Source organism: Spea bombifrons, chromosome 1 (assembly GCF_027358695.1).
Source record: "Spea bombifrons isolate aSpeBom1 chromosome 1, aSpeBom1.2.pri, whole genome shotgun sequence".
In the NCBI taxonomy this organism is placed as follows: domain Eukaryota; kingdom Metazoa; phylum Chordata; class Amphibia; order Anura; family Pelobatidae; genus Spea; species Spea bombifrons.
Genome location: NC_071087.1, coordinates 118,506,445 through 118,578,533, shown reverse-complemented (window position 1 = coordinate 118,578,533; position 72,089 = coordinate 118,506,445). Strand labels below are relative to the sequence as shown.

The following is a 72,089-nucleotide window of genomic DNA, read 5'->3' as shown; positions in this document are numbered from 1 at the left end:
GTATGGCATAGGCAGATTATATATTTTTAGGGGCATGGCAAGAGACAAATTGTTAGAGGCTCAATGATAGCCACATCCACACGCATCCATTGTATTGTATTCTGCCAACTTTTAAGCACAATACATCCACCTTTGTTCATCCTATACCTATACAACTTTAAAATTACAAGCCCATTTTTAAGAGCATCAAGGAACATGCCAGTCTTTATCAATTGCATAGGGATGTCTGTAATGTAAATCTTCATAAATGTATTATCTCCTAAATATTAACATACGCACAGGACTTGAGAGCTCAAGCAATCTGCAGTTTGATATAAACTCACATGAGTTCTAATTTTTATAGCCCTGAAGCAACTCTGGGGGGATAGAGACCACCAGCCCCACATTGATCAGATGATGAAAGACCATGGCTCAAGTAAAAGAAAGATGAGTGCCTTGGAACTTCTGAAGGACCAATCCCACCGCTGCCAGCTCTGTGTAATGATTGGCATGATCCTCTGTTTGCAGCTCAGTGGTGCCAATGCAGTTGAGTATTTTCATCACTTTGGTCATGCACAGCAAACGTTAAGACCTGCGTTGAGTGACCGACTCAATGTAACAGAAGGTTATTGTTTTAATCATGTTCCATTTACTACTATGTAACCCTAAAAGGAAACATGATGCTCTTTTGTGTCTTTGTGACTATTTTGTCTCTTGTGTATCTTTCAGATTTATTTCTACTCATATGATGTGTTTCAAGCAGCTGGCTTCCCTCAGGATCAGATTGCATACGTTTCATTGGGGGTCGGGGCATTTGAATTTATTTCTGCCTTAATCTGTGTAAGCATGCTATTATACATACATTGATGCATTTTTATGTTAATGCATTAATCTAAACCAATTCCTACTTAGTTGTTTTTTTTTGGGGGGGGGGGTTACAAAAAATATACAGCTTTAAAAAAAACATTTAATTAAGAAGCCAATCAGATCTTTTATTACAAATATTGTCTTAAAATAGTAATTCAGCATATGTGGAGGTTTTTGTAACTGTCAGATATGCTGATATTTATGTGCATATATTTATAGGTATCCCTGTTTTGAGCAGACGATGATCATTTTTAGGATGTGAGAATGTATAGTATAAATGTATCACAGTGCTGCTTGCCAGTACAATGCACAGCCAGATGTACTTAACTGTTAATATGTGTAATCAGTGATATTTGGTACCATGTTATATAGTACTTAGTACTGTGTTAAAAGCACCAGACTTCCATTTGTATGGTGTATTTTTAAAGGCTAGCAATATGTCAAGTTAACATTGGAGTTGCTCAGGTCAACCCAACTAAATGGACCTAAATTAAACAACTTGTCAACGTAACCAAAATGTAAGAAATCTCAACTGTCAACTCAAGCAACTAATCTGCTCACCAGTTGAAAAGGAATATCATTTGAAAAGATCTCCTCTAACTTAACAGAATGTATTCAATATGAATTAGTTGATGTTCTAATTAGCTCAGTTGATGGTGTTGACAAATATATATACATATATAGATGTGAAAATGACTAAGATGTGCATACAACAGACATTCCCATTGATAAACCAGAAAGAAGGAAATCTATGTGACAGGCCTGATTCAGTTCCTATTGTCTTGACAGAGCCTGCTTATTGATCGCTTTGGAAGGAGGGTGCTGATTTTGGGAGGATACAGCCTGATGACTCTGACATTGGGAATCCTTACAGTTACTCTTTCCCTACAAGTATGTCACGTGCCTCATTTCCTCATTTCTTGCATACACACTCACATAAACTCAAGGGCACATCACTGTTACAAGGGGCCCTCTCCAGTATATATATATATATATATATATATATACTGAATATTTTTTTAAAAAATGATATCCAACACATGGAACACTTTCAAGGCTTATACTGGTATCTATGGTTTCTTTTGTGTTCCTCATTTGTTAAGCCACATTTCCTGGAGACATGCGTTACTATAAGTAATTAATATTCAAGGGACATAGCTCTTTATTTGACATGCAGTAGATGCATTATGTCCACTTTTTTGAGCTTATTTCTTCTATAGTTTAGACAGCACCATGATACTGTAGCATGTAGCACTCCCATATGAAATCAGACATCGGGTTGACACCAGAGGCCTCTTCTGATACCAAGTCAGAAATTTCCACCACTACAGAGTGGATTAAGGTCACAAGGATTCTTATTACATCTAGCTATTAAAAAGGTGCATTGCTCTGTTTCACCCCACAGGATGCATACATCTGGATGCCGTACTGCAGCGTGGCTTCCACATTTCTCTTTATTTTTCTATATGGCGCTGGACCAGGTAAATGTTAAAACTATTCTTAAACTGTTGTGAGCGTGGCTATAGCTTTATGTGGAGATAAGTATTTATATTTTATTTTATAATTTTGAATGGCCATTTCAAATCAATTCAACAAAAGTTCAAACTTTTTGACTAAATCTCTACTTTCCTTAGCTGATCTATGGATAGCTGTGCTAAGGAGGCACAGCCTCTATAGAAAAAAAAGAAAGAATAGAACACAGCACTAAATCTGTTCACCAGCCGCAATGTGAACCTATGTAACCCCTCCTTACACCTTCAAAAATATACCAAAATAACAAAAAAAGTGATTCATGCGCTAATTGTGATCAAAATAAAAATATTGAACATGTTTCTGCAAGCCAATCCCATTTTGATAACCCGGCTCATAAAAGGAGAGAAAAAAACAAGAAAAAACATATAGTGTAGTATTCCAGAAATCCTTATTAGTGGTTATTATGCATCAAATGCACTCACATTTGCCCAAACAAAAGCAGACACTACCTTATGTAGAGGAGACATTTGAGACCTCTAGTATGTGCTCATAGCAAGGTAAGAGCAAAAACAGATATAGAGCAACACAATAGTGAAATATTGTATGAAATCTTGATTACTTAAATATGCATCAGATGCACTCACGTGTAATCCAAGATACAATAGGCACTTCAAAAGTAAGGTAGGTGGATATCGTCTTTACAGTGGAGTTTCCTTCAATACACCCCAGGAGTAGGTATGAAGAAAAAAACTTTTCTCTATCGGATTGCTATATCAAAAAAAATATAAAATGTCTCATGTTATAAAGTATAAGAAGACCATGGAAAAGTGCAGCGGACGCCTGGTAGAAGCCCGTGAAATGGCGAAACAAGTTGCAGAACTGCACTGATTCTCTTGAGACTTTTTATATTTCTTATTTATATACATTCTTAATATTTTCCATTTCCTGATGAAAATTAAATGTTGTTTATATTTTTTAACTCTATTTGTGACACGGATGAATGATATAGCAATTCAATAGAGAAAAGTTTTTTTCGTCATACCTACTCCTGCATCTGATGCATTTTTAAATAATCAAGATTTCATACAATATTTCACTATTGTGTTGCTTTGTCTTTTTTTGCTCTTACCTTGTTATGAGCACATACTAGTGGTCTCAAAAGTCTCCTCTACATAAGAAAGTTTCTCACAAGATCCCCCAAAGTGTCTGCTTTCTTTTGGGCAAATGTGAGTAAATTTGATGCATAATTACCATTAATAAGGATTTCTGGAATACTACACTATGTTTTTTCTTGTTTTATTTTCTCTCCTTTTATGAGCCTGTTTATTAAAAGGAATTTGCTTTCAGAAACAGCCTCTATAACACACTGTGCTATGAACCCTATGTCATATCCCGCTGCCCAGTAGAATAAATGGTGGCTGTGGAGGTAGGTGTCATTACCTAACAGGAAATAATACTTTGTGTAGTTTTAGTATTTTACCTTTCTGAGAAGGTTACAGATTTTGCTTTTTAACTGAGTTTTTTTTATCTCACAGCGGGTGCCACAATATCGACATGCGTTGAAATCTTCCCCCAAGTTCCACGAGTTCCAGCTTTTGTCATTTCAGGATGTTTCAGCTGGTTGGGACTTTACATCCTTGGAATGGTCTTTCCATATATTGTTGTAAGTATCAGGACTATTCAGAAAACAGGTATTGCTTAAGAGCGGAAGTTGGTGTAATGTCAGGCATCCAATACATATATTATATATTATTATATATATATATAATATATATATATTATATATATTTTATATATTATATTATATATTATTATATATATATAGATAGATAGATAGATAGATATATCTATATATCTATCTATCTATCTATCTATCTATCTATCTATATATATATAAATCTTGACCAATATCTTTTCTAAAACCAAAGAATCTTACATTTGTTATTTCATTTATTTACATTTAGCTGCAATGCATAGTTGACATTTCCCCTCTTTTTCTGCAGGGAACCCTGAACCATTTCTGCTTTCTATTGTTCATGGCCGTTATCGTCATCTCGGCCACTTTAATATTTTTTATTGTTCCTGAAACAAAGGGTAAAACAATAGCACAAATTTCAGAGGAATTTAACAAGTTCAACTTCAGGAGGCAGCACAAACAGAACAAAGCAGAAGCCCAAGACTGCATAATAAGCACCAGACTGTGAAACATCAGTAGGTCATCACTCCCCAAGCTTGCCCTGTGAGATTCCAAAACATGCCTCCATTCTCCAAGTGTGCTCTGAGTACCTGACTGTAAATCCCCAAAGCATGCCACCAAGGCAGCCTAATCTCATGACGTGCAATTAAAACAAAAGCCTGATCAACTAAGATTGACAAATGGCCCCTTAACACAATCTATCATGACAGTATAGAGCGATTCTGTGCTGAAATGTGTCATGGTCAATCTACTGTACATGAAAGAAACAGCAAAATTGTGGACAGTAACTTCATATGTGCACTGAATCATAATGCATCAAACTGTATCTAACGCTGCCAGGGCTGCCTTACTTGAGGCATATCTTTCACCTTCATGAGACTCCAGCAGGGTTTATTACATTATTTATCAATTGAGCAAATCCTTATTTAACAAAAACATAAACTGATTAATTAATCTTTGCTCCCATTCTTTTTGTGTGTTTACGTTTGCTACATATTTTTTATCATACATGTTGGTGCTTTATTAAATAAAAGTAAATTTAGGGGGAAATAAGGAAAAAGGAATGGACATGTGCACTATACTACAAAAATAAAATGGTACAATTTCAACCCCTGAAAGGTGTTTGCTGTTTAATTTGTATAGCTGATGAAGTAATTTGGTTTAATTCTACTTCTAATATTTACTTGCAAATCATGCATTTATAAATATTATCATTAATGTCTGTAATTGTATGTAAAATAATTTCTTAATGTTATTTATAATATTGTAATATTAATAAAAATATAAGATGTATGTGTAAATATCGCTTCTATTTATAATAATAAAAGCTGTTCATGATGGACGTTAGTTTATAGTTGTACTGTTTTGAAGTTCAATGTTCTGGTGTTATATGCCATTATATGCTCCTAAACCTCTTAAGGATAGAGCTGTTTTTCAATTTTGCACTCTTTGTGACCATGGTTGTTTCAACATTTCTGCAATGTTTGTGTTTAGCTGTAATTTTATAGACGTGTGCTTTTAGATTCGTATGAATTGCAAATTTACCAGCGTCTTCATCAGTGGACCACATCAACGACGTCCAGGCCGCATCCCCGGCCTCTGTTGCGTCACGCGCCGCACAGGGAGCATCACGGGAAAGAATTGATGGGGAGGGTCCTGGGGCCCATGACACAGGAGGGCAGCTTGGGGGCGGGATAAGCGGTGACGGACAGGTCACCATTGACTATTGGTATAGGAGAAGGAGGGCTGGGGGAGGAGTCAGGCTTTGGCGGGCTATTTAAACCTCTAGCAATGCTCCATCATTGCTTGATTGTTCTAGTCCCTTCCTGTCTTCCCAAACCTCCTTGCTGGATACCTGTTTTTATAGGCCTTTATAAAATGAAGAGAAAATAAAGTCAAATTCAATATTAGTAAAGATGCCATGAACACTTTGAACAAAATGTTTATATTTGATGCTACCAACTTTGTACCAGTGAATGTAAAAATATTAGTGTATACCTGTGATCCTCTCTGTAAATAATTGTAAAAATCCTAACATGCCCTAATAACCGCTAACAAACTTTCATATATTGCATGATAGCTCAGTTTTTCAGGATCAAATGTTGTCCTTCTTCAGTCAACAGAATTTCTTTATTTGTTATTTAGAAATTACTTTTAACTTTGTTAGTTGTTACTCTGTCTGTGTCCCTGTGTGATAGGGACATACCAGCAGAATCACAATCCCTGGGATGGACAAGCTCGCTTACTGCAAAATTCTTAATGTCAATATTTTGTCTACAAAACATATTTTGTGTACAAAATCATAATTTCCAAAATACTAAAGTTAGCAACTGTTCATTTTAATGTTTTGATTTTATGCACTGCATAATTATGTCTTCCTCGATATCCTCTATACTGCTATTAATTTGTTGATTTGGAAAGAAGGGCATAATTGATTAGCTATGCAATTTTTGCCACTGATCTCAACTTCCTTACTATTAAAACAAACATCTCCAGGACTGGGTGTAGGGTTGGAACAGCCTCACCAGGTGGCGCTATTGGGGATGTCCCCGCAATCATTCCTTCAAACGTCAGAAAGCTGATAACGCATTTTTCTCTGTTTTCTGCTGATGTCTTTTCCCCTTCTGTTCTATTTTGTCCTCCCTCTTTTTTGCACTTTATTTGCTGATCTTTTCTTCAATTTTTCCTTTTTTTCTTGTTTGCCTTTTACATTTTTTCTAACTTCTATTCTGCCCCCCCAGATATATATATATATATATATATATATATATATATATACTGTGACAAACCCTATAGCATGAGGGCCATACATGTCACTTTAAGGGGTCCTAAGCACAGTCCTCTAGGGCAATCAGAGTCAGGAACAGCAGCTTTAAACAAAACAGTGCTTTATTTTAACTGCTTAAACCTCAAAAACCAAATCATAAAAAGAAAACCTAGCTCCCAATTGGAGCCCTCTCTAACTGAACTATGCTGGCTCAGACTGACCAGCCTAATCACCCACTACCTCAACCCAGACCCAGCTACGTCAGGCTCTGGAAAACCTCCCCCAGACAGCACACAAAATGTCCAGGCAGGTATTGCCTCACTTGGCTCAGGGATTGTCTTCTTCAGGGCCTCTCCTTGCCCTGGGAGCACAGGGAACTTCCTCTCCCCCCAACAGTCTCTCTGAGTATCAAGCTCCAGGGGTTTTTAATGTCCAGCACCTGTGCCTGATGCCAGCCTCATAGAAATCCCGGACCGGATCCTGCAGATTTCTTGCCTCCTGGAAAACCCGGCATGGAATTTCCACAGCATGGGGAAACGGAGCATTGGCCCACCCTGCTCTCCAATTGCTCCACCCCAGGGACCCATATGTATAATCTGCATAGCAGCTGTACCCAGATGCTATGCCAATCAACTCCCTGGGGTTCACAGTCTCACATTACATACACACAAATATACATCCATATTCACACATATACGCACATATCACAGTGCTTCACACACCCTCTATTTCTTTCTTTATGTTCCTGGTGGCCTGCAGCGCCCTTAATGAGTGGCAGTCCGATCAGGTCCCATGACGTGCAGCCATCATCTTCCCTCACTGAGTGGTAGTGTCTGAATGTTGCAAAACCGATTGGATCTCGGCTTTGTGGACATGTTAGCGGTATCAACCATCAGAATGCTGGGGGCCCTGGCGAAGTTGGTGCAGGGCCCATCAGAATCCTGGTGCCCTAGAGCAATTGCAGCTCATTGAATCACTTGTTTTCATTGATTTTTATGTATCTTTTTTCAGAGATCTAGATTTCCGGAAGTTGAACTATGCAGCCACTTTTAATATTACCGTATTTGCTCGATTGTAAGACGACCCCCCCAAAATCTGAATATTAATTTGGAAAAAAAAGAAAAAGCCTGAATATAAGACGACCCTATAGGAAAAAAAGTTTTATTAGTAAATATTAATTTGTTTTTATTTCCTTTTATTTGCAAACCTGCCCCCAGAGAGTGGCATATAGGGGGTATAAGGCATTTCAGGAGGCAGAGTGGCATATAGAGAGTTAAAAGGCATTCTGGACGCAGAGTGGCATATAGGGGGTATAAGGCATTTCTGGAGGTAGAGTGGCATTAAGGGGGTTAAAAGGCATATCATGGGGCACTCTGCCTACAGAAATGCTTTATGCCCCCCATTTAACCCTCCACCCGACTTACCAGTGCTTCTAGTGGGGGCAGCGGGTGGACATCTGTGCGACTCGCATAGGCAACTTCTGCTGCAGCTTCTATGACCCAGGAGGTCATGTGACGCCGGTCCTCTGTCATAGAAGCACCGGCGAAAGTGCTGGTAGCAGCAGGTGTTGCCTACATGCATCGTGCAGACCTTCCCCGGCTGCTAGAGAGGAGAATTCCCTGCAGCGTTGCGGGGAATTCTCCTCTGGCAGCCGGGGAAGGTATGCTCGGTGATAGACGCCTGGTGGAAGTGCCGGCAGCAGCTATCAAGTCCCTTAATACCAATGCTCCATGCTAGCAGCTTACTGTTGTACAACTTGTGGGTGCCCTTTTCACATATTTTTTATTAATAACTATATTATTCATGACTTCTTGCCCTATCATTTCTCCTCCTTTGAAATACATTTCCTCTTGTACTTTGTATACAGTGGCGTCGCTACAGGGGGGCAAGGGGGGGCAATTGCCCCCCCTAGGTTATTCCTTGCCCCCCCTGTTGCCCCCCCGCCGAATTTGTAACCCCTTGACTGCTAACGACGGCATGGTGCCGCCGCTAGCAGTCCCAGTCAGGTGCTAACGACGGCACCATGCCGTCACTAGCACTACCTTACCTTGATGGAGGTCTGTGGACCTCCATCACCACCTACCCCGGCGATCTGCCCCTCAAACTGAAGGGCATCACCGGGGCCACCCGATCTGCCCGGTGACGTCTCGCGCAATGACGCGATGACGTCACCGCGCAACTTTATTAAAAACTGACAATTGTCAGTTAAAGAGGTATGGGGGCATGCTGCTTAGATGCCTGTATCTCAGGCATCTAAGCAGCTACATACCCCCAACATATACCGTTGGAAAGGTAATCGCCTCGCCTTTCCAACGGTATATAGATTGTAAAAAAAATAATAAAAAATATTAAGTTAAAAAAAATAAAAATGTAAAAAAAATGATTTGGGGGTCTCTAAAGGCAGATAAAAAAGATCAAAATTGCCTAGAGACCCCCAAATTAAATTATTTAAACATAAAGTAGTTTAACTTTAAAAAAAAAAAAATAAGTTTAAGTATTCTAGCTAAATGATCACTGTGGTAGCCAATGTTACCACAGCGATCATATAGCTATAAAAAGTCACATTCCCTTTTTAAAAATGGCCGATACTAATTTTTAATCCTATGATCCCTTTGATCATGGGGTTAAATTTAGCCAACGGTAGAGGGAGGCAATTTTTGAAATCCTGATGAACTGCAAATATTATTAAAATCAGCCATTTAGCCTGTGCGGTACGTGAGTAACCATCTCATCCCTGCAGCGCCTTGCATTTTTACTGCAAAACTTATTTTTGCTGTAAAAGTGATTTTTTTTTCTCCCTTTACCATCATTTCTTTGGGATTGTAAGGGGAAAGAATGCTGTGTGCTTCTGTGAGTGAATGTATGGAAAGTATAGTGTGTGCTTCTGCGAGTGAATGGAGATATGAAAGGCGTGCGAATGATCAGTAATTAGGGTTGAAGCCTTGACGTGGCATTACTGCTCACGTAGGAAGTGAAATTATGGCACAAAAAGTACACATTTGCAAAAACGACATCCCTTGGCGCATCAAATGAGGGGCTGCGTGTGTTTCTAGTACAAACCTGGAGTGCGCAAGACACAAATGAACATGTCGCTATGGATAGAAAAAACATATTTTCTAGCCAAAGCGACATATTCCATCATTATTTGTGCACTCAACTTTTGTCCTAGAAATACATGTAACCCCTCATTTGAAGCTCCAAGGGGCGTAGTTTCTTAAAATGGATGAATTGTCTGAATGAGGGAGAGCATGCATTAATATGTGGATGAATTGTCTGAATGAGGGAGAGCATGGGTTAATATGTGGATGAACTGTCTGAATGAGGGAGAGCATGAGTTAATGTGTTTGTGTGTATCATAGATGTATAATTGTGGAAGGGCAAAGATGGCACTAGCAGGATGTTTGAGCCTTGGGGACCAAGATGGCACAGGCAGGGTGTATATGGGACAAAGATGGCAAATCGTATGTGTGTTATCTGGGTGCTGGCCAGGTTCTATGTGGGCAGTGTGGACACCAGGGCTGGCTTTGGGGTGTGCAACCTGTGATCTATCCCTGTAATTTAGCGGGTTTTAAATATACCATTAATGCCGTGTTTTTATGTGAATTCCAATTGATCTATACCTGCAAAGCTGGGTTTTTGTGTGTTCTTCTGTAGATCCATATCTGCTATGCTATGTTTCCATACATTATTTATGTATACCTGCAAATACAGGGTTTGTATGTCTTGTTCAGTTGATTAATACCTGCAATGCTGTTTCCATGTATTTATTTGATCTATACCTGCGATGCTACGTTTCATATATTATTATTGTATACCTGCAAATACAGGATTTGTATGTCTGATTCTGTTTATTTGATATATACCTTCGGTGCTGAGATCACAAGTGAATTTCAATTGATCTATACATGCAAAGCTGGGTTTGTGTGTTAATGTGTTGATCTATACCTGCTATCGGCAGCAGGGTCTAATATTTATATATATATTTATATATATATCGGCAGCAGGGACTAATATTAATATATATATCGGCAACTGGGGCTAATATTAATATATTTGGGCAGCAGGGGCTAATATATATATATCAGCAGCAGGATCTAATATTAGGCCCTGAAATCATTTAGTGCAAAAGTTAAGGTATTGTGTTATTTAAAGGATTTCAAGGATTAGTCTTACTAAATTGTGGCTTCAGGCTTCCCATGTTGAATGATCAAGTATTGTATTGGCCAATAACAAAAGTATCATTCCATAGCACATTACTTTTGGCAATATATATATATATATATATATATATATGTGTGTTTTTTCAGTGGTATGATTTAATGGTGGAAATTATTAATGCCCCCCCAGTTTGACTGTGGTATCTTGTGTGCCCCCCCTATATATTGTTTCTAGAGTCGCCACTGTTTGTATAATCCATTTAAGTATATAAATGTTTTTTTTATATCATTAATTTCAAATGAGAGGCCTTTCCTCCCTGTGTCAGGCTGACTCGGCTACCTGGCTGCTACCAGGCAATTCGTTTCGGACTATTTAAGCAGCCAGTTCCATTTCCTCTTTGCTCTTTTTTCTGTTCCGGCTTCTAAGCACGTTATTTTGTATCCTGTGTTCCTGTGTATGACCTCACTTTGTCTGACTTCTCTCCTGGCTCTTGATCCCTGGCTGATCTTCTAATATTGGCTAGTGAACCCGGCTTGTCTTTTGATTATGTTATTGTGTCTGTCTGGTTCCTGGTTCCTTACACCGTTCCCATACTTTACTTAAGTCACTTGTCATTTCTATTGTTCTACCAGGAATGTCTACCCTGTTGCAGATCATTTGCAAAAAGACATACCATTCCTTTAAGACCTTTTGTAATAATGTTGGGTGCCCAGGTTTTCTTACAGAATCCACCATATGCTAGGGCTGACACCTTCTGGCTCAACGGCCAGCTAAAGCCAAGTGGCCCCCACAGTAATTACAGTAACACAGACTCTAACACACACTTATACACTCATGCTCACACAACTTACACATACAGACTCATACTAACACACATATACCATATATATTCTGGTGAAAAAGAAGATGCTGTTTAATATCCATAAACTAGACATGCTACAAGATTATGGAAGGTATTAAGCATCTAATGCCAGGTGGGGTGTAGACCTAATAGTTGCCTAATGCTGTTAATATTATTATTATTATTATTGTTTTATATAACGCGATCATATTCCTTACCACTGTACAGTAGGTAAATAGGACATAACAAGTAGTATGTAACAGAATAATTTCACAGGTGAGGATGACCCTGCTCAAACAAGCTGACAATCTTGTGTAATATTTCCATATTTCCATGGAGTTAGGAAATATTACACAAGAGGTAAAAGTGCCAGTCTTAGGGATGGGCTAGCCACACTAGCACAAGCACTGTAGGAGAGAGACTTTTTAGCACTGTTTTAAATTAAAAGTGTAATTCGCTATCTGTCTGCCACAAGTCATGTCCATGCTGAATCCTGTATTAAACCATGTGTAATTGTTTTGTTGCAGATTTTGGTGAATGATGGCAACCCTACTGAACAAAGCACAAAGGTGCTTCAATCAAATTTGCACCAATGCATATAGGGACGTTTGAGAATTTGTTCTATGACAGCAGAGTAAGGTGTATGACGAAGGCATCCGAAGGGTGTTCAGTGGGGTTAAGGTCAGTGCTCTGAGCAGGCCACTTATGTTCCTCCATACCAAACTCTGGCAATGCTGGAACAGCTGGAACAGGAAAGGGCCATCCCCAAATTGGTGCCACAAAGCTGGAAGCATACAATTGACTCAAATGTTTTTATATGCTGTAGCATTAACATTTCCCTTCACTCGAACTGAGGGGCTTGGCTCAAACCCTGAAAAACAGTCCCACACCATTATCCCTCTTCCATCAAACTTTTACCATAGGCTGGTAGATAGAGCTCTCCTGGCATCTGCCATACCCAGATTCATCCATCAGACCTACAAATAGTGAATAGCCGTGTGCTTTACACCACTTCAGTCTGTGTGTGCAGATTATTGGCCATGGAAACCTATTTCAGCAAACTCCCGATGCACAGTGCTTGTGCTGAAGTTGCTTTCTGAGGCAGTTTGGAACTTTGTAGTGAGTGATGCCCAAGAGGACTGGCAATTTTTATGTGCTTTAGCACCCAGCAGCCCTGGTCTGTAAGTGTGTGATTTGTTTTCTAAGGACTGGAGCCCAACAAATAATGGGTTATTTTAAATCACAATTAGCAATGCACATCCTATGACAGTGCCACATTTAAAGTCACCAATCTCTTCAATATGACCCATTGTAATGCTAGTTTTTGCCTATGGAGATGTCTGCCCATGTACTTGATTTTATACACCTGTTAGCAATGGGTATGACTGAAATACCAAAAGCCAATCATTAGGAGGAGTGTCCAAATACTTTTGGTCATATAGTGTAGGGGGCATCTTGATTCTAAAGGTTACTTTTGAGTTGTTATAATTGTAAATTATCCCATACAGTGATACTCAGCTGGCTTTGCATTGCACAATTATTGAGTATTAAGTGTTGCAGCTACAACTATATGTTATAAGATAAGAGACTTTGTTGGCCTTCCTTCTTGGACAAGGGGAGGATGTGTTTCATAGACATAACAGAGAAGTGATATCTCGTGGAATAAAAGAAAAACAGTTGGTGGTTCGCAGTTATCCCACAAATGCTGAAACGACTATTCTTCATTCAGGTAAGTGAGATTTTACTTTTGTTTTTGGGATGATAAGTTCTTTTTTCAGTGGTTGCATTTGGAGGTGGTTATGGTAGTTTTCTGAATATCTGTTCAGCATGCTCCAAAGTCACTTCTAGACCAGCTAAAGTGCTCAATCCTAATTGTTGGCTTTATGTGGTGGGACTTAAAGTGAATCAGTAACATAAGTCTAAGGTCTGGCACCAACTAGGCGACTGATATGTACACAGTACAACCATTTGAACAATTTAAGCATCTAGTGTATTTAAATCTCCCGTTATTTTGAGACTGTGTGAATATGGAGGGGAAAGACACAATTTTGATACCTACAATACCTACAATAATAGATAAATCTGCCCAGAAGCGCATTTGTGTGCATTCAACTAGGTATTCCGTTTGTTCCAGTATTCATTAAAATGTTTAAAATGTTTACTAAAAGTGTAGGGATTTAACATTCCAGGTATTTTCTTAATGCTATCCTGCATGGTACCAACTGCCCTTAATCTGTGTAGGAGAGGCAGAGTGTTGTGTCTGTTAGTTAATTTGTTATGCTACATGCTACTTGTTATGTCCTGTCTACCCATTGTACAGCGCTATGGAATTTGATGGTGCTATATAAAACAATAAATAATAAAATAATAATAAGTGCTATGCACAAGAGGCAGTTCAAAACCAACTGCTCAATGGTCATCTTGTTTCCCATATCTTGCTAAGACTGTTACCTAATAGATTCACACATATTATAACTGATCATATTATCTGCATTACAACTATTATTTTTATTGTATAAATTATTCTCTATAGTGAAATTCAGCTATACCTGCATTGCAGGGGCGTAACTAAAAACTACAGGGTCCTGGTACCCCCCCCAGCTTCACCAAGCAACATGCGCCACAGTGCCCCCTTTGCCTTAACAGCTGGCATGTGCTATCATTGCCCTCAAAAATCTTGTATGTGCTATCATTGCCCCCAGACAACTTGTCTGTGCTTCTTTGCCCCTAGCCCGCTTCCAACATACATTCTGACACATATATGTAAACACACTTACACAAATTACACACGCTCATACTCACTAACACATGTGAACACATTCATTCTAACACACACTCCACCTCACCTCACTTACACATTCATACACACACACAATTACACATCCATGCTCACACACACAATTATACATCCACAATTAGAGGAACAAGGGGTCACATGGCTCGCTCCGGGCCCCCTAGAGACCCCTGTAGTTATGCCACTGCTGCATTGCACGATTATTTAGTATTACATGTTGCAGCTACTATTTGTTATAAGATAATAGACTGTGTTGACCTTACTTCTTGGAGAAGGGGGAGGATGTATAACAGAGACATAACAGCAAAGTGTTATCTTGTGGTCTGAATAAAATAGTTGGTGGTTCACAGTTACATTACATTTATTTATATACTGCCAGCAGTCTGTAAATTTTAAATCACAATCAATAACAAACTGGAACAAATAGAGAAAGATCTCGTAAGTTTGCAATCTAGTTATACCAGATAAGCTGAAAAGACTATTCTTAATTCAGGCAAGTTTTATTTTTGTTTGTTTGGGGGTTTTTAACTGGAATGAAATATATCAAGACAAGGCCGTTAAAATATGCTTTTACATTTACAGGTGGTCATTTTTCTCCTGGGAGGCCAGGCCAGTTTTGGTTGTTTCACTATAGTTAATAATATAGTTATAGATGTAAGTGATAACCTTGTCAGAACAAATTCAGAAATGCCTGTCTTATAATGATAAGTTCTTTTTCCAGTGGTAGCATTTGGAAATGGTTACGGTAAGAGATCAATTAGTTGTCTGAATTTCTGTTCACTAGACCACTTAAAGTGCCCAATCTCAATTTTGGGGCTTACAAGTTAGTGGCTGTTAGTGTGTATTTACAGTGGTGTGAAAAATGAATTACTCCCTGTTTGAATTATATGGTTTTACATATCAGGGCATAATAACAATCATCAGTTTCTTTAGCAGGTCTAGAAATTAGGTAAATACAACCTCAGATGAACAAATGTGTCCTAATTTATTTAACAAAAATAAAGCCAAATGGAGAAGCCTTGTGTGAAAAAGTACACCATTACTGCTTCCATAAAATGAAGATGCTAAGTAGCAGACAGGTGCTGCTAATCAAATGCCCCTGATTAATTGGCCATCATCAAATGTGACATTTTGGCAGTTTGCTGGTCTGGAGCTTTCAGGTGTGTGTTAACACAATGCCAAGGGGGAAAGACATCAGCAATGATCCTAGAGAAGCAAGAAAACCCCTTCAATCTAGTAAGAATTATTAGGCCATTACCAAAAAAGTTATTGCCGCTAAAGGTTGTTCTACAAGCTAATGCATCACTGTACCTAGTTTCTACACATGGCTTCTCCATTTTGGCTTTATTTTTTTTGAATAGATTTAATGGTGTAATATGTCATGTGTTGTTGCTCAGCCAAGGTTGTATTTACCTATTTTTTTGACCTGCTAAGGAACAGATGATTGTTATTATGCCCTGATATGTAAAACCATTGAATTCAAAGAAGGTGTATATCCCCCGCACCGCTACAGGGGACCTGGATCCTCCTGTCTTATCCCCAGGGGCGGGCTGGGCCGGGGGGCAGGGGGGCAATTGCCCCCCAGGCCGCCCTAAATCCGGGCCGGTGGGCCGGACGGACGACCGGCAGACTAGCATTCAATGCAGCCGCAAAGTTAAAAACTAAGCGGCCGCGAGCAGGATTGAATGCGGCCGTCATGCGTACCTGGCGGGGGGGGGTTCAACTTCGGACAGAATAATTCTGCAATTTTATATATATATATATATATATATATATATATTAATACTAACAGCAATCACACTCCTATCATGCTCAGCCAGCACATGCTAGAACCTGGGCATGATAGGATCGTGATTGTTGTTATATATATGTGTATATATATATATATATATATATATATATATATATATATATATGTTAATATTGTTATTGATTTTTTTGTCTAATTTTGGTATTACTTTTAATAAAGTATTTTAAAGTTTTTTTTTTTTTGTTTTTTTTTCAGTTTTGGCCAAGTGAATGCTGAATTTTCAGTTTCAGTCCAGAATTTTCATTTCGGTGCATCCCTACTATATCCTATGCCAGTCACTAAAGTGGTAAGCCAAGGGGGGTTGTCAGTGTCTGGCTCAATGTATAGGCACACATTGACGGTGGTACCGCATAATCCCTAAGTATATAATGATAACAATTTTGCTGTACCCCTGTCAATGTTTGCCTAACCATAGAAACTATGCATTTTTAAAGTGTGTGGGGGGGGCCACATACAGGATCTGCCACAGGTGCCAAATACTCTAGGTACGCCCCTGCATCATGCGGCAGTCAGACCCAACGGCCATGCCTCAGCTCCTCTTCCCGCGTCTTAAAAGGGGTGTGATGAAGAGCTGAGGCATGCGGTGTGTGCACGCCGGCCACTTTAATTTCATTAGGCGCCGGTGGAGTGACTGCCGCACGACGGCCGCTTTCAATGTCGCTCGCAGCCGCTTTGATGGTGCAATGGGCCAGTTGACTAGACTTGCCCCCCAGGCCTTAGGCTGCCAGCCCTCCCCTGCTTATCCCCCCCATTTAACACTCACCCCCCACACACACTTACCGGTGCTTCCGACTCCCTGCTGTGTAGCCAGGGCAGCGGGTTGACGTCTACGCGATTCGCGTAGACAACTTCCGCTGCAGCCAGAAGGAGGTGGGGTTAGCAGCGGGGGTTGCCTGCGTCCATCGCGCAGACCTTCCCCGGCTGTCAGTGAGAATTCTGATCTCTGACAGTCCCCCGCTGCTAACCGCACCTCCTCCCGACTGCAGCGGACGTTGCCTACGCGAATCGCATAGACGTCAACCCGCTGCCCCGGCTACACAGCAGGGAGCCGGAAGCACCGGTAAGTAAGTGTGTCTGTGTGTTGGGGGGGTGAGTGTTAAATGGGTGCATAGGGCATTTCTGTAGACAGAGTGCTCTATGAAATGCCTTTTAACCCCCTTAATGCCACTCTGCCTCCTGAAATGCCTTATACCTTCCTATATGCCACTCTGCCCCATAATATGCCTTTTAACCCCCTAAATTTCAGAGTGGCATATAGGGGTATAAGGCATTTCTGGAGGCAGATTGGCACATAGGGGGTCAAAAGGCATATCATGGGGCATAGTGGCATATAGAGGGTTAAAAGGCATATCATGGGGCACAGTGGCATTTAGAGGGTTAAAAGGCATATCATGGGCCACAGTGCCATATAGGAGTGGCAAGCCTGGGGGCAGATGTGCATAACTGGGGGGCAGGTTGGAAAATAAAAGGAAGTAAAAACACAAAAAATATTTTATTTGAAAAAATGGTTTACATAGTTTACGTGAATTAACATTAACTAGTAAAAAAATGTTCCTATAGGGTCATCTTATATTCAGACTATTATCACAACATATTGCACACAGCGCCCCGGTGTTAAAATCCCCACCCCCCAAGCATGCTAGAGATGGGTCCCCTAAGTGTTTACATTTAGATTATTATTTTTTCCCATTTGCTCCTAAAAACTTAGAATTGCTCTTGTCAGCATAAACCCTTTACCCTACCTTGGTTTATTTTTTGTTACATCCTTTCATGAAACTGTATGCTATACATATGGTAACTCTTAGGAAATATATAACACATTTAACAGGAACACAACGTCAGTTGAACCTTTGGACAATTCTTTTTTGCGTTACAATAATGACCAGTCAAAAAGCCCATAACCTTTATGTTATCTACCAAGCAAATTGCTTGTCGACCCCCCCCCAAGTTTCTAGCATGTTCGCTAAAACAGAGTTTCAGAATATTTATAACAAAATGTCTAAAGTAACTTTAAGACATTTTGAACTTTACAAGAACAATAATAAACAAATAAAACTGACTTTTCTTCAATAAAACGGACTTTTCTGGTAAACTCTATGCCACATGCCCTGCCCACGGACTTTGGTCCCTCGAGCCTTGCCATAGCGTTCTTGCATGGAGATACCCACAGGTGGTGGGGTACGGACCAGGGGTGGTTCAGAGAGGGAGTCTTCTACAGATCCCCGGTCACTGGGACTGCTAGGGGAGCGGAGATCACCCGGCGCGGTTATCGTACGCACGCCGGCTATCTCACGGTCCGTCCCGGGGAAACTTTGAACTGTTGTCGCTCAGGGTCCCTTTGGCCGATCGCGTCGGTTTTTGGACAGGATACCCTTTAGGACCCCAAGCTATCCATCAGCACCCCAGGATCGCTGCTGCTCCTTTAGGATCACCCTGAGAATTAAGGTTAAAGTTCTATGGACATTGCAGGGCTCTGTTGCCTAGGCGAGGCGCCGGACTGTCTGGGCAGGGCAGGAAGATGTGGACATGATTTACGGTCTTTTTCTCACCTAACCTGTATATAAGCTTGTGTGTTTCCCCAAATAAAGTTGGTCAAAATCCTGGCTTTATTGGGTGGTTTCCAAGTCACGACAAGTTAATGAATATATTTTGGATAATTTTTTCCCGTTGGTTCAATGTGTGTACAATTTGTATGTATACAAAACTGTTAAAAAATACGTTTTTTTTTCATTTTTTCCGAACCTTTTCGTTTATTTCAAACAAAACAAAGTACTACCCATCTTAATATGGTTTCAAATGAAAGCCCTACTTGTGCTGAAAAAAACAATATATGGTTTGTGTGGGTGCACTAATTGATAAGAGAGAAATTACAGTTCAAGAAACACATAGCAAAAACACAAAAACGGCTCCGGTCTTTTAGCGCCACCTTAGTATCAAACTCCCTGTCCTGAAGGGGTTAATATGAAAAACAAAAGCAATAACAGTCATGTGAAAAAGAAAACAAATACACACAAATAGTATAGTTCTGTTTAAACAAGAAGATGTGTCTCAATAACTGGTGAGTAGTCTCCTTCAAATAGCCATTAATAGCAGGCATTTAAAGCAGATTCAGAGAAGCCAACTTAAGTGACTTCTGTCCACACAATTCCATGCTGCCAGTGAGTGAACAGATAAAAGCTGTCAATCTAATTTACTCTACATAGGAAAAAATGTAATCATTTACTGCAGATTAGTGATTGTGAAATCACAATGTACAGTAGATCTCCTGTTTCACAATCATTTCCCCGCTGACCTCAAAAACATTTTGTGATTAGTTGACCAACGTTCATAGAGTAAATATATGCAAGGATCTCCACACACAGATAAATGGACAAACATTACATTTTCATATGTTAAAATTCTTGTTTGCAGCAAGATTAGGCTGGCAACAAGTCATTTTTTTCAATATGAAGTACTTTCCATGGCCCTGCACCCCATCAAATCCTATTGCCCATTAGTGAATTAGGAAATCAATGTCTATGCAACACAGTATCAGATCAAAACTGGATGACCTGGCACCTGCAATGGACAGATTGTGTTCCAAAAACTTGCGTTTCCCAATATAAGTAAAATATTGGAGGTGTATGTTTATAGGGATATTAAAGCTTCATAAAGAGAACAAAAACTAAAATGCAAGTCTATGGTTTAACTCAATAACTATTATAAAACTTGTTTTTATCTAATGAAGAATAATAATAAGTAAAACAAAGAGTGAAACATAGAAACAAAGAAAACATGTATAGTATTTTTACAATTATAATTTTTGCTTGCAGAAATGAATAAAATTATAAAAATGTAATACACTTAAGAATCTTGTGTTTTATGTCTCTTAAAATATCTACTTTTCCATTAAGATTCAACTTCAAATAACTTTAAATCTTGTTGACCCAAGTTTGACTAAAGATTGAGTTTTCTCTTGGGGTAATAGTTAAATCCATTTTCCAAGTGTTTGTTTACATGAGATATGACAAATATGATATTTAGAGGATCTATCTGTCTGCCGGCAACTATTAATACCTTTAAAGTGAATTTTTTCACATTGAATGAAATTGTATAAAAAATGTATTCCATTAATGTAAAAATATTAAGTCCCCCCAGCATCTGTGCCCTGACTCTATTGTCTCTCCCATTTCCTTGATCCAACATATTAACTTGTATAGCAGTTATTCACACATTAATTATGCAAAATTAAACTATTTGCTGTAATGTTTGTCTCCTTGAAAATGACTTATGTATGATTAGAGGCTAGTACGGTATAACCCAGAAAAGCTCTGTGCTTTGCCTTCTTGGGCTAAGTGCATAATTATTGACTCACCTGTCCTGAGCCCTCATCTCCTCGTCTGTCCTACTAATGCTGTCTTCCACTGCAGAGAAGGAAATGAAGAAATAGCAAGGCATTGCGATGTTAGATCGAAATGAATGCTAACTTCTAGGTAAGATTTAAAAAGGAGACCTGTCTAACTTAAAATAATGATTCTCAGTCTATCCTTTTGGGGCAGTTTTGGCTACCACGGTGAATAGGCAATACATTGCTCTCTTTAAAGAGTCCCAGATTCATTTTGAGTTAAATCTAGAAGGAATGCTTATAAAAACTAGTTGTTCTAGTTCTTCAGTTGTGTAAATATGTATATTTTGTGAGTACTGTTGTCTATGCCTTCAGGCAGAATTCAGGAGCAGTACGCTACCTGATAGAAAAATGATTTATCTATGCATGATATTATGATCCTATAATAATTCCTTTCTGTGCCCATTGTTAGAGAGTTGGGGGCTTAGGCAACTTCTACTTTTGACATACAATGCAATCAGCCTCACTTCATTTCCAGATGAAGATATAGGATTTTTGGTGTAATTTAAAAAGTAGGTGCCGAATTTTTGAATGGCTGTGATATCAGCTACATTTGTGGAGGCATTGTCCTTCTAAATGAAGTTAAAGGACAGGACAGAGTCTAATTTTAATTAGCTTGTACTACATGACTGTGGGACGGTCTATTGGGGCTTATCCTAATACCTGTACTATGCCCCAAGAAACACACAGACATTTATTGATGAAATAATATTCATTCATAAATTATTTCCGCTATTGCAATAATATAATATTGCCACGGTGTCCCTCCAAGACACAGTGACACTCTTACTTTACCATTGTTCATAATGTAGTTGCCAACATTTCAAAAAAATGTCCAGGACACCTTTCAGCAGAGCTATCAATTACGTAATTGAAAATTGACCACATCCACTTTATCAAAGCTTCACCAACTCGGCCCAACCCACAAAATTAGCAAAATTTAACTCCGACCTAGTTATTATGGTGCAGATTATATCACCAAGTTGCCATCAACACTACCGCATCCTTGGTATGCCGTAGATACATTTGCAGGCAGTTGAATTGTATCACCTTTACAGTTATTTTGTGGAAAGTAGATAAATAACAAGGAAAATAATGATATCAGATCTGCAGATAATTAAAAAAAATAGTTGCAAAAATTTCCCCAAACCAAGTGAATTATTCCCATTTTGTGCTGGTCGGGGGAAGTGTTAACAAGAGACATTAGGAACAATAATCCTTTAGTACACAGTTAACTAGACATATATATGATACAGTTCAGCTCGTAGTGAGCATAAGCACATAGTGAGTCTGAGTAAGACAATGACAGTGGTACAGCATAACTCACATCAGTATATTGCAAGCCAGACACTAACAGAGGTACAGCATAACTCCCATTACTTTGTAGTAAGCCAGACATTAAGGTTGGTACTGCACATCTCCCATCATTATCTACTGAGTCTGAGAGTGTTACACCACAACTCCCATCATTACATAATGATCCAGACACAGATGGGGTTACATCAATACTGCTATAATTATAAAGTGACACAGGCAGTAGTACAGCATGACTATCATCATCAAATAGTTATCCAAACACTAATGGGGGTACAGCATAACTCCTATATCTATAGGGCAAGCAACTCAAAGATGGTGATACAGTAGAATTCTTACCATCATATAGCAAGCCAGACATAGAGTGCGGTTCTATATACAGATCTATGCACTGATGATGTACATCATAACTCCCATCACTATATATTGAGCCAGACATTGATGGCGGTACAGGCTAACTCCGATCATTGCATTTATTTTATTTTTCACTCACGCTCTCACTCACTCTTATTCACGCTCTCTCAACTCACTTACTCTTTCACGTACTCCAACACTTACTAACACTCTTACTGAGTCTTATTCAAGTTCTCAAACTCACTCTTACTCTCTCACTCATGTTCCCTCACACTTACGCTCTCTCAGGCTCTCACAATCTCACTCATGCTCTCACATTCTAACTCACTCTTATTCACGCCCTCACACTCACTCGTATGCTCTTACACTCTCGGGCTCTCTCACTCTCTTAAGCTCTATCAGGTTCTCTCACACTCTTACTCATGTTCTCTCACTTACTTAAGTTCTCTCACTCTTTCAAAAGTCTCACTATCTTCTCTGCTGACCTTTTCTATGTCCCTGACTCCTTTTGTGCAGCTCCACTTCTTCTCTTGCCTCTCCTGTATTCTTTTGTCTGTCCTTTTCTGACTGGTACCAGTTCCGCTGAACAATGCCTCACTAAGCATTTCCTCAGAAGGGTAGAAGAGGGTGTGCATGGAGGCTCCACCATTTGAGGAAGCACGGCCTGGTCAGAAGAAGATGTCCATTTCAGTTACAGCTTTACTGAGCCGAGAAGTAAAGCTTGTTGGAGTCAGAAGGGGTGCAGCAGCAATGAAATCCTGAATAGGGAGTGATAGTAGAAGAGAAACACAAGTCATCAGTGAAATGAAGAAAGGTGTTAGGGGTGTATTTGGATAAGAGGGCAGAGATATAGGGGTTGCAGAGTTGTTACGGGTTCTGTAGGTCAGGGTCTAGATTTAAAGTTAAAAGGAGAGAGATGGGAAGACCAATTAGTAGGGAGTTGCAATAATCCATCTGGAATATGACAAGGGAGTGGATTAATATTTTTGTTGTTTCTTGTGTGAGGAATGGATGGATTTGGGAGATGTTTTTCAGGTAAAGGTGTCAGGATTTGGTGAGAGACTGAATGTGAGAGATGAAGGAGAGAGGAGAGTCAAATGGAAGACCAAGGCAGCGTACTTGGTCTGTTGGATGGATAGTGGACTTGTCAACAGTACGAGATATGTCAGGAATTGTGGGCAGAGCGCGTGGCGGGATTACTATAAGATTAGTCTTGGAAATGTTGAGCTTTAGATAATTGGACACCATCCATGAACATGTTGGTGAGTTGGTTTTGGGGTCTGTGACTGGCTACTGAGGCTTACAGGCCCATAATATGAAATATGAGAAATGTATACCTTTCAAAAAAGTAATCATCATCTAGTCTTTCTATAACATAACTATATGTATGTTATACTATTGTGTGGGTACAGTAAATAAGAAAAAGAAAATTCTTAATGAACAAGAGCAAAAAAAACAATGCCCAAGCACAGATTAATATTACGTTTCCCATCGTTCCTTACAGACAACACTCACAGGTTATCAGCTTTACGTTCGATCATCCCACATATATCTCTCTCCAATTGGATTCATCATGGTATCCATTCCATTTCCCAACTGTTTTTCCCCGGGCCGTATGCACAGTTTTCAGGAACTTCAAGTGATATAAAAACAATACTGAAAACACAGTTGGTCACGAAGGGGTTAATCTCCTCTTATTTTGGCTGAAAGGATATTCCATCTGTATTTTTTCAATAAAGTAATACTTTCTTACACTACATCCAAGTCCCTGACTCTCTAGCTTTAAACAATGACCTCTTGATTTAGCATTTTTCCTCCTTGGAAATATACTTCCCTCACATACATTATTTTTAATGCATTAGTGAATGCATCTCTATTACTTCTCTTTTAAACTATATATGATACAATAAGTATGCATTTCCCGATCATTTTCTCCTATAAATCATTCATAATTTCAGTAGTTTTTTTTTAGATTATTTCCCCATATGTGCGTTATATATTTTAGGCCAGACCAGCAAGAGACCAAGGTCTGCATGAAAGGGTGCACAGACATCCCTTTCTGGCTGGGCTTGGTTAAGGCGATGTAAGCTTGTGTAGGCGTTTCAAGATAGGGGGGTTTTCAGTAGGTCGGGGTAGGCAGTGTAAAACTGGTTACTGGTCTGGGGATCCTCCTCCTTCTTCATCTGGAGTCCGATTTTCTCTCCCTCCCTCTCTATTTGTTCTTGGGTCCCAGACAACAGGTGATGGCTTAAGGAATGGGAAGTCTCTTTCTTGTGCAGGGGCTGGTTGTCTTTGGGCAGCCAGCACAGGTTAACCACTAATGGATGGCTTGGTGATGGGCTTGCGGCATGGGCTGGTGTCCCTTGGGCAGCTTGGTCAAACACTTCTGCCCACAAGTGAAATTCAAGTATACAAGAACCAATGTACAACAAAGTTAAGTGCAACCTGAACAGACCTCAACTGGTTTTCTGTTTTGATTTATGTTTATAAATAGTGTTGTTTTTGTTTTGTCGCTTTTATTCCAGCTACGTCTCTGGTTTCTTTAATTTAATTGGGGAGGAGATGACATCTCAGGTGTTTCCCCAGTCATGTACATTGCCTAGCCGTTATCAATACTCCTTTGGACTTTTAAATACCCAAAGAGTGTATCGTTGAGGAGAAAGAAAAGAAAATGGTCTTCACAATTTAAAATTCTTATGTTTACTGGTCCTTCACTACAAAACTTTTGCTAGCTACACTTTCTCTGAAATTGTACTATATTCGTAAATTACCTGTAATCTGGGACTACTCCTATTTATAGTGACTAATGAATAATTTCAGATTGTTATTATTTTTTCCTACTCCTCAGCTCGATTTTCACTTACCAACAAAATTGGAGGCCTAGCACAGTGCCAGCATCTAAAGGAAAAACATGACTACTAAATGGGATCTTAGACCCTGAAAATGAGAGATCATTCAGCTTTATCCAGTTCTTTTACACAACCATGAATCATTTAGAACCAAAAAATAAATACTGCCTTAGTGCTTGACTCCAAAAATGGCGCACAACTTTAGAAAATAAGCATAATAAATATATATTGTGGGAATAATTTAACATACAGATCTCATTGGAAGGTGTTCTCTAAACAATCAGTTTGAAGGCCAGTATAAAATTCAATCTCACGAACATTTCACTGAGTTAGGGCCAAAACCATGTAAGTTTCCCTTGCAGTCGAGCTGACCTGGCCCTGCACAATGCATAGTTAAAGTGATGAGACGATTTCCATCTCTCCCTACATTTACTATTCATTATACAAATCTCACTGCACATCTTTTTCATTGCAAAGTTTAAATAAGCAAATCACCTGCAAACTTCCAGTTATGTGAAAACAGCTATAATTCTAGAAGAAGAGACGTGATTCAATTTGTGTGAGGAAATGTACGAAATCTTTACTCTTTACCCAACACTTTATTTCCTTATCTTTGTTACTGTCATTTTACAGCTAATCATTGAGCACTTCACTCACCAGCATTCTCCTACTGCCTTTTACGTGTGAACCGTGCTAACTCTAATGTTAACCATAAACCACAAGGTCCATTTTAGTATTGTGACCCATATGTTTAGTCACCCTGGACTCTTAAGTCTGGAATACTATGCATGTGATTTAATTAATATACCATTACTGAGCAAAGACAGTGTGCCTTCAAGGCGCATCACAAGGTGAATGACATTACTAAAATATCTAATCTAATCTGATCATAACCAAAGATAAACATGCCATGTAAAATTTTAACCTCCTTCAAGGATCTCTTACGGTGTTTTCTGTCGAAGTGTGCCAAGACTCGGGGAGAAGGAGTTTGAATGACACTACATAATCATCACTGATATGGCACCTTGGCTACTGAATCTGGTGAGTACCCACATTTTTACCAACCATTTCCCTATAGAGAACCAGAGCCCCTGTGTCTAAACTTAGAAAGTTACAAAGGCATAAGTGTGTGTTCCTCATGGTTTAACATTCTGTATTGTACTTGACACTGCTCCTGCCCTTTTTATTACCACACTGGAAGCAACCTGGAAAAGTATATCATACATTAAATTATAAGCCTGTTTGAGCAGGGCTCTCCTTACCTATTGTTTCTGACAAATTGTAATGTCTACTTGTCTACTAATGGCACTACTTGTTATCCCACATTGTACGGCAATGTGCGATATGATGACACTACATAAAACATTATTATTATTATGTAATTTTGTTTAATGTTAGATGTAATTGACTCCCTTTTTATAAAACAATGTTGCCAATAACTTGGTAGAACTACTAGGAACTATTTGCTGTTTTATTACGAGATACGTGTTAGTCTTCCTTAGTTATACTGCTGTACTAAACCGAGGGTTAAACAGAGGCTAATGGGATAGAAAAGCCGTAAGACATTACTTTGTGCCTCATTAAGTTCATTTAACGTTACACAGTGTGGAAAGGAATCTGCGGAATTGCTTATTCAGGTAAAATAACAGCATTCTCACTGGTAGAATTTAAGCAACACACAATTTCTGCCCCCTACTGGATCAAAAGTCATTTTTGTTTTTTGAGTACGTGTCCAAGTTTCTTGCTAGTGTGGTCTCATTTTTTTATGTATTATTAAACTGAGTAAGGCTGGTATTTTAGTGGCATGGTGATTGGAAATGGTGAGCCTTGGCAAAACCTACCAGCCAGTCTGTGGTATTTCCCTTTAAGTAACACAGCTCTATATACTTATCGCATCTATGTAGCATTGTTTTTTGGGTTAAAATAAGTACATGCCTATCAAAAACCATTTGGTTTGAGTAATGGATTTACTACATGCAGATCAGTACAAGCATTCTATTTTTATTCAGTGGTGTAATTTGGCCAGCCCAGGGAAGGACACCAGTCGGCAATTATCAGAAATACTAAACCAATCCCAATACAAAGTTACAAAAATAAAAAAAGAGAAAGGTACCAGATTTCTAGCAGTTTCTCAACAACTGCAAAATCAATATAAAATAATAAAAGATAGGCTGCACGACCATAAAAAAAGAAATATTGTATTATTCCAAAAATCTGCATACCAAAACCAACTTAGTCAAATAAGTCAACAATTGCATCCATGTCTCAATAGCTCAATCTATCTAATGTTTTCCTAAAGAAACCAAGAAAGTGACTAAATACTTCATGTGGAAAGACACCAGTGGCCCCCAGAACCTACTTCTGTGGCTGCCATCCTCTATGCTGGCATATACAGTTGCATTGGCACTAATGGGGCATCGGTGGCACTTTAAGGCAAGGGGGTGCCTGATGTCCTAAGTGAGGCTGACGGCAGTATATTTTTATTTCACTTTATTAATCTTAACTTTGATTTTAGTGTTTTGTTTTTTTTTAAATCTGGATTTAAAGGGATATTTCTATCTGCAAAATGAAACCTTTGTATAAGCTCGCTAGACATCACATTCATATTTTATGTAATAAAATACACTCTGTCGGCATTGGTAGTGCAATCAGGACTGTAATGAATAAAACAGTTTGAGAACATTGTTTTTCCACATATAGGAAGCCCCCCCCCACATCACCATTTCAGCTTTGCCTTGGATCGTTATATTAACTTGTATAATTGGGTTATGCCACAAGGTTGTGCGACTGCATCGTAATAAATGCATTTTGCAATGATTATAATGTTTTCAGTGTGTGGTTATCATGCATGATTCTGTTGTTTAGGTCCAATATCATGGACTCTTCCTGATGATTTTTGTACTGGGCATTGGAGGCTCCTTTCAGTATGGCTTCCACATTTCTGTCTTGAACTCTCCTTCACCAGTGAGTACCCCATGCTGTCAATATTAATGGGAAATCTTTGAAACGTTGAATGCATTTTTCACCTACTGAAGGCACAAATGTGATTAGATAAAGGGGTTCATTAATATACTTGGATCTGGTCAGGCCAAACCACCAAAGACGTTTGACATCCTCAAACTGACGACACAAAAAAAAGTAAAAATAAACATATGAATATGAATGTCCTCTCTTGCAATTCTCTCTACACTCACTAACATACAACGAACACACAAAGACATTTATTTACCAAATCTGGAGTTTGCTGATGAGCTTAATATTTCAACTCGCTGACAGTATGGTCTCTCAATTTATATTCCAGTTCATAAAGGCTTTCATTAATGACACATGGATACAACGTTACAACCTACCCATAAGGGACAATGCTCTAAGGATACTCTGGTCATTTATTGTATCAAGCTACTGCATTGGCGGCCTTGTGGGATCATTGGGATCTGGATATATAATGTCAAAATATGGAAAGTAAGTCATGGTACTTTGTATGAAAAGTGGCAAACAGACTATAGTATGTATATTTTGAGGAATATATGTATTCTGCTTTCTAGTGCCACCGTGATGATTTATTAAATATCATGAGCTAGGAGTAGGAACTCCCTATGCTAGCCAATGACAAGTCTTAGAAAATGAAGCTGATGTTGGGCCTGGGTTAGATATCTCAAGCCTGGGGATGCACAAAAAAATGTCTATTCCTACATTTGAAATATTGGGGGGGGTAAATGGGCTTCTTGTGTGGGATGATATTTACCCATGAGCTAGCCCGTTCTGTCTGTCTCTCTCTCTTATTTACATATAAATACACAGGACATGAATCATCTCTTACTACACAAAAAAGGGAGACTATTACAAAATACTTCATAAACCCATTTTATATGTTGTGGATATACCATTATAATTTCTCTATTTTGTATCATTAAACATAAACTAACCTTTTCCCTGGATTGTTACAGAAAGAAATGTCTGCTGTGCAATGATTTGATTCCAATAGCGGCGGCTTTGCTGATTGGCTGCAGTAAGACTGCCAAGTCATTTGAGATGATACTAGTTAGCCGCTTTCTTTATGGTTTTAATGCAGGTAAGGTTTCTTGAATAAAACCATTTTAAGACACACACCGCAGGACATATCTGAAACAGTTAGCTGCTTCTACTATAGCTTTGTTCTTTAACATTGAACCTCTTATAACAATGTTATTGCGCCCTAGGGCTTGGACTTAATATCCATTCACAATATGCAGGAGAAATCGCTCATAAAAGCCTACGTGGATTTACGAACACAAGCATCTCTATATTTGTGACGACTGGAAAACTAATAGGTCAGGTACTTGGACTCAGGTAGGTATTCAGACAATATGTAAATACAAGTATAAGTATATAAATACTCATTAACATAATTGTCATTTGACTGAGATACTGTTATATCAACCTTATACTATCTCTGGATACTCATAACATTTCATAACTGGTTATATCTGTGGACATTAGAGATGAGTTTCAGCAACAATCTAGCGAGGGCTGCCGTTGAAAGGTATTGGTGACTCTCTAGCTTCAGCAGACCTCAGACTTTTTTATTGATTTGAAATCACCTGCCTCATGTTCCGTAATTTTATTTGGTGTGCCATAGAAATGATAACTCATTTCAATCCTCTTTCGCCTAGCGAAATAATGGGCACTGAGTTCAGGTGGCCCATCCTCTTGGCTCTGAGTGGAGTGTGGTCTCTGGCCCAACTAGTAACCCTGCCATTTTTCCCCGAATCCCCACCATACCTCCTAATGGTGAAAAACAACAAGACAAGCTGCATGAAAGGTACGTATAATGTAAATAAAATACAATTGAAGCATAATGCATAGAGATGAACACATGGCTTCATATATACTGTATATACCGGTATATACTGTATATATATATATATATATATATATATATACCTCCTTTTCCCACATTGTCTCCAGTCATTATTACATTTATCAACTCTATCACTGTGATCCCTGCCAAATAACTCTTGTCCTCCACAATTTCTATCAGTCCCTCACCAATGTCCCTCACCATGCCCATCACTCTCTCCCTTACCCAAGCTCTACTAATCTCTAATTTTCCACGACCATACAGGATACAGACTTCCCTGGGTGGGGATTCCTTGATCCCCAAGGCCCAACCTTTTCTCTTTATTCTTCTTGGCCTGTGTCTTATATATATGTTATTTATTAAAGGCCCAAATATTATCTGGATCTTTTATATGGAAGAAGAGTTGAATAAAAAGGTGATATTATGATCCAGCTACAGTGCCTCTCTGTAATATATTGTATTTTGTAATACATATACATGGTCGGGAATCATTGTTTTAACATTTACAGGAAGACACAGGTTTTCACGTTTGTGACCTTCCTTGACAGTATAGTGCATTATTCTATTCTACCTACATATTCATGCTGTTCTCCAGCCTTGAAACAGCTATGGGGGGACAGAGATCACCAGACAGAGATAGATGAGATGCTGAAAGAACAAGCTGCCCGCAAGAGCGCCCGCTGTCTGAGTGTCCTGGGGTTGCTTCGGGAGCCTTCCCTACGCTGGCAGCTCTACATGCTCATTGCTCTAACCATTGCTTTACAGCTGTCTGGTGTCAATGCTGTAAGTATAGCCCTTGCCATTTGCCATTTTTTAATAGCAAGTCTTTAGCTACTCTGTATGAAAACAGAATGTCCACCAGGTGGCTTGTGTGTTCATTTACACTCGCACACACTCCTCTGGGTTTTGTCACAAAATGTCCCTTTTAATCTTCGTTTGAATATTTCTAGATTGCAAAAATGTGTTAATTTTCTAGTTACAACAATCAGAGATTACTGAAAATGCCTAACTATTTAAAGGGATGTTTCATGGGTTGACTTATTTTTACTTTTGTAGGCTCTGTGGTGTGTAAAGTACATATGAATTTAATATTGTAAGTAGGCTTTCTTCCTCCTCCAGATTTACTTTTATGCTGCCGACGTGTTTCGAGCTGCCAGATTCGACTTCTCACAAATCCCGTATTTGACAGTAGGGGTCGGTGTATGTGAGTCCTCTTCAGTTATCCTGTGTGTAAGTATAGAGTACGCAGATTTTATATATAGTTGCTGCCCAATTTAAATCGTACAGAGCACCCTACATTCACACTTTCAGCTGCTAGGTTGAAATGTAGAACCCTAAATAGACCACCCCTACATTGACTCTATACCCAAAGTTTACACAGGGACATACACTAAAGTTCCCTAACTGCGGCTGTTGGCAGTATGTCTTTAAAACATTTTTTTTCTAAAAGCCCATTCGTTTCTTTCTTTTAGTCTTAGCTTATAGGACAAAACCGCAATGAATTGGTCATCCCCCCTTTTCTTTTAACCTTTCTCTATGTTCCTCTCTTTAATTCTCTTTCCTTTTTCTCAGAGTGTATTGGTGGATCGTTTCGGCAGAAGAGTTTTATTACTCAGTGGATACGCAGTTATGGTTCTGAGCCTAGGCTTGCTTACTGTGACACTCTCATTGCAGGTAATCACTGCAAGCAATGGAAACTAAGCTGGTACTAATGATATCTACTGTTAATGGCGTGAGCAAGGTGTTTTTAATATATCACTGTATGTTTTTACGTAAAATTAGCACCTTGTATTTATTTGATCCAAAGGGCAATACCAATTTGGTCCAAGCACAATAACATGCTCAGAGACGCAGCCATTCAGATCCAAAACAGAAAACATATATGAAATGTGGAGGCCCTGAACAAACATTTTATTGTGGTCAGCTGTGTAGACTAAAGTGTCCTTTTTTTACCCAAGAAAGAGAGAAATTGCACATAGCTAAATGTAATACAGGCAATATGTGTGGGGCATGAAATGTACCCTGAGATATTAAGGCCCAACGTCTATGTGCTGTGTCTCCTGCAGGAACAATACACCTGGATGCCTTATTGCAGTGTGACGCTAATCTTTATATTTGTTCTATCTTTTGGGACAGGACCAGGTATGTGATAAGTACCATAGATGGGAAAACAAGGTGATCATTAACATTGCTGCATATCAGCAACAAGTATCATATACATCACTGAATAATTCCAACTAGGACCTGAATGTTATTACTTAGTTCAACAGACAAAGAAGAAACAGTCAGATATGTGCCATTCTTCTTCAATTGGTGCTTTCAGATTCAATACACAATATACGCATTTAGATTTCAGAATATTCCCTAACACGGCTGCATGCTAGGCCTTCTGTACAAAAGGGACAGTTATAGATGGAAAATAATATAACAAATGGTTAGCACAAGTTTCTGTGCCATTGGTTCAAGCTATGTTTATACATTGGCCAATCCAAATAAGAACACTTATTGATCATATAATCCCTTTTTTTGTTTTTACCTTGTAGGCGCTTCCACCATGACCATCAATGTAGAACTTTTTTCTCAAGAGGCCAGAGCAGCAGCTTTTGTCATTGTGGGATTAATAAACTGGATGGGATTGTTTATCATTGGCATGGTCTTTCCATTTGTGGAGGTAAGAAAAGGCCAATGAACAGCCCTGTTTTCCATGGTCTAAAGTGTGTGGTTAGGAACAGACTGAGCATGAAAATCAGCCCAGGCACTTTAAGGCAGGTGGCTGATAAAAAAACATGCAAGAGGCGGCCAACTTTTCATGTTTATTTTCATGTTCGTCTTCGTGGGGAAAAAAATCTTCGTATTCGTGTACATTCTTCATGTTCAGGGTTAACGCAGTATGCACTACGCAACAGCTTTGGCGCCAGGATGTTAAATCTCCATACGAGCAACTCTATTGGTCACTGTCAGGAGCCTCCTCTGCCATCAACCAATGAAGAGCACCTGAACCACTGGTCTCCCCGCTCCAAGAGTTAAAGGTCCATACGAACGACCAATGGAGACGCTCATACGGACCTTTCACTCTTGGAGCAGGGAGACCATGGTCTCTCCAGGCCAAGTTCCGCCGTCGGGAGTTAAAGCCCATGCAAGCGATTCTATTGGTCGCCGACAGGGAGCTCCAATTGGTTGATGCCAGAGGAGGCCCTGCAGGCGACCAATAGAGTCGCTCGTACGGCCCTTTAACTCCTGATGGCGAACCTACAGATTTCTGCTCCCGTTAACCCATGCGATGCTGCGTTGATAAGGTGGGCTAAATGGGGAAGGGACCAGGGAGATTAGTAAACAAAGACAAACAGGAAGATTCTTCGTGTTGTGTGTCTTCGTATACCTTTTGCGGCCACCATGTTTGTATGTTCGGTATTCTCCCGAATATGAATGCACAAGTCTAGTATTCACTAGCATTGTATTCACAATATCCACAATATTGTCCATTTTTGTCTCTCTAGGCCAGCCTGGGGCCTTATTGCTTCCTCATCTTCCTGAGTATCATAGCGGTTTGTGCTGTATTTCTCTACTTTTACCTCCCAGAAACAAAAGGAAAATCTGCAATAGAGATTAAAGAAGACTTCAAAAAGTACAATTACAAAAAAGAACAGCAGCTACAGAACCCAGAAATTCATATGATATCCACCAAATTCTGATTTGTTTTTGTGTCTGTTTTTGTAGACCTCTCACCTAAAAAGGTTCACTTATCAAGAGACCATAAAATGTAGCCCGTTTTTTGTAGTGACGGTTTAAATATTGTGATGATGTTTTTTACAGTGTTGTATAGGATTTATTTACCTTTTCCGATGTGGCCCTCACAGACAGTTGGTCCCCACAGAATAGTCCAAACTATGGCATTCTATTGCTTTGCAAAATGCAGTATGACAAAACTGTTTTTCCATAGTATGTGAAGGTTAGGACTTAACCTTATATTTAGGGTTAACCAGATTTAGAATAGCTTTCTCTGCAGAAACGTCAGCTGATCCAGTTGCCCCACCAACAATGAATGAGTATTAAAGAATGTTTACATACTTTAATAGGTTTTCTTTTACCTAAAATAGAGAATAAAAAAAATATGACATTGCTGTTGTGAGAAAAGAGCTGGCTAATGTGTAAATTCACTGTTCCACAAGTATTGAAGATTGGGAAGTAGCCCAAAGGAAGGAAATTAAGTAAGTGTATATTGACTGGGATCATTGTCATTGGTGCCAAACTGATGACTAAGACTAAGCTGAGTAAAAAATCACCAAATGCACATCAGGAAAACAAATTTTCTTTACGTTTCAGAGAAACGCACACATTTACACCTCACAAACGCATACATGCTACATACACATATTTACACTAAGACGCACTGGCACATACACAGTCATGCCAACACATACACAATCATGCTAACACACACACGTACACACTCATATTAACATACCCACTCCCCTTACGAAAAAATTACTGCAGTTTTTTCTGAAGTAATACTGCAGTTTTTTGGACATGAAAAAACTGCAATACTGTACTTTTACTGCATTTGTACTTCACTGTACTGCAGTTTTACTGCAGTTATTTTTGTACGGAAGTACAAATGCAATAAAGCTGCAGTACATTGAAGTACAACTGTAGGTTTGCAATATAAAAAAAAGTGCACTAAATGTGCAGTAAAACTGCAGTACAGTGAAGTACAAATGCAGTAAAACTGCAGTAAATGTGCAGTAATACTGCAGTAAAAGTGCAGTATTGCAGTTTTTTCATGTCCCAAAAAATGCAGTATTACTTCAGAAAACAAATGCAGTAATTTTTTGTAAGGGTCATGCTAACACATACACACGCATGCTACATACACATTCATTCTAACACACATACATACACACTTATGCTAACACATTCACAAATATATTTTGGTATCTTTTCCCATTTATACTAGCAGTGTATAATTTATATACCTTTAAAATTGAGAGTAAACGTGTTTTGTTTTTTAAATTCCACTTATTTTTATTCATAAATTAATAATGTCTTACATAATAGGGGCGGATCCAGAGCATGGTGAGGGGCACTCACACTAACGCAGACACACATCCCCCCCCACACACACACAGACATTCACACTAACACACAAACACTCAATGCTGACACACATCCACACTAGACATTCAACAGTAGCATTTACTAAAACACGCTCACCCATTAACATGCCCAGACACTAACACAACTACACATTCAACACTAATACACACAAGAAACCTCAAACTAGTGTTTCCAGACACTCACACTAACACACACATCCAAATGCTAACACAAACAGACACTCACGCTAACAAAATTAGACATACTAACACTCAGTAACACAACAAACTAACAGACCCACGCCGACTAACACACACATACCCAGAAACAAAAACATACTTACCGAGACACACACACTAACATACCCAGACGTACATATACAAAGGCTAACACCCCAAGGCGCGCTCAAACACTAACATACCCAGACACACAAACACACACTAACATACCATCCATACACATACCTCTAACACACAAATGCACAAAGATGCACACAAACTTACCCAGACACACATTTACACATAACCAGACACACGTACAGACATGCACACGCACACACAAATCCAGGCAAACATGCTAACAAACTAAGACACAACATACCTAGAAAAACCCAAACACACATACCCAAACACACACATAACCGGACATGCACACACACATACCCAGACAGACGCATGCCACTCATTTACAGTCTTCAGCTTGCCTTAGGACTTATCTCTTTATCCCTACTTATGAAACATGCTGCTGGGTTTCTTGGGGGGCAATTGTCCCGTTGCCTCCCTGGATCTGCCCATGTTACATATATGAATATGTTTTTTAAGCCCTACTTGCCCTGAGAAATTTGTGTGGGTACACTATATGTGAAAGAGGGAAATAACTTTTGAAGAAAGACATTACAAAAAAACTAAATTTGCTTGGTTTTGTAGTATAAAATAGCCCTGGTCTTTAGGGGGTTAAAAAAAAGATTTTTCACTTGTCTTTAATATGAAAAAAGTCATTAATTCATGCATTAATTCATGGAGTGCTGTGCAGAATTATGATCCTCTAACCTCCTTTAGTGAGGGTGTGTATATGAACAAAACCACTGGTGACATCCATCATACCTACTTACTCCAGAAGGTGGGAACTCACACTTTTGTCTGTTTGTGATCCTTGGAGTTACTAAATGAAAACATTTTCTATTTTCAGACAGGTAAAGGCAAGATCGCGGTTGCAATAAACCTAATAATTAGATCAAGCAGTTTAATAGGAAGGGAGGGGTAATGTGCTTTTTGGGTAACAAAACAGAGAAGAAAAGTAATTCTGTATTTAAATTGACTCAATTAAAATGGTGCATTGCTGTTCTCATAAGGCTTTGCTCTGTCCATGAAGTATGATGACTGCAGCTTTTACGCTACATTTCTACCAGACAAATGTAAAGTCATTGCATCAGTGATGAATAAACACAAGCTGTTTGTACTTGTTTCTGCTTAACTCCTTCATGGCCAAGGATAAAATCAAGTTGAAATTTCTCCTCTGGTGAATAAGACCCCTTTGGAATCCAAGCTTTAGTAGGCCAATGTATCAGTCGCTCTACCCTCTTGGCATTATGCAATGGTGAAAGCATAGCATTAATGCAATACTGTATACAGGACACTAAATGCTAGATCTAAAGGCTGTAGAAAGAGGAAAAAAAAGATTATCCTGCAGATTGGGTGTACAGCTCCTGGTTAAAAAAGGGTGGCACAAAAAAACCCCAAGGACCAACAAGTGTGCCACGATGACTCAAGTGTATAACTAAGGTGTGAGCTAGAGGTAATGTTGCAATTATTAGATCTTTGGGTGTGCTTTATTTAGAATAAACGTCACAAAGAGTACATTTCAATAAAGAAAATGCAGATAAGAAACTAGCGAGGGACTGGCTGGGTGTGAGCACCATCAAGGTACTCTAAGGTGTTATCCGAGGTGGCCCAGCATGCATATCTGTATAGAGAACGCCAGAGAAGTCACAATCTCCCACAGATGGCTCACATGTCAGCGGTAACGCGGCCTTCCCTCCTACGAAGGTTGCCATCAAAACACCCTGTACAGTTCGGATTAGGGCCAGAAACAGCTAAATGACTTTGTAGTTAGCCTGGCAATGGCATATGGCTGGGTGCAGGCATAGCCCTCCAGTGATGGTATAGGTCAAGAGCAAGCACTGATTTTGTGGTCAGGCTTATCAAATGGCGGAATATGGGCTTTTGCCAAAGGCACACCAAGCTGCGGAGGGTCATTCTGGTAATGCCTTGTCGATCCTTGGCTAGCTATTTGTTTGGGGAAAGGGTGGAAGGCTGGTTGAATTTTTAGCCTACCCCTTAGGCTCAGGTGTCATGCCAGATGCAGGATGATCTGAACGCTGAGTGCACAGTTATTCCAGGCCGCCGTCAGAAATCTTGGGACCCAGTACAGGCTTAATGCCTGGGCCCCCATGCCCCTTCCATCAGCCCACCCAATGTCCATCCCTCTGTCCCACCCATTGCCCCACCATAAGCACACCTTATGAGAGCAGTGGGCCAAGGGTTAGTGGTGCCTGGGTGCAATATTTCTTTAGGGCCCCTGTATAACTAACACGCATACTAACATGCAAATTCGCTCTAACACTCACTAACTGTAACACAATAGAGTTACATACGCACAATCGTTCTCCTGCTCCTTCTTTTACTCTCCCAGGTGCCACTAACTCTTGGCTCACCCACAATAACACCATACAGTAACACACACGTACATAAACATACAATACATAACATCCTTACTTCTACACACACAAATACTAACATACACACAGTAACATACTTAAACACACTTACATACTTATTTACACGTATACACAACCTACCTTTTTTGGCTCAGGAGGGGGGTAGGCTGATGCCTCAAGGTTGTCACACACTGTCTATTTCTGAGAAATGACATCACATCCCGGTGCTCAGACTCAGTGTGTTGGGCCTGAGGAAGTGCGGCCCACAGCGCTGGCCTAGTGGTATGCCCCAGGGCAGGGGGTTGTGTGGGGCTGGTGTTGAGCCTCCAATATACCACTGCCTCTACTCCCTCTATTTTATCCCCCCTTGATGTCAGCCCTGGCCGCATTACCATGTATGTCCTTTTTTAAATAGTAAAAGTGACTTTGATTGCCATAACCTTATGTTTGTGTCTGTTATTTTGCTTGTTAACATGCTGTTATCTGTATCCTATGGGTATTACAAGGAGCCCTGCTCAGGGGTACATTGTGGGGCACATACATCTTGGATGTTAGGAATCCCTACAATCAACACATCATTAAAAGTGATCTGATTAACATTTTTCGCAAACCTCTTGCACAAGTCACGAAATGGAAATATAACTGAGTAGTTCCATGTAAGCCGTCCACTTGCCAACAAATCAGGTTATTTAAGGACGTGCAGAGGTGTGGGCAGGAGTGTTAATGACTTCAAAAAAACCGACACCAAAACAGTTTGTTTAAGTAATATTTTTACATTTCAAGATTATTTGGAAAACTACTTCGATTTACTTTTTTCTCCTGTTTGGAGTCTCTTTTATGAGATAACAGTTCATGCTTTTAGATCTTTAAACCTTCCCTCAATACAATGTTTCCAGAACCAGGTTTTTATACAGATATTACATCCAGGATGGCAAATGCATCTTAAATTAAATGAGAGTTATTAATATGTAATAGGAATGCAGAAAATAATAGCAGATTGAGTGACATGGCTCTTTGTTTCAGGTGGATTCTCTCAGACGGTGCTTTTGTTACTGTTAAGTTTGTAAAATATTATAAAAATATTCAGATGATATAATAATAATAATGTAATCACTGCTTGGACCCGAGCTGGCATTCCCTCGGTAATCACATGAAATGACAGGCCTGCTCACTCAGCTCTGCCACTTCAAACGGTCCGGTGCCATAACCAGAGGGCAGCGCCCACCTACATCCCACGAGCTCCAGCTTCTGATTGGCTGGCTTATTAAAGGGTGGGAGTTAGGATCTCACGTTTTCCGCGCCCTCTCAGACACAGTCTCCATTTTTTTGAGTCCGACTCCCATCAGCAGATCCATCATGCCTACCTTCGTGATCAACACCAACATTTCCCGGGACGCTATTCCCGAAAACCTCCTTTCTGAATTGACTCAGCAGCTGGCTAAAGCTACAGGCAAACCGGCCGAGGTGCGGGCTGGGGGCCAAAGGAGTGGGGGTCTCATGGGCTGGAGGTAGTCCTTGGGGGGGGGTCTTTGGGGGGCATCTCGGGAGCATTGCTCAGATGGCAGATGCTCTGTGGGGATAATAGTAGAATGGCATGGCGTAGGTCAGTTCCCAGCACTGACATGTTTATTAGGGTTAACAGGACTGCTGCTTCTTCCAGCAGCTCTGAGCTGCTGCATGATCTTTGTTAGAATGCACAGCCAGGTGGGGGGGGTGTCAGTCTGTGGCAGGGCCTGGCAAGCAATCTACTGTGTCAAAAAAACCCTAAATAATTCTAAAGGTGTTTTTTCTATTTGGTGTATACAGCACCTCCATTTCGTCATTACCATGATGTTTTACAGTTACGTGAAGCGATTTACCTTCCTCTCTGGTAATCAATTCAGTTACCCTTTAAACCCTTTATTAACATGTATTTTTACGCCCTGTGTCTTTTTTAAATTGACTGCTTGCGGTTGCTGATGGGACGCTTGCTCCCTGTCTGCTTCAACAAGAATAGCTATGGCCAAAGGGAATATTCAAATAATGCTAATTACTTTGGTAAAACTGTAGTTCTGGAACCGGGTAAATTATTACCGCACAACTATCATCAATCCTCAGAGGACGCACCATGTAAAAGGTACATATGCCCTGGGAGTATAGCCTTGTATTCAGCATCAAGGACTACCGATGAATCAAACATGTTCTAATATTGTGTGCTCATCTATACATCAATACTGGAGTAATGCATTATACACAGAAAACGAACAAGTTATATGCATAGCGGGTGGGTGGCTGGCTGTCAGATTTGTTTCTTGTAGAGGGTTCAAGGTGGAGTAAAGCTGGTGACTTGCTGTTTTAGATTCGTCTAACAGACTGTAATGTATAACATCCTGTGTAACCTGCTTTCTTGTCCCTGTTTGTGCTGCAGTACATTGCTGTGCATATCCTGCCTGATCAAATGATGAGTTTTGGGGGCTCAACGGACCCCTGTGCTCTCTGTAGCCTGCATAGTATTGGCAAGATTGGGCTGTCACAGAACAAGAGCTACACGAAACTGCTGTCTGATATTCTGAGCAAACAGCTCCACATACCCCCTGACAGGTGAGAGATGTATGTCATGCATTCCGACATCTCATGGCAGGCGTCCTTTAATTCTCCCGTCTTCTGTGGTTACCTCTGTTATATATCGAACAGCTGATGACAAGGCAAAAAGGTGGACATATATATGCACATATATACATTAGTGATTTTGGTTTTAAACGTGGTTTTGCCCAAAAAAAATAGAATAGTCCTGCTGATTGGACCATAGCATTCATTGTTGATAAGACCACCTTTTAAACCAGAACCACATAACCCCTGATACCTGTAAGAATATTTGCTAAGGCTGGTCTCGAGCTTGATTCCGGTATTGGCCCAGTTTGTGCTTTTTTTCCCCCTCCTGCCAAGCCAAATTAACAGCTTGACTAGCCTTGGTCAACCATAACCTCCAACATTTTAGGTGTCCAAACCAGGACACCATTGTTGGAGGTTGTAGCCAGAGGTGAAGGAGCCTCCTTTCAGCTCATAGCTACAGGGTTTCACAAGGTGTCCCTGTAGGAGCTGCGATGGACATCTCTTCTGCAGAGGACCATGAGAAGGTGTGTATACACAATGAAACATCAATTATGTTACCATTTCGGATGTTTTGTGATAAATATTACATACGTATTCCTAACAACCACGAGACAAAAACAAAACAATATAAAATAATTCACAATAAAGTTAATGATTTAACTTTTGTTTTCTTTTCAGGTGTTACATCAACTTTTATGATTTAAATGCTGCTAACGTGGGTTGGAATGGCTCTACATTTGCCTAATGATATCGCCTGCAGCCATGGGGCCAAGGCTACCAGTCATCCTTCAAACGTCTTCCCCAGATCTCACTGTTAAACATTCCCTCTTCAATAAAACATCTATCTGAAATGTTACATTGTGTTTGTATTTTTTTTTGGGGGGGGGCATCTGCAATGCATCACAGAGCATATATTGAGGTTTGGTGGAGAACAGAAGTTAAAGTGTGGTTTATTATATTTGTATGCGACCTCATAGTAAAGCCTGAAAATGTTTCCCAATGGCCCCAAAGGGAATCTTTTGTTTTTAAAGGAACTGTCTAGTGTCCCAGGCAGTCAGTTGAACAAGTAATACATATTAAAGTACTCTGTAACAAGCTGAGTTTCCATCCTGAAACCTGTATGTTTAAAATGAAATAATCAACATGCCTTTAGGAGAAGCTGCAGTACACTGCTTTCTCTGTAGTCACATGTTTCATGCCACTGAAATCAATGGCCAGCACTGGTGTTGACTGGCGGTGAGCATATCTGCAGAATCCCTTTAAGTCAGTAATTATTTACTGCAACAGGCTTTGTTTGGAAATATTTGTATTATGATGTTTATACACTAGCTTTAGAGCACTGTGATACATTTGTACCCAGAAACAAACATTCAAAGCGCTTGGAAAAGAATGGCTGGGGAGGAAAAAGGAGACAGGAGTGTTTGGATTCCATAGTGTTTGCTATGCATATGTGCATACCTGGGAACTCTTTAGGTTTTACCCGAAGACTCTGGGAGAAGCACCGCTTCTCCGGGACCCCACCGAAAAACTCAAGGTGGCAGGATCCCAGTTAAACAGCTGTGTGTCCCGGGACTTCCTGCCAGCATCCCCGAAAAGAGGACTCGGGGTAGCCAGAGCCATACAGTTCCCAGGTATGCATATGCAGAAATGCTACCAAGACAGGAACAAAGATTAGCTACAGGAAGCTGGCTAGAGAGGAAGTGAATAAAATACTAGTTTAGCTCATCCTTATACATTGACCACGATGACCAAAATGTTTTAATACTGCCAATTGTGATTACTTAAAGACCCACAAACCACTATATGTACGAATTTTGTCTCCTTTAGAAGCATGCTACGTACTGTTATATATTGCGTATACACCAGTACCACGTACCCTGCAAAATTGAGTTTTAAGACATATAGTAACTCACTAGGCAGAAGAGGGTGCTGGATGTCCATACATTACTGATGTGAAAGGGACAGTTTAATGTCCCCGGCAGCTTCACCAAGGAAGAATGGATATTAAAGCACTTTGTGAGAACATGCATGATTTAAGAGGTTTTTAAAGAGTTCATACGATGGCTGGAGCATCACCTAAAATACATTTTAGAGAAGAGCTACATAATCTACATGTATCGTCATGTACCATTTGCAGGTTTAAAACACGTATTACTTCCTGATGTGTCATGTGCTGGGACATTTTAACCACGTCTTCCTCGACTCAATTGGTTTGCAAGCAAACATTATTCAGATCGTCTGTCCCCTACCAACATACGGCATAAGACTTGTATGCACGCACGCTACAGTACGCCAGAGGGCGCTCTATTTGGCTACGGCAGTGAGTCCTCTCTCTGTTCTGTCACCATGCTAATGATGTCATCAAGTCGCGACACTCCATGCTGTGTCTTGCTGTGAACCGTAGAAAAGTTGCAGTTTGTTGGATTTAGCTGTGAAAACCGGAATGTCGCTGTTTGTCATCAACAGGTGCGGAAAGACAGACAGACTGTATTGTACTGTACTTTACTATCAAGCGGTTTTTCATGATTTAAGATTCACACGTGTATTTCGCGTTGAACATACATTAAGCTCTCGTACGCATCATATATTTAAATTATTCACTGCTTAGCAATGCGGTCGAGCTGTTGTCTGGTGCGCACTCTAATAAACTAATCCTAGTAGCAGACTGTAACTGTGACCCGCGTTGCAGTGTGTCTAGCTTTGTTAGTACATCAGATCCGTATCTGAATGAGCGTTAAGCATGTTTTTCCCAAACATCCCTATTTCCTCCACCGATGTCCTTATTTTGTATGACATCACAATGTTTGGTGCTCCACAACCATAAGAGGCAGAATAATGTGTATAGAAATGGCGATGTCTTTCTAAATTAAATATACTAGTCAACCATATACATATTACATATTATTGCGTTCAGTAGGTTACATACATGGTAAAGCCACATTATTTTATTTACTTTTTTCATCTTCAGGTATCTTGGAGATGAGGTAGATTCATCAGAAGACCGCTCCAAAGCATTGCTGGAAAAACTGCGTGAGCAAGCCAAGAGCAGACAGCTACAACTACAGAAAGAACACCAAAAAGCTAAAGAAGACCACAAATTCAGCCCCATCATAACAGAAAGTGACCTTACAACAGTCACCACACCTAGTGATAATGGAACAGAAACAGAGACACCCAGAAAAGCTAAGAAAAGAAAGAAGAAACTCGATGGAGAGGGGACTGCAGGCGAGGAAAGCCAACAACCAGAGCAAATGCAGGAAGAAGTAGAGCACACTGGAGAAGTAAAAAGAAAAAAACGGAAGAAGAAGGATCACAATAAAGAAGAAACAGAAGAACTAAAGGACAGAGAATCCAAACAGAGTGAGGAAAGCCAGGAAGAAGAGACAGCAAAGCCAAGCGTAGATACCACAGAACCCAGAGATATCCTTCTTGGAGACTTTGAGACTAAAACTGTACAGAAGGTGAACTTAAGAAATTGTGATTAACTTTGAGGCCAACTGTAATGCAGGCTAGGAACCTCCAGTTAGTGGGTAGATAAAAATAATTTACAGTAAAGTCTCATTTTAGGTAACTGATTATTGATCTGATAGTGGTTACAGATTTTTTTTAGTTTACAATATTTTATTTATAAATGATTCTTTAAGACACTAATCATTTTCTCACCAATCAGCCTGTGATCTAATCTGGTGGGTGCGTATTATACATAGGTACTTTATTTTTTCCTACAAAACCTAAATTATATACACATACTCTTCAAAACTTCTTGTTTCTAAAAATTTGAATCATGGTTACAACATGCCAAAGTAATGCATTCACCGCTGTCTATCATTCTATTTGTAGCCTCGTGATTGGTTCAGTGTATGTATATATATGTATATATATATATATACATATATATGTATATATATATATATACATATATATATACTGTCTGTGTGTGTGTGTGTGTATCTAAGAGTGGATCATCAGTATTTGTTTTGTGCTTTGTTTGTGAAGGTACAACCGGTACTGCCCCATTGGTTGTCACAACCTAATCTTGTCCACAAAGATATCAAACAGAATTTAGTTCGCATCCAAGATGTTCCTGGTTTACATCCCAAAATTCTGAAAAAGCTGGAGACCAACAAAGTTACATCTTTTTTCCCAGGTAGGTACAACTGCACACACCTACTTACTTCTTGCTCCTTTTTTACCTTTGTAGTAAATATATATATTCCGCTCTCTTCTCTTAATCACCTCCATTAGTTCAGGCTGAAGTTATACCTGCCATCTTGGAAAGCACATCCAATGGCTTCCTTCTGGGCAGAGGTGGTTATAGACCCAGTGACATGTGCGTGTCTGCGCCCACAGGTAGTGGAAAGACTTTGGCGTTTGTCATCCCCATAGTGCAGGTGAGTCTGAGTTAGACTGTGTGCGCACTTTGCTCTCTCTTCAGTCTACAAGCTCTGACTTAAATCTGTTTTTCCCCATCAGGCTCTCTTACAGCGTGTAGTGTGTGAGGTGAGGGCACTTGTTGTGTTGCCCACCAAAGAGCTGGCCCAGCAGGTAATGCATTTTAACAACTGGTCTGTTCTTCCTCCCAAGTTATTTAGTCTGACTCCTCATTTTCCTTACCAGGTCTGTAAGGTTTTCAACACATATGTGGATGGAACAGGATTGAAAGTTGTCATGTTGACTGGTCAGAAATCCTTTCCTAAAGAGCAAGAATCTCTGGTGCAGAGGACGTGAGTTTTCTGTTGACTTCCCACTTTTTAATATTATAAATTCAATACAGTGTTTACACTTTTCCCCCTCCATTTTCATTAGGTTACAGGCCCTTTATTTCAAGTAATATTTTATTTGGGGGGGTTCTTTTCACCCCTCCTTTTCTATTTTTTACCCAATTCACATTGTTATTTGACATCTTTATATGTAACATTCTTTTTTGATGCTTGGCTGTTCTTTTTTTCTTTAAGACTCCTATTATACCCCACTTTTCTTTTTTACTTTCTTTCCCTTGCCTTGACTTTTCTTTGTTTTGCCCATAGTGTATCTGGGTTCTGCAGCTTAGCAGATATACTTGTGTCCACCCCAGGACGACTGGTTGATCACATTCAGCAAACAGAAGGATTTAACCTGAGACATCTACGCTTTTTGGTGAGCTGATATTATCATGTTCTTTCAGGTTTTAATATATAAAAGTAGCCCTCAAAATGATTTAAATAAATTTGCAGAAGTACCAGGATCTTGGCGTATCCAGTCCAACAACCTGAGCCAGTCAAGGGGGCTTTATGTGGAATGACCTGTAACATTTTAATGTTAGTGATCATAAGCGGTCTCTCGATGATCTGAATATCATGTATGCGGTATTTTGACTCATCTACATTTATATAACTTTTCCATGTAGGTCATTGATGAAGCAGACAGAATGATTGACAGCATGAATCAGGACTGGCTCCATCATGTGACCAAGGCTGTTTTCCTGATGGAACCGAGCGCTCCCAATATGCTGTTTTCCAGGAAGGAACCTGGGACCCAAACAGCAGCCAGGTGAGTCTCATTTGTCTTGGCAGTCTCAATTCTATGGAGTTTGGTTTAAGAGCATCTCCGGTAATTTTTTCACTTTGTTTTTGCAGCTCTTGTCATTGTCAAATACCTCTGCAGAAGCTGCTTTTTTCAGCCACACTGACCCAGAATCCAGAGAAACTGCAGCAGTTAGGCTTGTACCAGCCACGGCTTTTCACCTCTGTTCACAAGGGACAGAGCAAAGACCTTCCTGAAGCGAGCAGCAAAACCGGAAACTATTCCCTTCCAGAGGGGCTTACGGTGAGCAGCTTGGAGTTAGCACAGCCTGCTCCATTTGGAGCATAGGGTTCAAAAAAATGTAACTAATAACATACATGTGTTGTCTAGATGCATAAGGGTGGTTCACTAAACCCATGTACTGCTGTGAGATGAAACATTTACTCTTGCCAGCTTAATGACATGTTATGAAGGGGCAAAACTCAAGTGAGCACTGCATAACACTTAGCTTGTGTTGTAAGCTGATAAAATAAGATGCAAGTATCTCGTGCATCTCTGTCAATACAACATTCTCATTGTAGCCAAACAGAATTGCCACAATGAGTTTATAGCATCAGTTTTGTTAGCAGGGCTAGACATATGACCAGGGATCAGGACAGTAAGCTTTAGGCTAATGTAGTTCATATTTAGGAAACATGAAATTGCCCTAATAGAAAACTAGCAGGTCATTGAACAAAAGTCTAAATGTGTATCGTTGTGATGTAATAAGTGTAAAGACTGGAGTATCCGTGTAAAGTTCATGGAATAATAATTATAGCTCTGGAATTAGTTTTAAAGAACAGAACAACATACTTCAGGTGAGGCGCTAGTGTGAATCATTAGGATTGCAGTACGTGTAAAGACAGTGACAGAAAAAATACTGGAGATTTTCTTTCCAATTCATTTGTCTTGGTCTCCTCTGCCAACACTATTTTACAATTTGCAAGCCAATTGCTGGAAGTGGAGTGTTCGTTTGTCCTATTTGACATTTATCCTTGATGCCTCCAATATTTGGTAAAACAAATCCTTCATGGTTTACCATTTTTTTTTTTATGTCGATCTCTTATTTAGCAATATTACATCCCTTGCAACCTGAATAGCAAGCCTTTAATCCTCCTACACTTTCTGCTCACCTTACGTTTCTCCCGTGTCCTCTGCTTCACCAACTCCAGAGAAGCCTCCCACCGGTAAGCGATCAACCATTTGCTCTTGCGCAACTTGGAATGGTCCTATAATGATCTGAAACTCTATATCTGATGCAAATTGCAGTTATAAAATGTTGCTTACTTTTATTGAAACTAACTTAAATTGTATGTCCATTACATCTGTTAATAGTCTTGCTATTTTTTGTATCTCACAGTTTGTTCTTGCTCATAAAAAGCTTTGGCGGGATCAATGTGGCTGAGTTTTCTTCCCGCCTCAGCCCGGGTGAGAGGAAGAGGACTTTGAAGGAGTTTGAGCAGGGAAAGTTTCAGCTGTAAGTGTTAGATATTCTATACGGTCTCTACTTGCTGATATTTCATCTCTGTTCTTCAGGGCCAAATGTGGAGGTAAATTCATATGTGGACAACTCTGTGATGACGCTCTCTGTTTTGGTTATATAGTGGGCACATAATACCACCACCAAACAGAGGCATTGCATTGGCTCAGTTTCCAGAAAAGAGCAGCTGGGACAGTTAATGGGGCAAAAATGTCTTGCTCTCAGGACAATTTCAGCCAAAGCAGGACAGTTGGCAGCTCTGATTTAATTTGACTTGTAAGTTTATTTTCCGACCATTATGAAAGTGGCAAAGACTTAGTAATACATTTTCTTTTAAAGGCATAACCGGTTTAAATAGGCCAGGTAGAACTCAGTGCATACTATTAAGCAGGAAAGCCAAATTGACATTCAAAGGATATCAACACGGCATGGCTTAGAAGCAGAGCTAAACAGGAAAACGCCACAAGCAGCACTCTAACGGTTTCATTAGAATCTTGTAACAAAGTATCCATTACCCGCAACAATTAGATTTAACTCAATAGGGAGTGATAACAAAACCCCTGTTGACCCCTTAAGGACAATAGGGGTTATTACTCGTAGTATATTGTGGGACAATGGCTATTTTAACATTTTTCGGTGTTCCTGTTTAGCTGTGATTTTCTTCTTTCTCATTTCGTGCTCCCACACATATTATATATTGTTTTTTTCAGGACAAACAGGGCTTTCTTTAGATACCATTAATTTTATCATATCATCTAATTTACTATAAAAAATGATAAAATATGGGGATTTTTTGTTAAAAAATTACTTTTTCTCACTTTTTAAACAAAAAACTTTTACTCATCTGCAAAAACGAATGAAAAAACCTGCTAAATAGATTCTACTATTTGTCCTGAGTTTAGAAATACCCAATGTTTTTATGTTTTTTTTGCTTTTTTCTGCACGTTATGGGGCAATAAGTACAGGTAGCGTTTTGCTATTTCAAAACCTTTTTTTCCAAATCTGGTAATTCTTCCCCCCATGTGCCATTTCGGGTATCTTTGAAGCCGGCCAATGCAATTTACCCCATCAAGTCATATATTTTTAAAAACTAGACACCCCAAGGTATTTCACATGCTGGTAATTTAACCCTTTCCATGCACTAATTTTACCACCAGCCTTTGTGAAACTTTATGGTAGTACATTTTTTTGTATTTTTTTCACACACGTTGTACTTCAGGTATAAATTTATCGCTCCTGGTATATGTCCCTGTCAAACAACACCCCAATATGTGTTCAGTAAATCTCCTGAGCGCAGTGATACCCCACATGCATGGGTTTGTTGGGTTATTTGGGAGGTAAAAGGCCGCCTTTGTGAGGTGTGTATTTTTTGGCCATTTAGACATCTGATCCTACTGTCCCCATGTCCCATATTTGGGACACCTTTGAACCCGGCCAATTCAATTTATGCCATCCACTCATGCATTTTTTAATACGAGACACCCTATGGGCATTTGTAATGCCAATATTTTAACTCTTTCCATGCTGGAATTTTTGTAAAGATAAAGAATTTTAGGACTTGCTTATTCATTTTTTTTTTTTTTTGGTGACAGTGGGGATTTTTATATGTTACCATATTATTTTTTTTTTTTTTTTTTTTAAAAAGTAATTTTTTTTTTTTTTTTTTACTAATCACTCATAAGTGAGCTGGGCTCCATTTACCTTGCATGGTTGGATGCAGTACCTGCATTCAACCTGCAGGAGGAGCTCGAGAGTTCACAAGAGGGTCTGGATAGACCCTCTATGAACTCAAATCTATTGTTGATGCCATCCTGTGGATGCTGCAAAGCCGTCGATCGCGGCGAAAACGCCGCGTTCGCGGCAATGCAGCTATTTAACGGCAGCCCGTACATGTACGGGCATTGTCGTTATCTCGTTGCACGGCAACCCCGTACATGTACTTGGATTGTCGTTAAGGGGTTAAGGTGGTGAGAAGCTCATATTATAAATTCAGCAATATCAGTTTTGACCATCAACAACTGTGTGAACAACGTCCACTGCTCTCCTGCATATGATAGGATGGTTTATTCACTCACTGTCATCTCTACCAAGGCTGATCAGCACAGATGCAACCGCAAGAGGAATCGATGTCAAGGGTGTGAAGTGTATCATTAATTATGATGCTCCCCAGTTTATTCGTACATATATTCACAGGTAAGATCTCTTCAGTTAGTTGCCGTACACTCTTAGTGACATATAACACACACACACGGTTTGCTTCCTGCTTTGCGCAAACATATTTTGGGCACATATTTAACATCCTTTTGTGTAAGATATTCTGATGCTTTAACATTATCAAAGCACAGTTTTACTTTGCTAGAAAAGTATTTCGTGTTTGCTAATATGCCCAGCGTAGTTACTAAATATATAAATTATATATATATATATATATATATATATATATTGTGTGTGTTTTTGTGTTCACATTTATATTGTAATTGAATAGCTAAGTTCCCGCCATTTGATGGATATTATAAGTTATTGGTAGAAAGTATTTCCCATGCAATGCTTTAAAAGCAGTAGCATCAACAGCCATCAATGTTATTTTGTTTATAATTGGAACACCTTACTACTTGATGGTGATGACGTCATTTAACATTTTGCATCAGAATGACTGTTTTATGAAGTAGCCCCTATGTCTCACTTATGTATATGCACACAGTTTACCAAATATAATATCAGATAGTTGTGAGCTCATTGGTTTCATGAGAAATTCAAGAAGGATTTTCAACCTTTTTTTTTTTTTTTTTTTTTTACACAGAATAGATCCCTCAGTGATGGATCTTTACATTTCACACACCTTAAATTTCATTTTATATATATATATATATATATATAAAATGTGTGTGTGTGTTACACTACAGTAAGTTTAGAAGTACAAATAACATACATTATGTGTGTTTTTGTTTGACTCAGGGTTGGGAGGACAGCCCGTGCAGGAACAGCTGGTTTGGCATTTACAATGCTTCTGAAGGTCCAGGTAAAAATAGCAGCACTGACCTGTTCTATTATCATTTTGAAAACCATGCATATTTAGGTATTTGTTAAATATTGGTTTGATTCTCCCAGGAGCAAAAATATTTCAATATGATGCGAGACGCTGGTGCACCGGAGCTGCAGAAACAGTTGGTGAAAAGTGAGAACCTGAAGCAGTATGTGGAGCGATACGAGGAAGCTCTAACTCAGCTACAGAAAGCCATCCAGGTACAAGGCTGTGGAAATGCAAGAGTGCCCTAATAGTTCTCATTCTCTCTGTACTAAAAGTTGTATTCTTATTCACCATACCCATTCTTTCTGTGTGGTCTTGTGTTAACTTTTCTGTTTACTAAAAGTAAAGTTGAAAGGAGAGTTTGGGTTTCAACTTGACTTTAATATACATTTTGAAAAGCCCTGTATGACGTATATCTTTTTCTTCCTTGAATACATTATCCAGGGCCAGCTCTTGTTGGAGAAACCTACCAGTGTTGGCCCTTCGTAATGATCAGTGAGTTAAAAACGTAAACTCCCCTATTGGACTAACTCATTTTTTTTTCTTATGACAGGATGAGCGAGCCCAGAAGCGCTCCTGATCAAAGACTGCTTCCTGGATGGAAGGAACTGCTGCTGATAGCTGTGCACTAGCTCCAACTGATGTACCTACCAACTCAAAGTTGAGGCTAAATTCATAGACTGTGGCTTTGCACGCGGACCACAAGATCATTACTATACTCTTGGGGGTATAAAAGATTTGTTCCTGTGTCTTCTGGCTTAAATTTTCATAATGGACATGAAAATGTCCCCTCTGGTACAAGAGGGGAATTTACTAGAGCAGTTTATGGTTGAGAGATGCCGTTTGTTGGAATAAAGGCACAAAAATCCGTTTTACACATTTGATGTATTAATGCCTCATATCAGTGTCACAACACAATTTTCAAGGTGCAAGGTTTTTTGCTTTTTTTCTTCACACACAGCAATACATGCAGAGATAATGGAGAGTTGTCATGGCTGGCATTATAAAAAATGTATATCAATTACCAGCCAAAGCCAGCGCAAACAAAAAAGTGCAAAGACGGTCCAAACTGCAAGCACAGCCATTGGTGATCGCTCATTGTACTATGCAATGGAAATACACCCAATGATGTGTGCCCAAATTGGACCATTTTTGTGGGCAGTCCAAGCATTGAGACCAATGTCTTTTTTGACATTTAATTTAGCCAGAGGTATTGTGGTTTTCGCTGAAGGTGAAGATTGTACCACATAACGCTACAGGGGATCACTGGGTCCCTAATCTTCCTTCTGGAGTTACCATTCCCTAAAAGGAAATGTGCCTCCCCTCCCTAGCCAAAAGGCATCCTTTTCTGGCATCTTGGTAACAACCAAAAGACCCATCTCGCACACCAAAAAGTCTTCACCAGCCCATCTCCACTTGGGCATTTTCTTTGCTTACAAAAAGCAAATAATTAAGCTTAGTGACACACGTGTACTGTGCACTAAAGAAAACAAAAAAGCCCCACCCCATACCTGGCTTTATAAAAATGTATCTCTCACCTGCCAGCCATAAGCCGTTCTGATGAGTTAAACATAAAAAAGGGTCTGGGTGTAATTTGATGCTTTTAACAAACCACTCAAGTGTACCCTCACAAAAGCACCACAGTGATGAGTGCCCAGTTGGACCTAATCCATGAGCTCCAAAAATACCTCAAGCTTCTATTTGTATGCATCCTTAAGGTCAGTGGATCAAGTTTCTTTCTCTTGCAGTTTTTTTTTATCTGAAGCCCAGAAGTTCAGTGTTTAGATGTGAGGTGGTAAAAAGTAGTGGTGCCAAAGTCTCCTACTAAGGGCCACAATGCCTGCAGGAGGGCTGGATCTTCTTGGCTTCTCTCTGTAAAGAAGGACCCAAAAGGGTACCACGCTTCCCACACCAAATCTTCAGGGGGTCTCGCTCCACTATAGCTATTTTTAGTGTGCAAATACGGTGATCTGCACAAAGGGACGGAAGGCAAAAGGTGTCAAAATGATGTTTTGCTTAAAGTGGCCAAAGTCAGTGCATCGGCCCTACACGAAAACATACAAGAATTTTCCAGGGCTGTCCTGAGTGTCCTCGTCCTTTGGGTACATCTAACTCTCCCTCAAAAGAGTTCCCTCCCTTCAAAAAATCTGTAAAGACCCTCTTCTTTAGGGAACTGACAGTTTAACGCTCTTCCTCCCACTTACCTCCGGAAATTTATTTAATTAATTTATTTAACCAGTGTCTACAACAAGATACACTTATGTGGCTGATACAAAGTGTGGCACTTTTACCTTGTATACTCCTTTAAGATTGTATTTTTTTTTTTACGTAGGGCCTTCTTTAACTTTTGTTCTGTAATTCCAAATTACAACATTGGGAAACATGATGGCGCTATATAAATCAATAAGTAATGAGAGCTGAGTTTCGAACTTACTATAGGATACCTCCCACCTGTCCTAGTAGAGAAAGGACAGCCCTTCCTGTACCTCCTTGGGCCCTAAATCCTTCTGCCCCTCTTCTCTCTCCCAATATCTCTGGTTTCAGTGAGCTTAGAACATTTTGCGGGCACAGTGCTAAGCAGCCATTAGAGTCACATTAATGTGTGTGGAAACATAAAATATGTTTATAAATCAAATTAGGTAAATACATTTTTTTCTTAAACTTTATCAGTAAGCAAGGAAGTTACATAAAGAGTCTCAATAAGGCCCTACCTCTAGTCACACCTCTAACCCTAAACCAAAGGTCCCTCATTGGCTATTTGAAAAGTTGGGAGGTATGCTCCAAAACCTTCCTACTGCCCCCATGTCCTAATAGGACCATCTTTGAAGCCGGATAATTCAATTTACCCCATCAAACCATATATTTTTGAAAACTAGACACCCCAAGGTATTTCAAATGCTAGTATTTCATCCCTTTCCATGCATGAGATTCTACCACCAGCCTTTGCCACACTTTGTGGTAGTATTTTTTTTGGTATTTTTTTCACACAAATTGTAGTTTGGTATAAATTTATAGCTTCAGGTATACGTTACTATCAAACAACACCCAACAATCAATGTGTGTTCAGCAACATCTCCCGAGTACAGTCATGGGTTTGTCTGGTGTTTGGGGTTAAAAGGCCACATTTGGGAAGTGCGCTTTTTCCCCCCTATTTTGGTCACTCTGTGCCTATGCCCTATCTTTGAGCCCGGCCACTACAATTTACCCCATAAAACCATTCATTTTTATAAATTAGACACCCCTTGGGTATTTGAAATGCTTTGATTTAAATTTTTCCATGTCAGAATTTTTGGAAGATACAGCGCTAATTTTAGCACTTGCTCATAATAATAAACTTTATTTTTTTATTTTATTTATTTTATTCTTTTTGGATTTTTTTTTACATTTTGCTGGAACTGGATGGTTCCTCTGATGCATAATAATGTTTAAATGTTACCATTTTTTTTTAAGCTTTTTTTTTATATTATTATTATTTTTAAATATTTTACATAGTGATTAGAAAGCTAGGCTCCATTGACTTGTATGGTCAACCTGCAAGTGGAGCCAGAGTTCTCTAGAGGGTCTGGAGACCATCTAGCGAACTTTTTCAACTTTATTGTTTTTTTGTTGTTTTTTTTTTTTTTTTTTTTTACAGGGCGGCCACCATCTTGCACGTGGTGATCACTCCGCAGTGGTGGCTGTGACCGCTCTCTGATTCTCCACAACAGTCTGTGGAATCTCATATTTGGACTTTGGAAGGTTTGGCTCATAAACTGTACAGATCTGCCAGCTACTTGGTTGTGCCAATCCGTGTATACTGTTTCTGCGAACATCTTTCATCCCACCACTATGAGTTTTTATTAATATATTATTTGTATAATTTGTATCACAGCTACCTGGGCTTACTTAGTGTATAGGACTGTATAGCATGGGAGTTGTGACAGCAAATACAACCCATTGAGTTACTTATGAAAAAATTCAATTATCTGACAATGTTGAAATAATTGTAAAGTGCATTGACTGTTTAATAGTACAACAGTGTACACGGTGTTATGAGGTAATCACACAACTATTTTAGTCTTAATGTGTTTATATAATAGCATAATAAAGGTTATATAATCTTTTGTATGTATTACATTGAAGGATTTAACAGAGTTTCCCAGCTTTGTCAATACAATGGCATAATACCTGTAATAGGAGATAAGCATATTTACTTTCAACCTGATCTGTAATACCAGCTTCTCATGTTGTGATCCCACTGAGAGATAACCCATAAAGGGAAATTTACTGCAACAATATAACATTTATGAGGTCTATTCACTAAAGTTAGCCTAAGGATATCCTTGACATGAAACTTTCAAACTCTAACTATTCCCCATGATGGTGAAACTCGCTGAGGTATTTTGCTTTTTCAAATCTTCACCAGTTCCCTTGCAGCACAGTCAGGGTTTCTAACAAGTTGCTCATCTGGTGCTAAATCTCATGTTGTGTTGCTGAGTACAGACCAATGTTGTAATGATGACAACTCTGTGGCTAGTTGGTAGATTTGCAGAGCGCTCTAAGCACTCAAAGTGATTTTGATGTTTTCCACAGTATCTGTAATGGGCAATGTGATTCGCTACGGAGCCCCTGGAACAGTAGCATATCCATAAGGGGGCGAATGGTGAGGCTGCCTCCCCTGGGCTTCAGGGCCGCACCGAGACAGGTGCCATATTGTAATCTCCCTAAACAGCCCCGCTCATTGGGCAGTGGGCTGGTTAGGGAGAAAGAGGTACTGTATGACCCAGTGTGTTTGTGTGTAAGGGCAGTGTATTTGTGTGTATATGTGTAACGCATATGTGTATGGGCAGTATGCAGTGGCGCCGTGGCCCCCTACATCATGCTGTGCCCCCTCCCCCGTGTGCTCCGCCAATTGAAATGCCGTCTTTTTTTTGTGTAGCCTTGATTGACATGGAGGAGAGGGAGGGGCGCCAAGTGGTCGCTCAGGAATAAATTTTTTGCAACTGCTCGGCACCCCTCACTCTGCTACGCGAGGCCTGCCCCCCCAAATGAAAGTGTGAGTGTAAAGGCGGGGTGTGTGTATGTGTTTCTAAGCAGACGTACGTAAGGACAGTGTATTTGTACATGTGTGTTTGTAAGCAGTGTGTAAGGACAGTGTATGTATGTATGTGTATTAGCAGACATTTGTAAGGGCAGTGTATTTGTATATGTGTGTCCAAGGGCATTGTATAAGGGTAGTGCATATGTGTGTGTGTGCATGGACAGGTATGTGTAAGGGCAGTGTATGTGTATATGCGTGTTTGTAAGCAGGCGTGTAAGCGTAGTGTATGTTGTGAGATAGGTCAAGGATCGCCCCTCGCTGAGGTCAAGGGACAAGTGCCCGTCTTCATTCAAACCAGGCAAACAGCAGTAAGTTCGTGCAATCTGACAGGGTCAGGTTTATTAGAAAGGTTTCAAAGACAAACGAAATATAACAACACAGCAACAAAAGAAAATCTTGCCTGTCCGGCACTTACTATACAAGGGAATGTCCCTCACTACCAGCTGGAGAGCTTCTATCTGCCAACTTAACACAATACGTCCAGCAACCTTTACTCAAAAGTCTCTCCCACAGACCGGCTTTCTGTGTCCTCAGCCAGAGAGAGCTATCTGCCCTCCTGGCTTTCCTTTTATATCCACCCTCTCATTTACCTAAATTAATCACCTAGCAGGTGGAAGACTCTGGTGTTACTTCACATAGGAAAGGAACCTAGGAGAAACATACCTCCCTTCCACCACCAATCCTACATGAATGTCACAATGTGTATATGTGTGAATACACAGGCATTTGTATGGGCAGTGTATTTGTATATGTGTGTATGAGCAGGCGTAAGGGCATTGTATATGGTCAAGGCATATTTGTATGTATGGGCAGGCATGTGTAAGGACAGTGTATGTGTAAATATGTGTACGGACAGGTGTGTGTGTAAGGACAATGTATGTGTACACTGGCGTTACTACAGGGGTAGCAGCCACGACGGGGCCTGTTCCTCTAGGGGGCCCGGTGCAACCCCTTCTTCCTGTCTCCTCACCTATCCAGGTCGGAAGGGCCCTTTCTAAACTATTTTAAACCAGCACAGGGAGATAGGGGCGTATTGGGGGTCAGTGTATTTATGTAAGCATGGATGTGTACTTGTGTGTGAGCGAGCATGGATGTGTAAGTGGAGTGAGATGGAGTGTGTGTAATTTGTGTGTTTACATATGTTTTATGTTGGAAGGAGGGGGCAAGGGGCAAAGAAGGCACCAACTAGCTGTTGGGGGGCCCGGGGGAATTTTCACATCAGGGCCCGGTGGTTTCTAGTTACGCCCCTCTATTTGTCTATATGTCTGTATAGGCAGGGGGGTGTGTGTGTGTAAGGGCAGTACATATGTCTGTGTACGGACAGGCACATGCAAGGGCAGTGTATGTCTATGTATATATCTGGGCAGTGTGTGTGTGTGTGTATGTATGTATGAGCGGGTGTTTGTAAGGGCAGTGCATGTGTATATGCGTTTTATATCCTTGCCTGCCAGACTCAAAGCAACTCTCCCCTGCTTTCCCTTACATGTATACACATATGCATACTTATGTTGATGAACCCTTGCCTCACATGATTTATTGTTTGGGGGGGGGCATGGTAAACAGCCATTTCTCCATAGTAGTGCCAGAAATAAGTAACTTACATACATTATAGCCACCAACTACCTTAACCCTTATTATCCATTTATAACTAATCAAGAAAAGATCTTCTATTATTCCAGAAAAGCAGGAGCCTGAGTACCAACAATGGATGGATTGATATTCCACACCAAGGCTGTCTTTCATGCATCATTCCTGGAATGTTGGAACGTGGCCAAGATGTGAGGCCCTCTGTGTGCTGAAATGATTCCAGAGAGTAAAAGCTTGGAAAATGTCAATACAGAAGTTCACATGATGAATGAAATTCATGGTGCATTCATCCCAAAATGAAACATGTCTTAGTTTCATAGGAAAGACAGTCTTTCCTGGGCTAGCTTGGCACAGCTTTACTCGCGGTAACAGCTCTTGCACAAGTGGCCAAATGGCTACTATATAGTGCCTCTTTCAGTACTTGACAAGCCACTGAGTTTTAGCCAGGTTACTACTACGTCTGCCATTATGTTTAGCAAGAGGCTCACTAGGCCAGATGGGAGTTATAGAGTACTATAGCTTTACTTTCTCTGCACATTTACTGCACCTTTTTTTTATATTGCAAACCTACAGTTGTACTTCAATGTACTGCAGCTTTATTGCATTTGTAATTACGTACAAAAATAACTACAGTAAAACTGCAGTATAGTGAAGTACAAATGCAGTAAAACGGCAGTAAATGTGCAGTAATACTGCAGTAAAAGTGCAGTATTGCAGTTTTTTCATGTCCAAAAAACTGCAGTATTACTTCAGAAAAACTGCAGTAATTTTTTTCGTAAGGGTAGTATTTATTCTCTTTGTTATGTGACCTCATGGCGCTCCTGACTCCAAGAGTGGTCAGCTCGCCCCTAGTCTTTGATCTCATTTTAGATTCAGGATATCTATATGGCTATCCTATGTATGTTGAAATTCCCTTATGGTGTAAATCTCTGCCACTTCTGCCGGTGGGCTGTTCCAGTTATGTGAAATAAAGCAATGGGCAAAACAGAAAAAAAGTGATATTAAAAAAAATATACTTAGCAATGTATGTATGTATGTATGTATGTTCTACTTATCCACCACCCAATGAACATTCCATAAAACCTTCTGAGCTCCTAGAAAAGGAGTGCATGGATTGGGTCTCAAGGGAGGTCTGACCCTGGGAGATAGCCAGGATACAATCACAGATATCACTCCTTGATGGTCAAATCATTTTCCCAATAATTATAACGTTGATAGCTTAATCAATTTTATTTTTTGACATGGCCTTGTGTCCTTGTTTGGCCCATTTAATCTACACACTTCCATTCCTTATCAACAGACTTTTACCCTGCTTCTACTGCCTGCCCCGTCCACACACACATTTACACTAACAGTTCCGTAGGGTGTATTTAGTATACTAGTTGTTATTACGCCAGTAGCAGTAACGGAGCATTACCCTGTCATGCCAGACACTCCCCATACCAGATCTGGACTTGGACCGCGTCCCACCTGTCTGACCACTCCGGGCAAACCCACCGCTAAAGCGGACAAGGTAGCTATTATGTATCTATCTTTAGATGGCGCATTAACTCTTACTGTACTTTATCTCCATGGCCTCTGTCGTCGTGTAATGAGACCAAAGAAATTAAAGAGTTAAAGCGAAGTTCAAGCGCACCGTGCTTGGAGGGACTGTATTAGGTGGGCGGGGCTACCAGTACCTAGGTAGCCTGATATAAAAGCCCGTTAATAGCGGCTTGTTCTTTCTTCGTCTCTGTCTGCTTCGGTTGTGCGCTTTAGGCGATTTTTATTATTATAAAGTTATGGCGGAACTGAGTCTTTACCTGGACCTCCTGTCCCAGCCATGTCGCTCTGTTTATATCTTCGCCAAGGCCAATAATATCCCGTTTCAGTTTGCGGAGGTGCGACTCTTTAAAGGTAGGCTGTGGTATATGCTTGTCAGTCATGGGGATAAAGGGATTTGTATTATGTCAGTGAGTTTTAGCATCTCAAATTATTTTTTCCCATAGATATTAGTAGAACAGGCGGGAGGTTCGGGAAGAAATGTTGCTAAAGATGCGGTCAGCATATAGAGCTCTTTCTATGCATGGCTTTGACCCATTTCTATGAATGGGGAGGGCTGGTAACCTTCAGCAAAAGGGGGTCTGTCCAGCCAAGTGGCCCAGAAATATACCATCCCAGAATACATTCACAGACAACGTACTCCTTGTGTGCTATCTAGTCCTGTTCAAATCACACCCACAGTGATAAAATATACAAACACATAACAAGTACAGAAAAAGGGTCCAGCCGCCACAGAAATGTCACCAAGTCCTCTGTAGTCTAGACATCCTGGTTGCTGTATATATTATATATATAATGTGTACATATGTGCTATAAAACACCAGGCAGTCCCCCTTTTGTGCTAATGCTTGATCACATATCTGTCTCCCACATTTTGCAAAGTGATACATTATGACTTCTCTCTCAGTTCTTTATGAAAAAGCATGCAGTGGTGATAAGTACATGTTCCAGATTGTCAATGTTAATGAACTTTATGTCTGTAAGCATATTCCTTGCTAGCAGTCAAATGTAAATAAATAGCTCCAGACTCGAGCTCCCTCCTGGCCGGGTCCTGTGCTAGAGGTAGCCGGTTGGTGGAAGGAAAGCCAACTCAAAGAGATAAGGAGCGCTGCAGAACAGCACCTAGTTCGGGGGTTTGTTTTTAAGGGGGAGTAAATGATTAAAAAGGAAAGCTGATATGTACATTAGAGTGCATACAATAGCCGGTGTCTCCCTTTAACATGGGTGTATATATTGTGATTTTTTTTGTATTTTATGCACCGCTACTCAACATGGCCATTCTGTCCATTACTGAGGTTGAGTGGCACCTCGTCAACAGGAAATTTGGAATGCAGACACATAACTTTCTCCATCATCAGCGTGTGTCTTTTCCAGTTCACAAAAATAATCAAATCATGTTCCAGCAAAAACTCTGGCTTCTGAGGGAATTCTGCACATACCGTATTGGCTCGGATATAAGCCGCCCCCGTATATAGGCCGCACCCTAAAAGTTTGGTGCTTTTTTAAAGAAAAAGTTTTTTTCTTTAAAAAAGCACCAAAAAACATGCTGCCACTCTGTCCTCCCCCTCCGAGATATGCTGCCACTCTGTCCTCTCCCCCTCCCGGAGATATGCTGCCACTCTGTCCTCACCCCCCTCGAGATACGCTGCCACTCTGTCCCCCCCCCCCGACTTACCAGAGCAGACTCCCGGGTGTCTTACGGGGCCGGAGGGGGACATCTATGCACATTGTGTATACAACTCCCGGTGCCGGCACTCAGCGGAAGTGCCGGCACCGGAAGTTGTATACACGTATTGCGTCGATGTCTTCCGCCGGCCCTGCAAGACACCCGGGAGTCTGCCCTGGTAAGTCGTGGGGGTTAGAATGCATCGTGCGCACGTTTACCGGCAACGGCGCATCGCCGCTGCCGGTGAACGTCCGTGCGATGCGCTTAGACAACCTCCCGTGCCGGTACTCCCCCCCGTGGAAAGTGCCGGCAGGGGAGGCTGTCTGAGCGTATCGGGGAGTAGGATGCAGGTCACCTGCACCGCTGCGGGGGATCTGTATCCTAACCCCGCTGCCTGCCCGGCGCCCGGGACTGCATGTCCCGGGCGTCGGGCGCTAGACCCCGAATATAGGCCGCACCCCCACTTTAAAGACTTAAAGTGGGGGAAAAAAGTGCGGCCTATATTCGGGCCAATACGGTAAATCCTAAACCTTTGTTTGTTGTGTAACTTTCCCATGTAGGCAAGATGGCTGCATAGTAAATTCAGAAGCAACCTAAGTATCTCAGTATGGATAGGTTGGAGGAGGAGAGAGATGTTATAGAAACATGTAAAAACCTAATGGGATTTAACAAAGTACAAGAGTTAAGTTTATTTAAAAAGAGTGTTTACATTAGGAAAAATGGTCAGACTAGATCGTTCTTACCTGCCATCAAATACTGAGTTTTCAATTTTTGTTTTGCAAGAGGTATGCCGTTCAGTGGCCTCTGTCTCTATCAGTATGGCTTTTCACCTGGTTAGTTTACCCAATCTTGTCTGGTCAAAAGTCCTCCAACGCTACTAAAACCTTTGTAATGCATATTGGTTCTGAGTCTTCAAGAATTTAATGAATTCTATTTATATATAATCTATATCTCCAGTTCTTATGCTCACCTGCCAATTGTAGGTGCTTTCAGCGTGGGCACCCTGACTAGCCCAGGGCTTGACAAATTTGTTGAGAATCTTGGCGCCAGCTAAAAAAGTTAGGAGCCAGGATTTTTTTTTAAAGCGAACAGTTGGTTAGGAGTGATCTGATCATCAGCCCACTTACTAAAATCATAGCATTTCAATGCTGATGTTCCATTGGAGCACAGCATTGCCTGATATTTAGTCCCCACAAGCTTGTGGGGACAAATGTTAACCCCTGCAATGCCATGAATGTGTCATACACAATTGTGGCATTGAAGGGGTTAACGCTGCACTGTCGCTCTCAGGGAGCGATCAGGCAGCAAGGGAGGGTTGGGGCTGGTCTCCACACTCATGTGGAGACCGAAGAACCCTGTCCCTGAAGCTGCCTCTGGCAGCTGGGACGCAATTGCTGGTCTACAGACCAGCCATTGCAGGGGGGAGTCTCTTTGATGACTGCTGTAGGCTTGTGGGGGCTCGTTTTTGCTGTTGCTGGTCTGCCTGGAAGCCCAGGCAGACCACCAGCAGCAGAGCCCCGTACAAAACGGGAATTAACACCTAAATGCCGAGAATGCGGCATTGAAGGGGTTAACACTGCACTGTCGCTCTCATGGAGCGATCAGGCAGCAGGGGGATGTTGTGTCAGGTCCCCACACTTGTGTGGGGACCCAATCAACACATCACCCCCTTCCCTGAAGCTGCCTGTGGCAGCTGAAAACGCGATTGCTGGTTTTCCTGCAACCACGTTTTCAGCCTACAGAATCACTCCGTGGGAGTGATCTGGGGCTCGGGGGTGGGCTGGGAGTGGCTGTGCTGTCTGTCCAGACTCCTGGGCAGACAGCAGCAGCAGCGCCCCCGCTTGGTGACCCGGGGGCAATTTTTTGTGGATGTAACAGGCTGACAAACACCTAGGCACCAGGACAAAATTCTCTGTCGCCATGGCGACCTGGCGCCTGGCATTTGTCGAGCCCTGGATTAGCCCCATGTGCTACTATGTGTTCTGACACCTTTCTATCATAACAAGCATTCACTTTTCAGTAATTTGAACTACAGTAGCTCGTCTTTTGGGTTTGACCACATGGACTAGCCTTTGCCCCCCCACGTGTATCAATGACCCTTGGCCACCCACGACTCTGTTGCTGGTTGACCTCTTCTCCTTCCTTGGACCACTTACTGACCACTGCCGACAAAGAACACCCCACAAGAGCTGCTGTTTTGGAGATTCTCTGACCCAGTTGTCTTGGCCCTTGTCAAAGTCGTTCAGATCCTTATACTTGCCCATCTTTTTCCCACAGCATTAACTTTGAGGATGAAATGTTTGCTTGCTGCTTACTAGATCCCAGCCATTGACATAAGATTATTGGTGTTATTCACTTAACATGTCGGTGGTCATAATGTTGTGGCTCGTCTGTGCATACATAATACATTTCGTAATCTTTATCCTTCAAACCATTCTTAACTCTCTGGAATGTCTATATCCTCCTGGAGAAGTCTGAATCTTTAGCTCAGAAATGCCACCTTTTAATATGCTTTGCTTTTTGTCATTCTGCAGGCGAACAACTGGGTGAAGATTTTGCAAAAGTCAATGCTTTCTGTAAAGTGCCAGCTCTAAAAGATGGAGACTTCACGTTGTCTGAAAGGTGGCATTTTCTTCAAAATTCTACTAGAGTGACACCATTTTTGTGTACCCCAGCTTTAGGACAGACCTCTCTATTAAAAATCTGTGGACCTCCCAAGTGCCCCACTGAATTTACCTAAATCACCTGCTATTTGGAATTTTTAGGAATGTCTGCCCTGTTGCTGAACTATTTTATCCAAACCATGCAATAGGCAAGGAGCTGTGAAATAGACAATTGAATATTTAAGTAGCTATAAATAGGTGATTAAAAACGTTTGATTTATTTTTTTCTCCACCAGCATTGCAATACTGCTTTACCTGGCACGTAAATTCAACACTTCAGATCACTGGTACCCATCAGACCTGCAAAAGCGTGCCCGTGTTGATGAATATCTTGCCTGGCAGCACACAAATACACGACTTCACGGTTCCAAAGTCTTCTGGGCTAAGGTAAATCCTCCTTTTGTGCTAGGGATGGACAAAAATGAAAATTCTCGACTGAAATCAAAAATTCAGGATTCACTTGGCCCGAAAATGACCCCCCCACACACCTTTAAAAGAAAGTAAATAATTAAAAAAAAAAAAAAAACTCCGCACTTTGCCCCTGCACAATTATTTTTATTTTATTTCGGCATTCTGCTGATAATGCCCTTTTCGGCCACTGATATATCGGCGCATACCTAATACGTGCCTTACAGTCTAGTCTTCCAACCCTTCTGGGTTAACGTTGTGCTGCCATTCAGCGATTGTAGGTTTAACCCCTTCACGACCTTTGCCGGTTCAGGACCGTCACGCAAAAACGGTCACTTAACAACCTTTGACGGTCCTGAACCGTCACTAAATTAAATAAGCTTAGAAAGTGATCAACGATCACTTTCTTCGCTTAAAAGGCGTTGCTGTAATGCCTCGATGTCGAGGCATTCAGTAACGCCGAGATCGGCATCAGGGGCCATGTCTGGCCCCTCCCCGGGGTGTCAACATCTGCCAAAAAAAAAAAAATATGGAAAAAAAAAATGCTAAAAAAAAAATGTGCTAACATTTAAAAATAATTATGCAGTGATGTCACCAGAGGAACCATCCAGTACCAGCAAAATGTGTAAATAAATAAATAAAATACAAATTTCTAAAAAATTTCAACAGAAAGAGTTAAAATAAAAGCACTTCAAATACACTAATTTAATAAAAAATGGTTTGACTGGGTAAATTGGAGTGGCCGGGCTCAAAGACAGGGCACAGGTACAGACAAACCAAAATGGAGAAAAAAAAGCGCACTTCCCAAATGTGGCATTTTAAATCTCAAACAACACGACTGCACTCGGGAGATGTTGCTGAACACACATTGGGTTGTTTGATAGTGACGCATACCAGGAGCTATGAATTCATTCCTGAAGTACAATTTATGTGGGAAAAAATACAAAATTAAATTTTGGCAAAGGCAGGTGGTAGAATCTCATGCATAAAAGGGTTAAAATACCAGCATTTGAAATACCTTGGGGTGTCTAGTTTTCAAAAAGATATGGTTTGATGGGGTAAACTGAAGTAGCCGGCTTCAAAGATGTTCCAAAGAGGAGATAGAGGCAGAATGACCAAATGACCACCTAAATTATGCATGTCCCAAAAGTAGCCTTTTACCAGCCAAACAATCGGACAAACCTATACATATGGGGTATCACCATACTCAGGAGATGTTGCTGAACGCATATTGGAGTGTTGTTTGACAGTGACATATACCAGGACCTTTATATTTATAACTAAATTACAATTCGTGTGAAAAAAAAAATTACTATTACAAAGTTTGACAAAGTGTGGTTGTATAATTAGTGCATGGAAAGGGTTAAAATACCAGCATTTGAAATACCCTGGGGTGTCTATTTTTCAAAAATATATGGTTTGATGGGGATTAATTGAGTTAATCGGCTTCAACGATGTTCCAAAGAGGAGATGGAGGCAGAATGACCAGATTTGGAAAAAAAGGTTTGGAAATCATATAACGTACTTATTGCCCAATAACTTACACAAAAAACAGCAAAAAAACATAAAAACATTGGGTATTTCTAAGCTCAGGACAAATAGTAGAATCTATTAAGGTAGTTTTTTTACTTCCTTATGTAGGTAAAAGAGTAAAAGATTTTTCAAAGAAAAGTCATAAAAGGTGTTTTTTTTCTTCAAATCTTCCCCATGTTTTGTTATTTTTATTTTTATAGTAAATAAGATGATATGATCAAAACATATGGTATCTGAAGAAAGCCCATCTTGTCCTGAAAAAAAACAATACATAACATGTGTGGGTACACTAAATGGGTGAGGAGAAAATTACAGCTGAACACAAGCACCGCAAAATTGTTAAAACATCCTCGGTCCCACGGGGTACAGAAAGAAAAAAAAATGAGCCCGGTCCTTAAGGGGTTAAGCTTGCTTTCAATATGTTAACTCGGTAAAGGTATAATATATGACCCTTTACATAAAGGGTAGTAAACCCTACAAGTTACATGTGGCTGGAGCCTACCAGTGTGCGCTAAAGCCTTCATGTCATGTGCAAGCAGTTGTGTAACATATAACCTTCTGTATTCTGACATTTCTTACAGCACATGTCCATAATTCTTGGCCAAGAAGTCAGCTCTGAAAAACTAGACCGTGTCATTACAGAGTTTAACACAACAGTGACTAACTTGGAGAAGGTATTCTTGGCAGACAAGCCCTTCTTGGTTGGTGAAGAGATCTCTATAGCAGACTTGGTGGCGCTTGTGGAAATTATGCAGGTAAAAATATATATCTGTGGTGTAATATGCCTGCATTGCTGGCTTCCTGTTGGCAGATCAGGTAAATTGGTGTGAGTGCCGGTACACAATTACATTAGAATTCCCTATCATGCAATCAAGCTTTCCCTTTTGACCTAGAGACATATGATGATCTGTCCAGAACCTACTGTTACCTGATTACTCCCTGCTTGGCTTATCACGGGTACTGTTTTTCAAGGCTGTGGAGCCTTTATTCTTGTTTAATGTGATCAATGCCAGGGGGGGAAAGGGAGAAATAAAAATTAGCTTAAAAATGTGAAACATAATGTCACCATTACACCAACAGCATCCACAGGCGTACAATAGCGATCACCAAGCAGATCTTTATCTGTAAACCATAATGAGTAAAAGAAAACTTAACACAATACCTTAGTACCCCTAAGAATTTGAGTAAAATAACGTATGAAACCCCTTTGCTACTCACCCCTTAAAAAACACAATATAGGAAACTATGTCAGGAATACATGTGACATTATATATTGGGGCTGCAACAACTAATCGATAAAATATATAATGAAAATCATTGCCAACGAATTTCATTATCGATTAGTTGAATCGATTTTATCGATTATAAGAGGAGGGTTTTTCAGAGCAAATGCTCTGAAAAATACCCTTTGTTTTATAATCTGACATCCAAATAGAGGTCAGATAATAACACTAAGATCCAGATCCCCTGCAGCGCTGCGGGGGACCCGGATCCTCCTCTCTGACAGCCGGCGGGCATTTGTGCGATGCGCGCAGTCATCCTCCACTTCCGCAGGGGCTTCCATGATGGAGCACCAGCGTGACATGACCTTCCGGTGCTCCACCATAGAAGCCCCGGCGGAAGTATCGGCCAACACAGCGGAGGTGGTCTGCGCGCATTGCGCAATGTTCGCCGGGTGCCAGAGAGGAGGATCAGCCGTAGTGCTGCAGGGGACCCAGATCATTCTCTCTCGCAGCCGGTGGGCGTTTGTGCAGTGTGCGCAGACATCCTCCGCTACTGTCGGCACTTCCACTGGGGCTTCTATAATGACCTTCTGATGCTCATAGAAGATCCAGCGAAAGTGCCAGCCAGAAGCAGAGGTTGTCCATGCACATCACGCAGAGGCTCACTGGCTGCCCTTACTAGACACCAAGGAGTCTGGAGCACAGGGGGGGGGCACATATCAAGGGCACAGTGGTATATAGTGGGTTATAAGGCGTATTTGGGGGACACAGTGGCATATAGGGGGTATAAGGCATATTTGGGGGCATATCAAGGGCACAGTGGTATATAGGGGTTATAAGGCATATTTTGGGGGCACAGTGGTATATAGGGGGTTATAAGGCATATTTTGGGGGCACAGTGGTATATAGGGGGTTATAAGGCATATTTTGGGGGCACAGTGGTATATAGGGGGTTATAAGGCATATTTGGGGTCACAGTGGTATATAGGGGTTATAAGGCATATTTGGGGGGCACAGTGGCATGGGGTTATAAGGCATATCGGGGTTATAAGGCATATCTGGGGGTGCAGAGTGGCAAATAGGGGGTTATAAGGAATATTTGGGGGGCACAGTGGCATATAAGGGGTATAAGGCATGTCAGTGGGCACTATGGCATATATGGGGTATGTGGCGTATCTGGGTAGAAGGCATAGAGGGGATATAAGGCATATCTGGGGATATAAGGCATATCGGGTATATAAGGCATATGTGGGGTGGGCGGATTGGCATATCTGGGGGGAATAGGGCATGTCTGGGAGGCAGTCTGGCAAGCCTGGGCTCAAATGTGCATAACTGGGGGGCAGGTTGGGGAAATAAAAACAAGCATTTTTCTCAAGGTGTTTTTTTTTTTTTTTAAATGAATGAAAAATTTACATTTTTTTTTTATTATCTGATTAATCAGCCAACTAATCAATTATGAAAATTAATTAGTTGCAGCACTAATCTAATAATAATATATATATATATATATATATATATATATATATATATATACCGTATTTTAAGGTTTTATAATCAGACCTCAAATAGGTCTGACTATGAGACGACTAAGATCCAGATCCCCCGCACCTGGATCCTCCTGTCCTCCTTTTCTCAATCATAGCTTTTATTAAAAAAAAATTATAAAATTGAAAAAAAAAATACAAAAAATCGCATGAGCTGATAGACTTCTTAGGAAATCAAAAATATAGGAAGCAGCTAACAAGAACTATTAATCTGCTATGTAACTGCAGGGAACAATTAAAACCCTCCTTTTTTTTTTAATCAAATTGGAAACAGAACTGAATGACACTGGGGATACATCAAATTATCTCTTATCGATGGTATATGGTTCCGATGAAATTGCACAAAATAGACAAATCCAATACACCATTATGTTGGAGATGTAGAAGGGAATTAGAAACGTTTCTACACATATGGTGGGAATGTGAGAGATTAACAAATCTAAAATACAAACTTAACTGCTTGATAAACTCTCTACTCCCCATAAATAACATGCTATCCCCACAGACCTTTCTTCTCCTTTTAGATCTTTCAAAAATAAACGAGCAACGAAATCTGTTGATACATATCTGTTCAGCTGCTAGATTATGCGTTGCAAGGAAATGGAAAAAACAGAAGAAATAGAATGGCAGGAAGTATTAAATCAAATTCATTTCCAATACGATATGGAAAAGGGATTTTATTATAGGGAAGATATTTATTATAGAAAAATCTGGACTATCTGGGACCAAAAAATGTAATAAAATATTGTCCATACTCGTCTATATATGATAAGAACGGCAGCTTACCCAAACTGTTTAAAGTAGAATACCCCTGAGTGTGAAGCGTAAATGTAATATATTAATTTTGTCTTTTCTCTCTGTTACTCTCTATTCGCTTTCCTTTTTCTGCTACTTTTCTCTTGCGTATACTGCTACAAGATAAACCATTAAAGAAAAAGAAAAAAAACAGTGGACCTTATATGTCATGAACAAATGTGTAGGTACATCAAGTGCCGGGAAAGGGGAATGTAGGTTTATTAAACATATGCGCTCCTCCCGACTAGGGTAGGGGAAATGATTGTGTGTTTGTTGTTGTTTTGTTTGTCTCCTCTGGAGACCAATTTCGTTTTCTTGCTTTTCAGGCTGTTGCAGGTGGTTTGGATGTATTTGAAGACAGACCGAAGTTGGCTGCCTGGAAGCAGAGAGTGGTGGAAGCAGTAGGGGAAGAGCTGTTCAATGAAGCCCATGCACAAATCCTCAATGTAAAGGAACAAAATGAGGCCATAGCTCCAGAAATAGTGGAGGCGCTTAAAGCCAAGCTTGTCTTATATTCAAGCTAATATGTGAACCTTGTATTTTATACAGCTGAAGTTAAGCTCTTTATTTGAATAAAGAGCCCAGAAAAAGTTTCCTAGCAGTTATTTCGTACAGAAATATAGCTGTCGTTTCCTCGTTCGTGTAACTGAACTAGGAAAGAAGAAAATATGAACTGAACAATGCAAATGTACAATACGTGGGACCATCCAGACACCAGCTACCGGGAGGCCTCCTTGTTTGGATTGTCGGTAGGTGGTGCTCCAGATGTTGCATGCAGGAAAACTCTGTGGTTGGAGGGAAAGTGGGGTGTGCTGCAACACTCCTCGCACACCCTGGAGCTTCTCTGGGCTGACCCAGGGAAGCAACGCTTCAAACGCAGTGTCTGGGTGAATGACAAATGAAGGGAGGTAACTTTATTCTACATCATCTACTTCTGTTTATATAAATTAGATAAGAGTCAAGGGATTGCTAAAGAGCCAAATAGGGGTGACACATAAAAGGTGTGTGTATCCAGATGAAGAACTAAAAACAGGCAAATCCATAGGAACGGCTGGGACACACCTAAAGTTATTAACCCCTTCAGTCCCCTATAGTACTGGTACGTCATAAAACGAAACACACATGGAGGTACTGGTACGTCCTGACCTTGCAGCGGCAGGGACACATCCCTGCCACTACACGGGAGATCAGGATGTTTGACAATACAATAACTAATAATAAAAAAAAACAATAAAGTGAGCTAGGTGATGTCATTGTAACATCACTGGCATTAATAACATGTTATTAAGCCACGAGTATAAAAAATACTACCCTATAGGGTACTATATGTAAGGGATGGATATGGCCCTCTAGAAAGAAAAAAAGCTAAGGATGTGGGGTATCTCCATAATCAGGAGATGCAGCTAAACAATTTTGGCCGTAACACTTACCCTGTGCAAAAGTGTTGGCAAAAAAAAGCGCAGGAAATAATTTCTGAGGTCACCTTTGACAGTGATCAGTGGCCAAATAGCTATGTGAAGAGTGCCCAAATACCCCTGATACGACAGTCTGGGTTGTCTGCTTTAGGCTAGGTTTCCACTTGGTTTTTTTTTGCTAAAAACGCCCATAAAAACGCCAATAGCGCCACCTGGCGTTTTTTTAGTGAAAAAACGCTGCAGCCAGATGTTAGCTGTTCTTCAATAGAAAATCGCAAAATGCCATTTCCACTTGGCGTTTTTCTGTTTGGCGTTTTTTCAGTCCTCTTTGGCGTTTTTCTGCTTTTTTGGGCTCTGTGGCAGTTTTTCAAAATCGCAGCATGTTGACACTCTGGCGTTTTTTGCAAGGAAATCTTGGCGTTTTTCTCCAATAGAAGTCTATGGGAGAGAAAAAACGCCATGAAAAAGCCATGTGGGTTTATTGCCTTGGCGTTTTTTATGGCGTTTTTTCCACAGTTACAATGCAGAGGATGGACCCAGTATCTGTGTGTCCTACGAGAAATAGGCTGGAAACAAACAGTTTCACACAAAACAAAGTCCTGGACTGGTTCATATTGAATTTTACACCATTTGGAACAAACATGCCATTACAAACAAACATACCCGACGCATCAACTGGATCCTGCGTGCCAAAAGCAACAGCAAACAATTTGCACCATCATTTGGGGCCAATCTTCCCAGAGGAGCAGACATTCGAAATAAAGCATGCCTTACAAACCACAGAAAAGAGACAAAAGGGTCTACCAAGTAAATGACATCAGGAGGGGGCAGATACTTGCCATTTATCCTAATCCCTTTTAGCTGGGTGAAACTTCTAACTTGTAAAGGCTGGAAAAACTGCCTAAGGTCAAAAAAAGCAATTTCCACAGAAAGGCTAAAACGCCAGAAAAAACTCCAGAAAAAACGCCAAAACGCAGGTAAATGCAGTGGCAGTTTTCTTGGCGTTTTTCCTGGCGTTTTTCATCAAGAAAAAAACGCAGGACAAAAACCCAAGTGGAAACCTAGCCTTACAGGAATATATACTTTTGTGGCTATTTTTGGTTTATTTGTTGCAATCCCATCATAGCTAATGTAAAAATTCTACGGCATTGTAAAGAATAAGGTACACCTTATAGTATGTTGCCTATAAGTGCCGGGAAAGTATGGAAAATCTATATAAATAAGGTATTTCAGAGGGGGAAATATATATATATATATATAAAATATTTTTCTAATTTTTGCGATAATAATAATAATTAAACGATTTTTCAAATAAAAGTAAGAAAATTTGCTTTTTTTACAATATATTTTATTATTTTTTGTATAGGAAATTAAATGATATGGTATCCTTAGAAAGCCCTTCTTGTCCTGAAAAAAAAAATCAATATATATAACTTGCGTGGGTACACTAAATAGGAGAGGAGAAAATTACAGCTAAACACAAGCACTGCAAAAGTGTTAAAACAGCCTTGGTCACAAAAGTTAAAAAACAGCCTGGTCCTTAAGAGGTTAAATACCCCTGCTTATTACCATAACAAATGGAATGATGCAATGTGCTTTTTGTGTATAGAACTGTCTACACTCCGTCTACTCCACGTAGCTAGGATGAGGCGAGTGAGGCACTCGCCTCGGGCGCAGCTGCTAGGGGGCGCACAGCCGCCCGATCAGCAGCTGCAGCCTCCAGAAATGCTTGGGGAGATCACGGATCTCCCTAACCAGCCAACGTTTAGGAAACCATGTAAATGCATTGTAGGGGCCCCGTGGTGGATTACAATGCTGCCAGCAATGTGATGCGCACATGCACATTCTGTATTCTCTTTGTTATGTAACCTCGCTGAGGTCCTGCCTTCAAGAATACTCCTTGATGATTACATCGTTTTCCCAATAATCATAACGTTGGTAACTTACTCATTTTCCTTTTTTTTACATGGCATTCTGTCTCCTTGTTTGGCCCATTTACACACTTCTACTCACTCTTAATGTACTTCACCTTCCACTTCCTATCCATGGCCTCTGT

General features: G+C 40.3%; 5 protein-coding genes across 5 annotated transcripts in view; all 5 read left to right on the top strand.

Moving 5' to 3' along the window:
- Positions 1-4,686, top strand: part of LOC128501257 (solute carrier family 2, facilitated glucose transporter member 11-like) — an 8,638-nt gene extending 3,952 nt beyond the window's left edge. Inside the window, exons 7-12 of the mRNA XM_053470672.1 lie at positions 344-525; positions 709-819; positions 1,636-1,737; positions 2,252-2,327; positions 3,855-3,982; positions 4,323-4,686. Of these exons, the coding sequence (XP_053326647.1) occupies positions 344-525; positions 709-819; positions 1,636-1,737; positions 2,252-2,327; positions 3,855-3,982; positions 4,323-4,523 (800 nt within the window). The 3' untranslated portion in view covers positions 4,524-4,686. The remainder of the gene's footprint in view (positions 1-343; positions 526-708; positions 820-1,635; positions 1,738-2,251; positions 2,328-3,854; positions 3,983-4,322) is intronic.
- A 21,546-nt stretch (positions 4,687-26,232) lies between these two features.
- On the top strand, positions 26,233-34,018 carry LOC128501232 (solute carrier family 2, facilitated glucose transporter member 9-like). Its single transcript, XM_053470636.1, has 12 exons — positions 26,233-26,327; positions 28,152-28,250; positions 28,588-28,748; positions 29,234-29,358; positions 29,486-29,615; positions 29,939-30,087; positions 30,722-30,909; positions 31,246-31,356; positions 31,699-31,800; positions 32,193-32,268; positions 32,670-32,797; positions 33,624-34,018. Exons 1-12 carry the CDS (start codon positions 26,304-26,306, stop codon positions 33,816-33,818), a joined length of 1,488 nt encoding a protein of 495 aa, XP_053326611.1. The 5' UTR covers positions 26,233-26,303; the 3' UTR covers positions 33,819-34,018.
- A 5,218-nt stretch (positions 34,019-39,236) lies between these two features.
- Positions 39,237-41,384, top strand: MIF (macrophage migration inhibitory factor). The gene is made up of 3 exons (XM_053470756.1): positions 39,237-39,400; positions 40,344-40,516; positions 41,207-41,384. The coding sequence occupies exons 1-3, from the start codon at positions 39,293-39,295 to the stop codon at positions 41,271-41,273; spliced, it is 348 nt and encodes a 115-aa protein (XP_053326731.1). The 5' UTR covers positions 39,237-39,292; the 3' UTR covers positions 41,274-41,384.
- A 1,490-nt stretch (positions 41,385-42,874) lies between these two features.
- On the top strand, positions 42,875-51,456 carry DDX51 (DEAD-box helicase 51). The gene is made up of 15 exons (XM_053470593.1): positions 42,875-42,994; positions 43,497-43,989; positions 44,525-44,675; positions 44,774-44,919; positions 45,002-45,073; positions 45,146-45,252; positions 45,556-45,664; positions 45,915-46,057; positions 46,144-46,333; positions 47,141-47,256; positions 47,430-47,546; positions 49,641-49,742; positions 50,505-50,568; positions 50,658-50,792; positions 51,131-51,456. Exons 1-15 carry the CDS (start codon positions 42,972-42,974, stop codon positions 51,155-51,157), a joined length of 1,995 nt encoding a protein of 664 aa, XP_053326568.1. The 5' UTR covers positions 42,875-42,971; the 3' UTR covers positions 51,158-51,456.
- Positions 51,457-58,968: 7,512 nt separating this feature from the next.
- LOC128501288 (glutathione S-transferase theta-1-like) lies at positions 58,969-69,208 on the top strand. Its single transcript, XM_053470706.1, has 5 exons — positions 58,969-59,140; positions 62,987-63,074; positions 63,352-63,502; positions 65,638-65,811; positions 68,945-69,208. Exons 1-5 carry the CDS (start codon positions 59,026-59,028, stop codon positions 69,140-69,142), a joined length of 726 nt encoding a protein of 241 aa, XP_053326681.1. The 5' UTR covers positions 58,969-59,025; the 3' UTR covers positions 69,143-69,208.
- The last annotated feature ends 2,881 nt before the right edge of the window (positions 69,209-72,089 follow it).

Bases quoted from the DNA above. Each gene is read 5' to 3' on its own strand.
- LOC128501232 (XM_053470636.1), top strand. From the start codon at position 26,304: ATGGCACCTTGGCTACTGAATCTG. The intron at 28,749-29,233 runs GTAAGTCATGGT...GGATTGTTACAG, and splicing joins ATAATGTCAAAATATGGAAA to AAAGAAATGTCTGCTGTGCA. The intron at 32,798-33,623 runs GTAAGAAAAGGC...TTGTCTCTCTAG, and splicing joins TGGTCTTTCCATTTGTGGAG to GCCAGCCTGGGGCCTTATTG.
- MIF (XM_053470756.1), top strand. From the start codon at position 39,293: ATGCCTACCTTCGTGATCAACACCAACATTTCCCGGGACGCTATTCCC. The intron at 39,401-40,343 runs GTGCGGGCTGGG...TTTGTGCTGCAG, and splicing joins CTACAGGCAAACCGGCCGAG to TACATTGCTGTGCATATCCT. The intron at 40,517-41,206 runs GTGAGAGATGTA...TTTTCTTTTCAG, and splicing joins CTCCACATACCCCCTGACAG to GTGTTACATCAACTTTTATG.
- DDX51 (XM_053470593.1), top strand. From the start codon at position 42,972: ATGTCGCTGTTTGTCATCAACAG. The intron at 45,253-45,555 runs GTGAGTTTTCTG...TTTTGCCCATAG, and splicing joins GAATCTCTGGTGCAGAGGAC to TGTATCTGGGTTCTGCAGCT. The intron at 49,743-50,504 runs GTAAGATCTCTT...TGTTTGACTCAG, and splicing joins ATTCGTACATATATTCACAG to GGTTGGGAGGACAGCCCGTG.
- LOC128501288 (XM_053470706.1), top strand. From the start codon at position 59,026: ATGGCGGAACTGAGTCTTTACCTGGACCTCCTGTCCCAGCCATGTCGC. The intron at 63,075-63,351 runs GTGGCATTTTCT...TTTCTCCACCAG, and splicing joins GACTTCACGTTGTCTGAAAG to CATTGCAATACTGCTTTACC. The intron at 65,812-68,944 runs GTAAAAATATAT...CTTGCTTTTCAG, and splicing joins CGCTTGTGGAAATTATGCAG to GCTGTTGCAGGTGGTTTGGA.